Raw genomic sequence first — 72,089 nt, forward strand, 5'->3', positions numbered from 1 at the left:
ACCAAGGATGGGAAGTAATCCTAGTAAAACCAGAATGCATGACTTGTTTCTGGACGTATGAATTACGTGTCTTTATTGTCTTTGCTGAACGACTTGTGTACTAGCTAGAATTATCTTCACAACTATCTTGTATCAAAGTTATTGTGTGCTATATTTCATGCTTTATGTAAAATAAGCGGTATTGTAAGTTTGTAAAATATTGTATAAAAGTTTGAACGCGAAATATTATTATAATCAGTTTTTCATATAGAATTGTAGTAGTTGAATTGTATATTAGCTACTAAGTATGAACTTAACGGGTAGGTACTACCCGAATTTAAACTTATAAAACGCTAATATGAAGAAAAAGCTTTTATAAATGAGTTCATATTATGCTACGAAATACTATTAACTACTCTTAATATTCTGTATGATTAACTTGTTCCATTTGACTATTTTGAAGGAAATGGCACCGACTACTCGACACACCGTGAATATGAATGAAGAGGAATTCCGTACTTTTCTAGCTTCAAACATAGCCGCAGTATAGGCTGCGCTACATACCAACAATAACCTTGGATCTAGCAGTACAGGAAATCGTGTAGGATGCACCTACAAAGAATTCACTACCTGCAAACCTTTGGAATTTGATGGAACCGAAGGACCGATCGGATTGAAACGGTGGACTGAGAAGGTTGAATCGGTGTTTGCCATAAGTAAGTGTACTGAAGAGGACAAAGTAAAGTACGCTACGCATACCTTCACAGGTTCTGCGTTAACATGGTGGAATACCTATCTAGAGCAAGTGGGACAAGATGATGCGTACGCACTACCGTGGTCAGCATTCAAGCACTTGATGAATGAGAAGTACCGTCCCAGAACCGAGGTCAATAAGCTCAAGACAGAACTTAGAGGGTTACGAACCCAAGGATTTGATATTACCACGTACGAAAGACGATTCACAGAATTGTGCCTATTGTGTCCGGGAGCATTCGAAGATGAGGAAGAGAAGATCGACGCGTTTGTGAAAGGATTACCGGAAAGAATCCAAGAAGATATAAGTTCACACGAGCCCGCCTTCATACAACAGGCATGTAGAATGGCTCACAAACTAGTGAACCAGATTGAAGAAAGAATTAAAGAACAGACTGCTGAAGAGACCAATGTGAAGCAAGTCAAAAGAAAGTGGGAGGAAAACGGTGATAAAAATCACCAATACAACAACAACATCAATTACAACAATAATCGCAACAATTATCCCAGCAATCGCAACATCAATCGCAACTACAACAAACGGCCCAACAACAACAACAACAACAACAACAGCAACTACAACAATCATCCCAACAACAATAATAACCGTAACAACAACAACAATCAGAAGCAGCTATGCCAAAGGTGTGAAAAGTATCACTCGGGGTTCTGCACCAAATTTTGCAACAAGTGTAAAAGAAATGGTCATAGCGCGGCGAAGTGTGAGGTCTACGGACCAGGGGTTAATAGAACAAAAGGAACAAATGGTGTCAGAACGAGTAATGGCGGAGCAAGTAGTGTCGGAGCAAGTTATGCCAATGTAGTTTGTTATAAATGTGGAAAACCGGGTCACATCATTAGAAATTGCCCGAACCAGGAGAACACGAATGGACAAGGCCGCGGAAGAGTTTTCAATATTAATGCGGCAGAGGCACAAGAAGACCCGGAGCTTGTTACGGGTACGTTTCTTATTGACAATAAATCTGCTTACGTTTTATTTGATTCGGGTGCGGATAGAAGCTATATGAGTAGAGATTTTTGTGCTAAATTAAGTTGTCCATTGACGCCTTTGGATAGTAAATTTTTACTCGAATTAGCAAATGGTAAATTAATTTCAGCAGATAATATATGTCGGAATCGAGAAATTAAACTGGTTAGCGAAACATTTAAGATTGATTTGATACCAGTAGAGTTAGGGAGTTTTGATGTGATAATCGGTATGGACTGGTTGAAAGAAGTGAAAGCAGAGATCGTTTGTTACAAAAATGCAATTCGCATTATACGAGAAAAAGGAAAACCCTTAATGGTGTACGGAGAAAAGGGCAACACGAAGCTACATCTTATTAGTAATTTGAAGGCACAAAAACTAATAAGAAAAGGTTGCTATGCTGTTCTAGCACACGTCGAGAAAGTACAAACTGAAGAATAGAGCATCAATGATGTTCCCATTGCAAAAGAATTTCCCGATGTATTTTCGAAAGAATTACCGGGATTACCCCCACATCGATCCGTTGAATTTCAAATAGATCTTGTACCAGGAGCTGCACCAATAGCTCGTGCTCCTTACAGACTCGCACCCAGCGAGATGAAAGAACTGCAAAGCCAATTACAAGAACTTTTAGAGCGTGGTTTCATTCGACCAAGCACATCATCGTGGAGAGCTCCTGTTTTGTTTGTCAAGAAGAAAGATGGTACATTCAGGTTGTGTATCGACTACCGAGAGTTGAACAAACTTACCATCAAGAACCGCTACCCACTACCGAGAATCGACGACTTATTTGATCAACTACAAGGCTCGTCTGTTTATTCAAAGATTGACTTACGTTCTGGGTATCATCAAATGCGGGTGAAAAAAGATGATATTCCAAAGACTGCTTTCAGAACACATTACGGTCATTACGAGTTTATGGTCATGCCATTTGGTTTAACTAATGCACCAGCTGTGTTCATGGACCTTATGAACCGAGTGTGTGGACCATACCTTGACAAGTTTGTCATTGTTTTCATTGATGACATACTTATTTACTCAAAGAATGACCAAGAACACGGTGAACATTTGAGAAAGGTGTTAGAAGTATTGAGGAAGGAAGAATTGTACGCTAAGTTTTCAAAGTGTGCATTTTGGTTGGAAGAAGTTCAATTCCTCGGTCACATAGTGAACAAAGAAGGTATTAAGGTGGATCCGGCAAAGATAGAAACTGTTGAAAAGTGGGAAACCCCGAAAACTCTGAAACACATACGCCAGTTTTTAGGACTAGCTGTTTACTACAGAAGGTTCACCCAAGACTTTTCCAGAATAGCAAAACCCTTGACTGCATTAACGCATAAAGGGAAGAAATTTGAATGGAATGATGAACAAGAGAAAGCGTTTCAGTTATTGAAGAAAAAGCTAACTACGGCACCTATATTGTCATTGCCTGAAGGGAATGATGATTTTGTGATTTATTGTGACGCATCAAAGCAAGGTCTCGGTTGTGTATTAATGCAACGAACGAAGGTGATTGCTTATGCGTCTAGACAATTGAAGATTCACGAGCAAAATTATACGACGCATGATTTGGAATTAGGCGCGGTTGTTTTTGCATTAAAGACTTGGAGGCATTACTTATATGGGGTCAAAAGTATTATATATACCGACCACAAAAGTCTTCAACACATATTTAATCAGAAACAACTGAATATGAGGCAGCGTAGGTGGATTGAATTATTGAATGATTATGACTTTGAGATTCGTTACCACCCGGGGAAGGCAAATGTGGTAGCCGATGCCTTGAGCAGGAAGGACAGAGAACCCATTCGAGTAAAATCTATGAATATAATGATTCATAATAACCTTACTACTCAAATAAAGGAGGCGCAACAAGGAGTTTTAAAAAAGGAAAATTTAAAGGATGAAATACCCAAAGGATCGGAGAAGCATCTTAATATTTGGGAAGACGGAACCCGGTATAGGGCTGAAAGGATTTGGGTACCAAAATTTGGAGATATGAGAGAAATGGTACTTAGAGAAGCTCATAAAACCAGATACTCAATACATCCTGGAACGGGGAAGATGTACAAGGATCTCAAGAAACATTTTTGGTGGCCGGGTATGAAAGCCGATATTGCTAAATACGTAGGAGAATGTTTGACGTGTTCTAAGGTCAAAGCTGAGCATCAGAAACCATCAGGTCTACTTCAACAACCCGAAATCCTGGAATGGAAATGGGAAAAAATTACCATGGATTTCATCACTAAATTGCCAAGGACTGCAAGTGGTTTTGATACTATTTGGGTAATAGTTGATCGTCTCACCAAATCAGCACACTTCCTACCAATAAGAGAAGATGACAAGATGGAGAAGTTAGCACGACTGTATTTGAAGGAAGTCATCTCCAGACATGGAATACCAATCTCTATTATCTCTGATAGGGATGGCAGATTTATTTCAAGATTCTGGCAGACATTACAGCAAGCATTAGGAACTCGTCTAGACATGAGTACTGCCTATCATCCACAAACTGATGGGCAGAGTGAAAGGACAATACAAACGCTTGAAGACATGCTACGAGCATGTGTTATTGATTTCGGAAACAGTTGGGATCGACATCTACCGTTAGCAGAATTTTCCTACAACAACAGCTACCATTCAAGCATTGAGATGGCGCCGTTTGAAGCACTTTATGGTAGAAAGTGCAGGTCTTCGATTTGTTGGAGTGAAGTGGGGGATAGACAGATTACGGGTCCGGAGATTATACAAGAAACTACCGAGAAGATCATCCAAATTCAACAACGGTTGAAAACCGCCCAAAGTCGACAAAAGAGCTATGCTGACATTAAAAGAAAAGATATAGAATTAGAAATTGGAGAGATGGTCATGCTTAAAGTTGCACCTTGGAAAGGCGTTGTTCGATTTGGTAAACGAGGGAAATTAAATCCAAGGTATATTGGACCGTTCAAGATTATTGATCGTGTCGAACCAGTAGCTTACCGACTTGAGTTACCTCAACAACTCGCGGCTATACATAACACTTTCCACATCTCGAATTTGAAGAAATGTTTTGCTAAAGAAGATCTCACTATTCCGTTAGATGAAATCCAAATCAACGAAAAACTTCAATTCATCGAAGAACCCGTCGAAATAATGGATCGTGAGGTTAAAAGACTTAAGCAAAACAAGATACCAATTGTTAAGGTTCGATGGAATGCTCGTAGAGGACCCGAGTTCACCTGGGAGCGTGAAGATCAGATGAAGAAGAAATACCCGCATCTATTTCCAGAAGATTCGTCAACACCTTCAACAGCTTAAAATTTCGGGACAAAATTTATTTAACGGGTAGGTACTGTAGTGACCCAAACTTTTCCATGTTTATATATATTAATTGAGATTGATATTTACATGATTAAATGTTTCTAACCCAATGTTTCTAATTGAAATATGTTTCATATAGACAATTGACCACCCAAGTTGACCGGTGATTCACGAACGTTAAAACTTGTAAAAACTATATGATGACATATATATGGATATATATAGTTAACATGATACTATGATAAGTAAACATATCATTAAGTATATTAACAATGAACTACATATGTAAAAACAAGACTACTAACTTAATGATTTTTAAACGAGACATATATGTAACGATTATCGTTGTAAAGACATTTAATGTATATATATCATATTCAGAGATATTCATACATGATAATATCATGATAATATAATAATTTAAAATCTCATTTGATATTATAAACATTGGGTTAACAACATTTAACAAGATCGTTAACCTAAAGGTTTCAAAACAACACTTACATGTAACGACTAACGATGACTTAACGACTCAGTTAAAATGTATATACATGTAGTGTTTTAATATGTATTTATACACTTTTGAAAGACTTCAATACACTTATCAAAATACTTCTACTTAACAAAAATGCTTACAATTACATCCTCGTTCGGTTTCATCAACAATTCTACTCGTATGCACCCGTATTCGTACTCGTACAATACACAGCTTTTAGATGTATGTACTATTGGTATATACACTCCAATGATCAGATTTTAGCAGCCCATGTGAGTCACCTAACACATGTGGGAACCATCATTTGGCAACTAGAATGAAATATCTCATAAAATTACAAAAATATGAGTAATCATTCATGACTTATTTACATAAAAACAAAATTACATATCCTTTATATCTAATCCATACACCAACGACCAAAAACACCTACAAACACTTTCATTCTTCAATTTTCTTCATCTAATTGATCTCTCTCAAGTTCTATCTTCAAGTTCTAAGTGTTCTTCATATATTCTACAAGTTCTAGTTACATAAAATCAAGAATACTTTCAAGTTTGCTAGCTCACTTCCAATCTTGTAAGGTGATCATCCAACCTCAAGAAATCTTTGTTTCTTACAGTAGGTTATCATTATAATACAAGGTAATAATCATATTCAAACTTTGGTTCAATTTCTATAACTATAACAATCTTATTTCAAGTGATGATCTTACTTGAACTTGTTTTCGTGTCATGATTCTGCTTCAAGAACTTCGAGCCATCCAAGGATCCGTTGAAGCTAGATCCATTTTTTTCTCTTTTCCAGTAGGTTTATCTAAGGAACTTAAGGTAGTAATGATGTTCATAACATCATTCGATTCATACATATAAAGCTATCTTATTCGAAGGTTTAAACTTGTAATCACTAGAACATAGTTTAGTTAATTCTAAACTTGTTCGCAAACAAAAGTAAATCCTTCTAACTTGACTTTTAAAATTAACTAAACACATGTTCTATATCTATATGATATTCTAACTTAATGATTTAAAACCTGAAAACACGAAAAACACCGTAAAACCGGATTTACGCCGTCGTAGTAACACCGCGGGCTGTTTTGGGTTAGTTAATTAAAAACTATGATAAACTTTGATTTAAAAGTTGTTATTCTGAGAAAATGATTTTTATTATGAACATGAAACTATATCCAAAAATTATGGTTAAACTCAAAGTGGAAGTATGTTTTCTAAAATGGTCATCTAGACGTCGTTCTTTCGACTGAAATGACTACCTTTACAAAAACGACTTGTAACTTATTCTTCCGACTATAAACCTATACTTTTTCTGTTTAGATTCATAAAATAGAGTTCAATATGAAACCATAGCAATTTGATTCACTCAAAACGGATTTAAAATGAAGAAGTTATGGGTAAAACAAGATTGGATAATTTTTCTCATTTTAGCTACGTGAAAATTGGTAACAAATCTATTCCAACCATAACTTAATCAACTTGTATTGTATATTATGTAATCTTGAGATACCATAGACACGTATACAATGTTTCAACCTATCATGTCGACACATCTATATATATTTCGGAACAACCATAGACACTCTATATGTGAATGTTGGAGTTAGCTATACAGGGTTGAGGTTGATTCCAAAATATATATAGTTTGAGTTGTAATCAATACTGAGATACGTATACACTGGGTCGTGGATTGATTCAAGATAATATTTATTGATTTATTTCCGTACATCTAACTGTGGACAACTAGTTGTAGGTTACTAACGAGGACAGCTGACTTAATAAACTTAAAACATCAAAATATATTAAAAGTGTTGTAAATATATTTTGAACATACTTTAATATATATGTATATATTGTTATAGGTTCGTGAATCAACAGTGGCCAAGTCTTACTTCTCGACGAAGTAAAAATATGTGAAAGTGAGTTATAGTCCCACTTTTAAAATCTAATATTTTTGGGATGAGAATACATGCAGGTTTTATAAATGATTTACAAAATAGACACAAGTACGTGAAACTACATTCTATGGTTGAATTATCGAAATCGAATATACCCCTTTTTATTAAGTCTGGTAATCTAAGAATTAGGGAACAGACACCCTAATTGACGAGAATCCTAAAGATAGATCTATTGGGCCTAACAAACCCCATCCAAAGTACCGGATGCTTTAGTACTTCGAAATTTATATCATATCCGAAGGGTGTCCCGGAATGATGGGGATATTCTTATATATGCATCTTGTTAATGTCGGTTACCAGGTGTTCACCATATGAATGATTTTTATCTCTATGTATGGGATGTGTATTGAAATATGAAATCTTGTGGTCTATTGTTACGATTTGATATATATGGGTTAAACCTATAACTCACCAACATTTTTTGTTGACGTTTAAAGCATGTTTATTCTCAGGTGAATATTAAGAGCTTCCGCTGTTGCATACTAAAATAAGGACAAGATTTGTAGTCCATGTTTGTATGATATTGTGTAAAAACTGCATTCAAAAAACTGATTTCGATGTAACATATTTGTATTGTAAACCATTATGTAATGGTCGTGTGTAAACAGGATATTTTAGATTATCATTATTTGATAATCTACGTAAAGCTTTTTAAACCTTTATTTATGAAATAAAGGTTATGGTTTGTTTTAAAAATGAATGCAGTCTTTGAAAAACGTCTCATATAGAGGTCAAAACCTCGCAACGAAATCAATTAATATGGAACGTTTTTAATCAATAAGAACGGGACATTTCAGATAGCTCGGCGAAGCGTTGGTTATAGGCCTCGAGATTGTTTCCGACCGCCTTCAAAGTTCTTAGCTCTTGTTCAAGCTTTCGGGTTTCTTCGCGAGGGAAGTATTCAACAATCATCTTCTCCCTTAAATCGGCCCAAGAGAGGGCATGAGCTTCATCGGTACCCACCGATTGAACATAGGTGTTCCACCACGTGAGGGCGACACCGGCGAAAGTGTGAGTGGAGTATTTGACCTTGTCTTGGTCCCGCCAACCGCTTATGCTAAAGACAGCCTCCGTTTTTTCGAACCATCGAGTGAGTGTAACCGGTCCCCCGGTTCCATCATAAGTGTGAGGTTTGCACCCCATAAAAGCCTTGTAGGAGCACCCTTCGCTAGAGTTACCGGCTCCTTGGTTGTTGTTGTTGTTATTGTTATTGTTGTTGTTGGAGGAGTGACCGGCCATGGCCGCCTCTACGGCGGTGGCCACCATTCGTTGTAGTGCTTGTTCGGGAGTTTCACGGCGTGGCACGCGACGAGGAGGCATTGTTCCTTCAAAACACAAGAATACCGTTGATTAGTATTTTCAATAATACTAATCATGATATGGAATAAGGATAGATAGAAAAATTTTCCTTGACTCGCCTTAAATTCTTTATGCCACAATGTCGGAACGTTCATATGAGTCACCGTAATATAATCCCGGAAATTATATTACCCTAATTCATATGTGCATTCGACATTATTTCACTAAGTCAAGGTGGCGTGTCAATTAAATTAAATAACGTGAGATTTAGATTGAATAAGAATTAGATATGATAGAAGAGTTCGAGTATAATGCACAAGTAGTCAAGTAATTCCTACGTTAAGTCTATATGCCGGTTGTAGTCTAGACTCACCAATGTACCCTATGACTCGGGGTCGCCACCAATGAACTCTAAATCCCTACAACCAAGGCTCTGATACCATCTGTAGCGACCCGACCAAATCAGGTTTGACGGCGCCGACTACTTAGGTCTCGTTGCATGGTCATAAGTTTTTAACAGGACGTTTGACCAAAGTATGTCGCATTCATTTCATAAGTAAAAGGATGTTTCAAGTTTACAAATGTAGTTCAAAAGACTAGATACATTACAATGTTTAACGTACAAATGAAACCTATGCGACACAATTTAAAGTAGTCAAAAGACGCTCCAACTATGTATGTATACTCAACATCCAAGCAAGTATCAAAAAGAGTGCGGAAGCATGTATCATTAAGCATTCAAGGACCTGAGAAAACATAAAAGAATTTGTCAACGAAAACGTTGGTGAAATCATAGTTGTATGCATAAAGTATATTTGTATCACAAGATTTAGTATAAATCGTTTATCAAGCGTATACATCTCAAAGATGTGTTTGTATCACGAGCACCCAATTATCAAGCTTAACTGAATCTTACCTCTGCATAATAGTGTTAGAACCTACACTATACATCGAAAGTACGTTTCATTCATCTGAATGAGGGTTCGTCAAACCCGCATGGCCACACAACATAATTTCTCGCTTACACCCTACAAGTGTAACTAATGATAATTGGACTTGAGGATTTTCGTTCTAACTCGTATGTATCTTTGCTTTCGTATAGTATTCAAAGTATCAAAGTATGAAAAGTATATATATACATGTGAAAAGTATATATAAGTATGTAATGTATATGTTTTCTCATCCCACGATTTTAAAAGTATAAAAGTATTTGAAAAGTGGGGCTATGATCTCACCTTGAGTGTATGAATGTAAATTTACTCCAACAAGTAACGTGTGCTAGAACAATGCTAGTCTCGACCTAAATAAATAGGTTGTATCAATAACGATAGTCACGATTGGTCAAAGATGTTCAATTAGTCCTATGGCTCAATACGACTCGATTATGTAGCATGTGAATCAAATTGTCAAGTTTCATGCAAGATACAAGTATAGAATCATGTTAGAAAAATTGCATAATCATTTGGTTAAGTTTGACAAAAAGTAAAACTTTGGTCGGTCAAAGTCAACGAAAAAGTCAACGCGTTCGGGTCGGGTCCCGAACTATTTTTCTGTGCTAATTATTCATATATAAGTATGTTAGAACAAGTCTCATGTGAATCGGAGGTCCATAGCGTGCCAAACATTTTCCGTATAATTGACAAGTAGGTCAGAAGCTGGACATGGCTTAGGCCGCGCCGCGACCCAGGATTGCCGCGCCGCAGCATTGGTCGTGTGCTGGTACCTGGTCAGTCTGAATTGTTCAAGTCCAAAATCAAAACTCTTTCAAGCATAAATTACAAACCGCTAACACTTAGAACTCGCACCTTATATCATTAGAAAGCTAATTTGACAAGGAACCCAACTAAACACATTTCACCAACCGAAAACATTATTTGAAATAATCGACTTTTCAAATCAAATGATCAATCAATGCACACATTTAATACTTCAAATTTTACAAGTGCACATTTATGATTCAGGCATTTAATGCATACATAAAACACGCCGTTTTGTAGATAATCAAGCATGCAATACAACTAACTACTTACTAACAATAATTCATGGCTTTCAATGCATTAAATGTTCACGTTCAATTCTATCAAACCCTAACCAACAACCTCAAAATCACTAATCATGTTTATGAAGTTTTCTAAAACAACCTACACATCAAATTGAAGCTAGTGATGTTAGGAACACATTTAATACATGCATATATAACATTTAACATCATTCAAACAACCAAATCACCAAATCAAACACACCAAAGTTTATGTTCATGCTAGTTACTTCAAATAATAAAATCGAACATATAAATCATATATTCATGTTAGACTTGAGCCATAGACACTAATTAACAACTTTATAAGTTAAAAACATCAAGAACACAAAATCTAGTGATTTTAGAAAGTTGCCCAAATGAGATGCAATCGGTATGGAATCGAAGAGGAAGTTGCAAGGAGTTCAAATATGTAATTTGTTTTGATTGAAGCTTTCTTGAACGAATTTAGATGATGATTCCTTTGTTTGGAGAATTGAAAGAAAAATGGAAAGTATGAAGAGAAAAGGAAAAATGAAAATGAAAAAGATGAATGGATGGGAGTGGATTGACCACTTTGACATAGTCAAAAGTTTGGTCACATGGCAAGATTGGTCCCTCAAGTTTAAATCGGGTGCGTGAATTACCTAAACGAGATAATTTAAAACGCGTATTAACGGGAGGTGTTATAAACATATAACGGACTTTAAATAATTAAACGGAAAAGTAAACGGAAAAAGGCGGGATGTTACATTACCTACTCCTTAAAAGAAATTTCGTCCCGAAATTTAAGTAGGCGTAGTAGTCGTTGTTTCTTCCTCGGAATCTTGCGTTTCCGTAACCGGGAATAGATGAGGGCATTTCCTTTGCATTTGATCTTGCCTTTCCCAAGTAAACTCGGGTCCTCTTTTGGCGTTCCAACGGACTTTAACAATCGGAATTCGGCTTTGTTTCAATGTCTTGACGGAGGTGTCCACAATTTCAACCGGTTCCTCCACAAAATGAAGTTTGTCATCAATAGTAAGTTCCTCGAGAGGGATGATGATATCAGGTTCGGCAAGACACTTTTTCAAGTTAGATACATGGAAGGTAGGATGAACGGAGCTCAATTGAGGTAGAAGATCTAAACGATAAGCAACGGTCCCAATACGCTCCAAGATTTCGAAAGGACCAATATACCTTGGATTTAGCTTCTCGCGTTTCCCAAAACGGATTACACCTTTCCAAGGCGCGACTTTTAACATTACTCGATCACCGACTTGAAATTCAAGGTCGTTGCGTCGTTTGTCGGTATAGCTCTTTTGACGACTTCGGGCCATCCTAAGCCTATCTCGGATTTGAACGATTTTCTCGGTGGTTTCGTGAATGAGTTCGGGTCCAGTGATTTGCACGTCGCCTACCTCGGCCCAACAAAGAGGAGAGCGATACTTTCGGCCATATAACGCTTCAAAAGGTGTGGCTTTTATACTTGCGTGATAACTATTGTTGTAGGAGAATTCGGCGAGAGGTAAGTGCTTGTCCCAAGCTTTTCCAAAATCAACAACACAAGCCCGTAACATGTCCTCTAAGGTTTGAATTGTACGTTCGCTTTACCCATCGGTTTGAGGATGATATGCGGTGCTCATGTCTAAACGCGTTCCCAACGCTTCTTGCAAGGTACGCCAAAATCTAGAAACAAAACGGCCATCTCGGTCGGAGATAATCGATAAAGGTACACCGTGTTGGGCTACGATCTCCTTAATGTAAAGTTGTGCAAGTTTCTCCATTTTGTCCGTTTCTTTCATGGCAAGGAAGTGTGCAGATTTGGTGAGACGGCCAACAATAACCCAAATAGTATCATAACCGCCCATCGTTTTTGGTAGTTTGGTGATAAAATCCATCGTTATCCTTTCCCACTTCCATTGCGGGATCTCGGGTTGTTGAAGTAGTCCGGAAGGTCTTTGGTGTTCGGCTTTGACTTTGGAACATGTCAAACACTTGGAAACATAAGTAGCTACGTCCCTTTTGATGTTCGGCCACCAATATTGTTGTTTAAGGTCGTGGTACATCTTATTGGCACCGGGGTGAATCGAGTATCGTGACTTATGGGCTTCATCTAAAATAAGACTTCGTAGGTCCCCATATCTAGGCACCCAAATCCTTCTGGTGAAATATCGAAGTCCGGTCTCCCTAACTTCGAATCGAGAGACGAGAATATTCAAGAGCTCGTGTGAAACGTTTTCATCCTTGAGAGCCTCATCTTGGGCTACCCGAATTTGGCTATTAAGGTTGGTGTGGATGGTGATGTTTAAAGCTCGGACACGAAGAGGCACCGCTCTTTCTTTTCGACTTAAGGCATCGGCTACTACGTTTGCCTTCCCGGGATGGTAACGAAGCTCGCAATCGTAATCGTTTAAGGTTTCAATCCACCTTCGTTGTCTCATGTTTAGTTGCTTTTGATCAAAGATGTGTTGGAGGCTTTTGTGATCGGTGAAGATAGTACTCTTGGTTCCATAAAGATAGTGTCTCCACATTTTAAGTGCGAAGACAACGGCTCCGAGTTCGAGATCATGTGTCGTGTAGTTTCGTTCATGAATTTTGAGTTGTCGAGAAGCATAAGAAATGACTTTCGTTCGTTGCATCAACACACACCCAAAACCATGTTTCGAGGCGTCGCAATACACAACAAAATCATCGTTGCCTTCGAGAAGTGACAAGATAGGAGCGGTGGTTAGCTTTGTTTTCAAGATTTGAAATGCGGACTTTTGTTCGGTCTCCCAAACGAATTTCTTTCCCTTGTGAGTTAACGCGGTTAGAGGACGAGCAACCAAAGAAAAATCCTTGATGAATCTACGATAGTATCCGGTGAGACCCAAGAATTGACGTATGTGAGTAGGAGTAGTAGGAGTCTCCCATTTACTAATGGCTTCGATTTTTGATGGATCGACTTTAATACCTTGATCACTTATAACATGACCAAGAAATTGAACTTCCTTCAACCAAAATTCACACTTGGAGAATTTGGCATAGAGTCGTTCTTGTCTTAAAAGTTCAAGCACAAGTCGAAGGTGTTCCTCGTGTTCTCCTTCGCTTTTAGAATAAACGAAAATATCATCGATGAACACGATAACGAATTTGTCAAGATACGGTTTGCACACGCGGTTCATAAGATCCATGAACACCGCCGGTGCGTTAGTGAGACCAAATGGCATGACAAGGAATTCATAACTATCATAACGAGTTCGGAAAGCGGTTTTGGAGCATCTTCCCCCTTAACCCTTAATTGATGATAACCCGAGAGGAGATCGATTTTCGAATATACACAAGACCCTTGTAGTTGATCAAAGAGGTCATCGATGCGAGGAAGAGGATATCGGTTCTTAACTGTCAATTTGTTTAGTTCACGATAATCAATGCACATTCGTAGGGATCCGTCTTTCTTTTTAACAAACAAAATCGGAGCGCCCCAAGGTGAATGGCTAGGTTGGATAAAACCACGATCAAGTAGTTCTTGGATTTGACTTTGCAATTCTTGCATTTCGGATGGAGCGAGTCTATATGGTGCACGTGCTACGGTTGCAGCTCCCGGAATAAGATCGATTTGGAATTCAACCGGTCGATGAGGTGGAAGACCCGGCAATTCGTCGAGAAATACATCGGAAAAGTCACTAACAATTGGCACATCATCGATATGCTTCTCATCGGACTCGACTTTCTTAACGTGAGCAAGGATCGCAAAACAACCCTTACGGAGTAGTTTTCTAACTTTAATGCATGAAACGAGGTTGAGTCCGGTGCAACTCTTATCGCCATAAACAATCAAGGTTCACTATTCTCGATAGGAATTCGGATTGCGTTAAGATCACAAAGAATGTGAGATTTCGTTTTGGCTAGCCAATTCATACCGATTATTACATCGAAGCTTCCTAGTTCCATGGGTATCAAGTCAATTTCAAACTCATTACCCAAAATGTTTAACGTACACCCCCGGTAATACGTGTCGGCACTCAATAGTTTCCCGTTGGCCACTTCAATGGTATAAGTGGTATCTAGTGGAAGTGGTGGAGTGCTAAAAGAATGAGTCAAAGTCTTGGATACAAAGCATTTATCGGCACCTGAATCGAATAAACAAGTAACATAAGTGTTGTTGAGAAGAAACGTACCCGTGACTAATTCATTGTCATCTCGGGCTTCCTCGGTGTTGATGTTGAAAGCTAGGACGCGTGTGTTGGGGTTGGCTTTCTTCTTTGGGCATGCATCTCTATAGTGACCCGGTTGGCTACATTTATAACAAACACCCGATCTTGGTGCATTGGGCCCCTTTTGAGCAACGGGAGCGGTGTTTCTACATTTGTGGGCCAAATGGCCACTCTTTTGACACTTGATGCAATACGGCCTTCCACATTCACCCAAATGATGTTTGTGGCACTTGTTGCAAAGCGGTAAAGTTCCGGCATAACCTTTCTTACCGTCGAGAGTGAAAGGCTTCTTGGCGGGGTTGTTGTTGTAATTGCTTGATTGAGAGGGTTCCCACTTTCTTTTGTTGCCGCCCGTTTTATCCTCGGCCTTAGGAGCCGGCACTACTACTTCATCCACCGTTTCTATTAATTGGCGGGCCATGTTCAAAGCGGCTTGGTGATTAGCGGGTTTGGAGGACATCACACCTTGTTTGATGCTCTTTGGAAGACCATCCATATAGAGTTCAACCCTTTGAGATTCGGGGTTCACGAGATTAGGACACATCAAGGATAGCTCGGCGAAGCGTTGGTTATAGGCCTAGAGATTGTTTCCGACCGCCTTCAAAGTTCTTAGCTCTTGTTCAAGCTTTCGGGTTTCTTCGCGAGGGAAGTATTCAACAATCATCTTCTCCCTTAAATCGGCCCAAGAGAGGGCATGAGCTTCATCGGTACCCACCGATTGAACATAGGTGTTCCACCACGCGAGGGCGACACCGGCGAAAGTGTGAGTGGAGTATTTGACCTTGTCTTGGTCCCGCCAACCGCTTATGCTAAAGACAGCCTCCATTTGTTCGAACCATCGAGTGAGTGTAACCGGTCCCCCGGTTCCATCATAAGTGTGAGGTTTGCACCCCATAAAAGCCTTGTAGGAGCACCATTCGCTAGAGTTACCGGCTCCTTGGTTGTTGTTGTTGTTATTGTTATTGTTGTTGTTGGAGGAGTGACCGGCCATGGCCGCCTCTACGGCGGTGGCCACCATTCGTTGTAGTGCTTGTTCGGGAGTTTCACGGCGTGGCACGCGACGAGGAGGCATTGTTCCTTCAAAACACAAGAATACCGTTGATTAGTATTTTCAATAATATTAATCATGATATGGAATAAGGATAGATAGAAAAATTTTCCTTGACTCGCCTTAAATTCTTTATGCCACAATGTCGGAACGTTCATATGAGTCACCGTAATATAATCCCGGAAATTATATTACCCTAATTCATATGTGCATTCGACATTATTTCACTAAGTCAAGGTGGCATGTCAATTAAATTAAATAACGTGAGATTTAGATTGAATAAGAATTAGATATGATAGAAGAGTTCGAGTATAATGCACAAGTAGTCAAGTAATTCCTACGTCAAGTCTATATGCCGGTTGTAGTCTAGACTCACCAATGTACCCTATGACTCGGGGTCAACACCAATGAACTCTAAATCCCTACAACCAAGGCTCTGATACCATCTGTAGCGACCCGACCAAATCAGGTTTGACGGCGCCGACTACTTAGGTCCCGTTGCATGGTCATAAGTTTTTAACAGGACGTTTGACCAAAGTATGTCGCATTCATTTCATAAGTAAAAGGATGTTTCAAGTTTACAAATGTAGTTCAAAAGACTAGATACATTACAATGTTTAACGTACAAATGAAACCTATGCGACACAATTTAAAGTAGTCAAAAGACGCTCCAACTATGCATGTATACTCAACATCCAAGCAAGTATCAAAAAGAGTGCGGAAGCATGTATCATTAAGCATTCAAGGACCTGAGAAAACATAAAAGAATTTGTCAACGAAAACGTTGGTGAAATCATAGTTGTATGCATAAAGTATATTTGTATCACAAGGTTTAGTATAAATCGTTTATCAAGCGTATACATCTCAAAGATGTGTTTGTATCACGAGCACCCAATTATCAAGCTTAACTGAATCTTACCTCTGCATAATAGTGTTAGAACCTACACTATACATCGAAAGTACGTTTCATTCATCTGAATGAGGGTTCATCAAACCCGCATGGCCACACAACATAATTTCTCGCTTACACCCTACAAGTGTAACTAATGATAATTGGACTTGAGGATTTTCGTTCTAACTCGTATGTATCTTTGCTTTCGTATAGTATTCAAAGTATCAAAGTATGAAAAGTATATATATACATGTGAAAAGTATATATAAGTATGTAATGTATATGTTTTCTCATCCCACGATTTTAAAAGTATAAAAGTATTTGAAAAGTGGGGCTATGATCTCACCTTGAGTGTATGAATGTAAATTTACTCCAACAAGTAACGTGTGCAAGAACAATGCTAGTCTCGACCTAAACAAATAGGTTGTATCAATAACGATAGTCACGATTGGTCAAAGATGTTCAATTAGTCCTATGGCTCAATACGACTCGATTATGTAGCATGTGAATCAAATTGTCAAGTTTCATGCAAGATACAAGTATAGAATCATGTTAGAAAGATTGCATAATCATTTGGTTAAGTTTGACAAAAAGTAAAACTTTGGTCGGTCAAAGTCAACGAAAAAGTCAACGCGTTCGGGTCGGGTCCCGAACTATTTTTCTGTGCTAATTATTCATATATAAGTATGTTAGAACAAGTCTCATGTGAATCGGAGGTCCATAGCGTGCCAAACATTTTCCGTATAATTGACAAGTAGGTCAGAAGCTGGACACGGCTTAGGCCGCGCCGCGACCCAGGATTGCCGCACCGCGGCATTGGTCGTGTGCTGGTACCTGGTCAGTCTGAATTGTTCAAGTCCAAAATCAAAACTCTTTCAAGCATAAATTACAAACCGCTAACACTTAGAACTCGCACCTTATATCGTTAGAAAGCTAATTTGACAAGGAACCCAACTAAACACATTTCACCAACCGAAAACATTATTTGCAATAATCGAATTTTCAAATCAAATGATCAATCAATGCACACATTTAATGCTTCAAATTTTACAAGTGCACATTTATGATTCAGGCATTTAATGCATACATAAAACACGCCGTTTTGTAGATAATCAAGCATACAATACAACTAACTACTTACTAACAATAATTCATGGCTTTCAATGCATTAAATGTTCACATTCAATTCTATCAAACCCTAACCAACAACCTCAAAATCACTAATCATGTTTATGAAGTTTTCTAAAACAACCTACACATCAAATTGAAGCTGGTGATGTTAGGAACACATTTAATACATGCATATATAACATTTAACATCATTCAAACAACCAAATCACCAAATCAAACACACCAAAGTTTATGTTCATGCTAGTTACTTCAAATAACAAAATCGAACATATAAATCATATATTCATGTTAGACTTGAGCCATAGACACTAATTAACAACTTTATAAGTTAAAAACATCAAGAACACAAAATCTAGTGATTTTAGAAAGTTACCCAAATGAGATGTACTCGGTATGGAATCGAAGAGGAAGTTGCAAGGAGTTCAAATATGTAATTTGTTTTGATTGAAGCTTTCTTGAACGAATTTAGATGATGATTTCTTTGTTTGGAGAATTGAAAGAAAAATGGAAAGTATGAAGAGAAAAGGAAAAATGAAAATGAAAAAGATGAATGGATGGGAGTGGTTTGACCACTTTGACCTAGTCAAAAGTTTGGTCACATGTCAAGATTGGTCCCTCAAGTTTAAATCGGGTGCGTGAATTACCTAAACGAGATAATTTAAAACGCGTATTAACGGGAGGTGTTATAAACATATAACGGACTTTAAATAATTAAACGGAAAAGTAAACGGAAAAAGGCGGGATGTTACATTCTAAACCCTAATATCTAAACCCTATAAACCCTAATATCTAAACCCTAATAGCTAAAACCTCAACATACGCTCGAAAAACACGATAATTGTTATACACTTCTTCGTGCGTTTTCCCGCCAAAATAAAAACATTTATCACAAAGTGTCTTTATTAAATGTTCATATTTTCATCCCATCTATAATGTTCGTGAACAAAGTTTTTTCAAAAAACGAATTTTTTTTTTTGCTTCCCCCGCTTAATATATATATATATATATATATATATATATATATATATATATATATATATATATATATATATATATATATATATATATATGTATGTATAATATGTATAATAATAATAATAATAATAATAATAATAATAATAATAACAACAACAAATTAACTTATAATAATAAAAAATAATAACAATAATAATAAAAAATAAAATAATAATAATAATAATAATAATAATAATAATAATAATAATAATAATAATAATAATAATAATAATAATAATAATAACCACCCGTTTGATAAGCAGCTGTACTTATATGATAAGCTACTGTCCTTATCTTTTGCATATATCATCTCGTAGTACTCGTATCTCACTTGCTATTTATATCTCGCGTGTCTTTATTCTTCGATTCACATCTCTTCTCCTCTGTGCTTTCAATTTCTTTCTCTCAAAATCCCCAACAAAAGAGGTACATATATATCTATATCTATAGATATATCTATATCTATGTACAAACCTTCAGATCCGTCTCTGTAATCTTTCATCATCTTCTTTAAAGGTACGAAACATCAAATTTTGTTTATATCTCTCGTTAACCTAATGATTATTATCTCTGTATGCGCAATTATACGTGTAGACGATTCTGTATGTATATATATAGTATGTGTGTATGTATATGTTTACGGAAATTGCTAATTATTTGCTGAATTAATAATTGTAACTATTCGTTAGGGTTTTGCTTGTTGAGTTATTCGTTCAATTTTACCTAATTAGAGGTTAAAAGTATTTTATTTTTGGATCCACGTGGAAAATAATTTAATTTTTAATTTTTTTTGCAGTTTTTGGGAAGAAAGGAAAGCTATGTCTTCCCTTAGTAGAGAACTTGTGTTTTTAATACTTCAGTTTTTAGATGAAGAGAAGTTTAAGGAGACTGTTCACAGGTAGGGTTTATTAAGTTTTTTTTTTTTTTTTTATAGAGTTTTAATGTTGAATTTGTTATTATGTAAACAGATTGATGAAAATGTGTAATTGTACTGTTATGAAATTTGGTTGTGGTTTTGTGTTGATGTGTGATTGAAAGTTTGTTGTATTGTTAAGGTTGGAGCAGGAGTCAGGGTTTTTCTTTAACATTCGTCACTTTGAGGAAATGGTGACGAATGGCGAGTGGGACGAGGTTGAAAAATATCTTTCCGGATTCACGAAAGTGGATGATAACAGATATTCAATGAAGATCTTCTTTGAGATTCGAAAGCAGAAGTACCTAGAAGCTTTAGATAAGTATGTATTTTTTGTGTATTTTGTTATTTTATTCAGCCTGTTCATACGCGATCCCTTTGATTTTTGCATTAGTTACAAACGTGCTTAGGTTGTGTTATACAAACTTGGAAGGAAATTAGTGATGGATACATGAGTCCGCTTTTGTCGTTTAGGGATATCTTAGTAAAATCTTTAAGTTGGGATATAATTGGTTTCGGTTAGAAATTTATAACGAGGTCATCATTTGTAAAGATATGCAGATTCTTATTATATATTCAAAATGTAGGAAGGATCGTGCTAAAGCTGTTGAAATTCTAGTGAAGGACTTAAAGGTTTTCTCAGCTTTTAATGAAGATCTTTTTAAGGAAATAACGCAGCTTTTGACGCTTGAGAATTTCAGGTTTGGATGTGTATTTCATAAATTGTATAGTGCGCACACTTTTATTTTGTTTCTTTTTGTTATTGTTGTACAACTTTGGTTATTTATGAGCCGGGCATTTCTCATACAGAGACAACGAGCAATTATCAAAGTATGGTGACACCAAGTCTGCCAGGGGTATAATGTTGGGTGAGCTTAAAAAGCTGATTGAAGCGAATCCTTTGTTTCGTGATAAGCTAAACTTCCCAACTTTGAAAAATTCACGATTGCGGACACTCATCAATCAAAGGTTCATATCTTTTTTGCTAATTGGGGTTGATTTTTCTTTCTTAATTTCATGACTCTGTTTTGAATTTCCTTTTATATTTATATATGTAGTTTAAATTGGCAACATCAGCTGTGTAAAAACCCGAAACCGAATCCAGACATAAAGACTTTGTTTGTTGACCATTCTTGTGGACAGTCACAACCGAATGGTGCAAGGGCTCCATCCCCTGTTAATAACCCATTAATGGGTGCTGTACCAAAGCCCGCAGGCTTTCTACCTTTAGGCGCACACGGGGTAAGTGTAAATAAGTTCTCAATCTTCTTTATTTCTTATACAAATCTAAATTTTCAATTTTTCTTAATTATTTTCATTTTTGCTACTATTTTCCTTTGGGTATAAAGCCTTTTCAGCCTGCACAAGCAGCTTTACCAACATCTCTTGCTGGTTGGATGGGAAGCCCATCCGCAGTGCCTCATCCATCGGGTTCTGCCGTTCCTCTTGGTTTCAATCCACAAAATAACTCTGGTACATAGTTTATTTTAATTGTATCGATCCGTGTTGTGTGTGTGTGTGTGTGTATATATATATATATATATATATATATATATATATATATATATATATATATATATTGTTGCATGTGTTATTGATAGTTAATGTTTTTTGCATGATAGCTATAATAAAGCGTCCGAGGACTCCCCCAACCAACAATCCTGCTGTTGACTATCAAACAGCTGACTCTGACCATGTATTGAAGAGAACAAGAGCATTTGGTATTTCTGAGGAGGTATGCGTTTTCTCTATTACCTTCAACATAATGATGTGAAGCTTTTTTCCACTTACAAGAATAATTTGTTTATAACTTTATTCTTATACATCTATGTGTTGTTAGCAGGTCAATCATCTACCAGTAAATATCTTACCCGTTGGTTACAGTGGTCAGAGTCATGGTCAAAGTTCATACTCATCGGATGATTTACCAAAAGCAATGGTGATGGCCCTAAATCAAGGTTCAGTTGTAAAAAGCATGGATTTTCATCCAGTACAACAAATTTTGCTTCTTGGTTAGTTCTCATTTGCTCTAAAATTGATCTTTTGACTTTCCTTAAAAACGTGTACTAATTACAATTGTTCCTGTCCCTTTTCTTTTAGTCGGAACAAGTACAGGAGATATCATGATATGGGACCTTAGTAGTAGAGAAAAGATTGCTCATAAGAATTTCAAGGTTTGGGATCTTGGTGTTTGCTCAATGACTGTGCAGGTTTGCATTTAAATCTAGTTCTAATTCTAATTCTAATCCTGATCAAGATTGATATTATGGTTACACTTTGACCGTTGACTCTTGTGCTAGGCCTCTTTGACCAATGACTATACTGCATCCATCAACCGTGTAACTTGGAGTGCTGATGGAACCCTATTTGGTATGTTGATGGTTGTTCATTTATTTCAGAAGATTCAAATTAACTATTATGAAATTAATGAAATATTTTTCAGGTGTCGCGTATTCAAAGCACATTGTGCAGATATACTCTTACCATGGTGGTGATGATCTCCGAAACCACTTGGAGGTTTTTTTTTTTTTTTCCTCTTAATTAGCTGACATTAATCCATGTTTATATATATATATATATATATATATATATATATATATATATATCTGAGACAAGCTTAATCTTCTACATGGTTCCTTTCTACAGATTGAGGCTCATGCTGGCAGTGTTAATGATATTGCCTTTTCTTACCCAAACAAACAACTTTGCATTGTGACTTGTGGAGAAGACAAATTGATAAAAGTTTGGGATGCAGTAACAGGGAATAAGCAGTATACATTTGAAGGTCATGAAGCACCTGTATATTCTGTATGTCCCCATTATAAAGAAAACATTCAGGTATAAATTATATATATCTCTAAAAATTATGTTTTTCTTCCCCAAATTCAGTTATTGTTATAATTCCTATATGTTTTTATACCAGTTTATATTCTCAACTGCAACTGATGGTAAAATAAAAGCGTGGTTGTATGACAATATGGGTTCGAGAGTTGATTATGATGCACCGGGTCATTCATCAACTACTATGGCATACAATGCCGATGGAACAAGGTTTGAAAAATCAACGACTTTGCGCTTATTATGGGATTAGTGTAAATACTTACTACTTCTGAAGCTAATTAAAACATAATAAATTCATGCATAATAGGTTATTTTCATGTGGTACAAACAAAGAAGGAGAATCCTACATTGTGGAATGGAATGAAAGTGAAGGAGCTGTGAAACGTACATATAATGGGCTTGGAAAACGATCTGTAGGAGTTGTACAGTTTGATACCACAAAAAATAGGTTTCTTGCTGCTGGTGATGAGGGTTTGGTTAAATTTTGGGACATGGATAATGTTAACTTGTTGACGACCATTGATGCTGAGGGTGGTCTACCGGTACATTTTCATACGAATACTTAAATATTATTTATTTATATCTATATGATTATACATTTGTCACTTTTGGTTCATTAAATGTTTTAATATCTGCAGGCTGCACCTTGCATAAGATTTAACAAGGAAGGGATTCTAATGGCTGTGTCAACAAATGATAATGGTATCAAAGTTTTAGCAAATCCAGATGGGCTTAGGCTACTAAGAACCATGGAGAATCGTTCTTTTGACCCCTCTAGAGTTGCATCCTCATCTGTAGTAAAGGTAAATGTTAGATTTTGCAGGTTTAATCTATATAATTGTATTGGATTATGATTATTCCCAACAGATAAATACATCTAGCTAAAAATCTTCTAAATTTATTTACATACTATTAATTAATAAGTATTTACTATCTATTTGGATAAAATGTCTTTTGGGTCGCCCAAAGCAAACCCTACCCATTTTGTCTTACTAAATGCTCTGCCATGTGTACAGAGCTCTGCAATGACTACATTTGGTGCTGCAAATGCTTCTGCTGGACCAAATGTTATGGATAGACCTACACCTATCCCCTCGATGGTCCCAATGGTTAGTTATTTCTATATTTGGGAACCACAATACTAATATTCCTTTCCTTATCTGTTGTCCATGTTATCACGATGCTAACATTTTTGCTCGGTTGTCCTTATAGAATGGTGACAATCGAAGTTTGGTTGATGTTAAGCCAAGAATCGGAGATGAATCAATGGACAAATCAAGAATATGGAAACTGACTGACATCACAGAACCGTCACAGTGCCGCTCCTTGAGGCTTCCGGATGCTACATCTTCCACAATGCTGGTATATATATATATATATATATATATATATATATATATATATATATATATATATAGTGAAATGATCCCTAGAGAACTAGAGTATGTAGAGAACCCATAGAACTCATAGATTGAACTTCAATCTATGTGGAGACTGAGCTTCAATCTATGGAAAAAAATTAGAATCTGCAAAAAAAAAAAATCTGCAAAAAAAAAAAAAATCTGCAAAAAAAAAAAAAACAGTAAATCTGCACAGAAAAAAAAAAGTGAATCTGCAAAAAAAAAAAAAAACTGCGAAAAAACGCCAATCTGCACGCAGATTGACTCAATCTGCACACAAAAAAAGTCAATCTGCACAGAAAAAAGTCGATCTGCAAAAAAAAAAAAAACTGCAAAAAAAAACGCAGATTGACTCAATCTGCACGCAGATTGACTCAATCTGCACGCAGATTGACTCAATCTGCATAAAAAAACAGGAAAAAGTCGATCTGTAAAAAAAAAAAAAAAAAAAAAACTGGAAAAAATCGTCAATCTGCACGCAGATTGACTCAATCTGCAAAAAAAAAGAAAAAAAATGTGAATCTGCAGCAGATTTACTGAATCTGCACGAGTTCCATGGGTTCTCTACTACCTTTGGTTCTCCATGGATCCTCACCCTATATATATATATATATAGGGGCAGGATCAATGGGAAGTAACCAATCGGGGGAAGCAAATTTTATTTTTTTTTTGGAATTTTTTTTTCCGGCATCAAGATCACACGAAAATATGAACATTGAAATATGAACATTTAGAAGAGACACTTCGTAATGAATGTTATTATTTAGGCGGGAAAACGATCGACAAAAATAACATTCAAGATAATATTGTTCGTGAAGAATATGAACGTTTTTTTTCCATGTTTTGTGAAGTAAAATTTAGCCCGATTTAGAGTTTAGGGTTTAGGGTTTGGTGTTTTGGGTTTATGGAGAATCAATGGGGAAGTAACCAATCGGGGGGAAGCAAATTTTATTTTTTTTTTGTTTTTTTTTTGGAATTTTTTTTTCCGGCATCAAGATCACACGAAAATATGAACATTTAGAAGAGACACTTCGTAATGAATGTTATTATTTAGGCGGGAAAACGATCGACAAAAATAACATTCAAGATAATATTGTTCGTGAAGAATATGAACGTTTTTTTTCCATGTTTTGTGAAGTAAAATTTAGCCCGATTTAGGGTTTAGGGTTTAGGGTTTGGTGTGTTGGGTTTATTCCATAAACCCAAAGCACCAAACCCTAAACCCTAAACTCTAAACCGTTCGTATTAAGAACTCAATCTAAATCCTAAATCTAAACCCTAAATCTAAACCCTAAACCCTAAATTTCTAAACCCTAATATCTAAACCCTAATATCTAAACCCCAATAGCTAAAACCTCAACATACGCTCGAAAAACACGATAATTGTTATATATTACTTCTTCGAGCGTTTTCCCGCCAAAATAAAAACATTTATCACAAAGTGTCTACTAAATATTCATATTTTCATCCCATCTATAATGTTCGTGAACAAAGTTTTTTAAAAAAACGAAAAAAAAAAGTTTTTGCTTCCCCCCGATTGGTTACTTCCCTCTTGATCCTACCACTATATATATGTGTGTGTGTGTGTGTGTGTGTGTGTGTATATATATATATATATATATATATATATATATATATATATATATATATATATATATATATATATATATATTAAAGCATTCAACTCCTGTTTTTTGTATTTCTGCCTTGGTTTAGGTTTCTGTCAAACTCAATTGACCTTCTTCCTTCATATACTTACAGGTTACAAGGTTGATTTACACTAATACGGGACTTGGCATACTGGCTCTAGCAGCAAATGGTGTCCATAAACTATGGAAATGGATGAAAAATGACCGTTACAAAATCCCAAAGGTATCTATTAGTCTATTACCGCGTTCTTAATCCTACATTTTGTTATTGTAAACCTAATTTTACCTTTCTTTATGTCATTCAGGCTACTACTAGTGTTACCCCTACATTTTGGCAACCAACAAGCGGCATCTTGATGACTAATGTTATCAGTGATACAAACCCCGAAGAATCTGTTTCTTGTTTTGCGTTGTCAAAGAATGATTCTTATGTGATGTCAGCATCAGGAGGGAAGATCTCTTTGTTTAATATGATGACATTTAAGGTAACATATTTTTTTTTCTTTCTAAAAGTTGTACTTTACCAAGTACTGTTTATATAATTTATATATTGGTTGTGTAAAACTTAAAATATATGTTTGCAGACGATGACTACATTCATGCCACCACCACCCGCCGCAACGTTTTTGGCGTTCCATCCACAAGACAATAACATTATAGCCATAGGCATGGATGACTCATCTATCCAAATATACAATGTCCGCATCGATGAGGTTGTTACTCGATCTTTCTTATTATGAAACTTAGATATATTTAAATCTTTGAAAAACGAGGTAATATTCATTACTTTGGTGAATAGGTCAAAACTAAGCTTAAAGGCCATAGTAAGCGGATAACAGGCTTGGCCTTCTCTAATGTGCTTAATGTGCTAGTCTCTTCTGGCGCTGATTCTCAGGTGAGAAAATGGAAAATTCTCAAAAAGCATGAATCTTTTTATTTGGAGATTTGTTTTTCATAGTTATATATCAATCTTTTGGCAGTTGTGTATTTGGAGTACAGAAGGATGGGAGAAGCAAACAAATAAACAGTTGCAAATTCCACCTGGGCGTGTTGCGGCTCCCGTAGTCGATACGCGTGTACAGTTTCACAACGATCAGACACATCTGCTTGCAGTTCATGAAACTCAGATAGCAATTTATGAAGCACCTAAACTTGAATGCATTAAGCAGGTGAGTATTGTTGGTTGGTAAATTATTCATCTTGTAGGCTTATGTTCAGTTATTATTCTCGCGATTGCTAAATTTTATTATTTATTGAACAGTGGGTCCCTCCTGAAACAAGTGGTTTGATCACACATGCTACCTATTCATGCGATGGTCTATCAGTTTTCGTGAGTTTTGAGGATGGAAATGTTGGTATTCTTACTGCATCAACGCTCAGATTGCGATGCAGAATCAGTTCGACCGCATACTTGCCATCTAATCCTAAGTGAGTGTATCTTTAAGGCACTGTTGTAAAGATAGATTTTTTTTTGCCATATATCTGTTTGAAATATTTATGTTTTATGTTTGATAAATGAATTTTTTTAAACGTATCTTTAAGATTTTGGACATGCTTATGATGATAACCACCTCACTAACTTCTTATTAGCTACCCCACTAACCTTAATGTACCATTTTTTGTGCATACAGGGTTTTTTCTTACAGATAGCCTTAGGGTTATTAATTGCTGTAATCATAATTGACCCACTAGATTGTTGTGTGTTCATTGAAATGCTTTAAAGTTAGTGGACAAAATAGTCTTTCGGCTCCACTTGACCTTACATGTCTAAAACTAACCTAACTTGTTATGACCAATGTGCCTATATGCCACCTTTACTTTTTTTGTGTTTAAACATCGTTTTACAACTAACTTGTAATTTTGCAGCTCAAAGGTGTATCCAGTTGTGATTGCTGCACATCCAACACACATCAATCAATTTGCGTTAGGGCTGACTGATGGTGGAGTGGTTGTACTCGAGCCTCAAGAATCAGAAGGGAAATGGGGCACTTCACCGCCACTCGAAAACGGTGCTGGTCCGAGCAATATCACAACAGGTGCAGCCGATCAAGGGCAGAGGTAACGTCTAACCGTGGATGGAAGAGTTTAGGTACAGCAGTGAGTGTAGGCAGTGATACCTGGAATTTGTAGTGTTATTGACTGACTACCCTTTAGAATCAGGTATTATAGATGGATGGTGTAAAGCAAATCTTTTATGACAATGTTTTATTTTTTATTTTTAACAAGGTTCTGTTTAAGTTGTCGTTTTAGTTGTGAGTTTAGGAGCACCTATACAGAGGTTTTTTTATCACAGTGTGTTGATATCAACTCTTTTTAGTGATTTTAATGGATGTGATGTTAATTTATAGATGTTACTTGATGTGTTATGAAAAGTTATGTTCTCTCTGTTTATCATCTGATGATGAAGAGTAGTTCATACATCATCAGTTTTAGTCATAAACCATAATTTTTTAGTTAGTTATCTGGCTGATAAAGTCATAATCGTAAACATTTTTATCTTCTGATCAAAATTTGTTCTTCATAGAAATGAACCAACTTGAAGAAAACCTAAGGATTCTGAACCAGAATGATCATAATATAACACTCTTCTAGTCTATATCTAAGCTTGTTCGTTTATGTTATGGAACGAAGAACATTATAGTTATGCAAATCGTCGAACTAACCTCACCTAACCACAATATTCGGTTGAACAATAATGAAGCTATAATATTTTGACTCTTTACTTGCAATAATTACAACTAGAAAAACATGATCAGTTAATATATCTTTTTCCATTTCAGAGACTCAGTTTTTAGTGTTTTAAGCTATCATCGTGATAAGTTTATGATTATGATTTGTATATGATTATATGATATGATTAATAATGATCAAAAGTGGGTACAAATAAACAAGTTGGAACTGTTTTTCTGAGTTTAATGTATGTACTGAACATATGTTCAAGTAGAAGAGAATTATGAAGAGAAAAATTAAGGAGTGTGGAATTTGGGTTTGTCCCACATCGGCTAGCATAAGAAACCAAGGGGACTGAAAGTGGCTATAAAATAGCAGCGAGTTGGAACAATGAAAGGCACGCAGCCATGCAGTGTGCACAAAGCGAACTATTCTTTTGCCTTTTACTAAAGAATACCGTGTGCACGTTGCATCAAGTGGCATACGCTTATTTTTGGAGAGTCCCTTTAATTAAGGCTCCAATCAATTTTTCAGTTCAATCTTTGTGTTCCTATCGTACAGACGATGCCTTATTGTATTAATTAGCTAGCATAACCTGCCTGTTAATAAGCTTCTACTCGAGTTTCATGTTTCGTTTAGTTATAGTTTGCTGACGTATTTGTTTTTACTGAGGTTTCTGCTTGTATTCTCGTTAAAGATGTTTTTATATTCGCCTTTTTTGTTTTAATATGGTGTATTTTATTGAATTGATTTTAATCAACATTTATTTGTATTTGTGATGTATGATAATTGAATTTTACTAGAAGAACCGAAACCCTAGAACAGCTGAAGGTAATTTGTCCTCTCAGTTGTCTAAATTATTAAGGAGTACTTATTTTGCACTAACTGTGGGCACATTATATATACATCAAAATGTTACACATAATTAATTTTAATTATATAGTTCATAATGTATACATTAATGTCTTAGTTGTCTGTACATGATCTATAAACCACTTTTCAGCAAGGATTAACACAATATAATACACAGGTAGACTTAAGTAGTCCGACGTTGCGACTTTACACCATCCATGGTCTAATATTGATGGCGAAGTTGTATTCTTCCTGGCATTACTGTAGTCTGTTAGTTACTATTTGAAATAGTTCGGATTTTGTCACAATGAATGGTGTATAATGTGTAACATTGCTGCTAATTGATTGATTTTTACATATGTGTGTGCAGTATATCTTGTTGAAATTTATGTAATTCTCTCATTATTAGATGTTTTTCTGGATTTTTTACTGATCAGTTTGATCTTTTTGTTTGAATTGCAGCCAAATTTGGCTCTCTTTCTGGCAAACTTAATAAGTTCAGTGCCATACTACTGTATCAACGTAATGTGTATAATGATGCTCTTTTATTGTTTGTTTGTCAACTGTTTTCTTCATTTCTGTATCTGCATTTTTCACAGGTGATTTTGGTAATGAAAATGTTGAGCTGGTTAAAAGTATTAGTATTGCTGCATTCAAAATGACTAAAACAGCTATTTTGAAGAACCATTTGTTAGAAGTATTGCAAGTTGTTTTATCAATTGGCCTTTTGGAGAAATTCAGGGAAATCATGTTTTTGATGCTTGTGATCAGAAGTTATGTTGATACTCCGTAGTATATTAATCTCAATATTGCCCCTTTTTCCCCGAGTCGATTATTATGAAATCTCCGTATTACTTATATTCTGTTTTCCATTGTCGATTTATATTGACTACCTCATCAAAAAAAATGGTGTGAACGTTTTTATTTAGGCTTTTGGATTAAGATTTCATTCTGGTTTGAACATTTTACCTCCTCCATACCCTGTCAAAGGTTATACACAATGCGATTTTCATCTGATAGTCGGTTGTGCAATAGATTTCTTTTCAGTTAATACTATTTTTGCAACTTGCTTTTCATATAAGATTATATCCAGATGGATTGCTAAGAATTGATTTGACTTGCAAGCGATGGCATCTCTTAAAATCAGTTACAATTTACAAAGTTGCCATCCTTTACAGTATGCATTCCAACCGGTTGTCAAACTATATCAGGTAGTCTAATACAGATCTCTCTTTACGTATAACTACAATGTTCATATAAAGAATTAAAAGACGTACACCGACAATTCTTCATCAGCGCTGCACTAATCACAACTCCAGCTGGAAAGGTTAGCTTGTTATGTCGAATTACTCGCATTTTAGTCTATTTAGCATTCATATTCATATTTATACGTTAATTGGATATAAAAGAACACATGAGTATATCTTCGTTAACATAATTCAGGTTGTCATAGACCAAAAGTAAATGGTAGTATATAGTTATAAGTACCACAAAAGGGATTCCTAGTGTTTTTGAGTAGATCCAATATTTTAGTTAACCACTTGGACAGTGTTCAAGTGGCCCTAGTGAAGCTGTAGGTCTCGGGTTCAATTCTTGGCAATGTTCTTTTGAGTCTAATGGAGGATTTACAGTGGAAGGTGCTTTACATTGGGTGACCTCTGGTTTCCTAATGTCCGAGGTTTACCTGCTATGAAGGAGCTAATGTGCTCATTGGCTTGTGACCCAAAAGAAAAAAAAAAAAAAAATTCATATGTATTACTCCACTACTTATCTGATACGAACAAGAAAATGTCATAATGGTTTTACGGTTATTACTCAAGTATTTAAGGCCATATAACCAAACACTGTGGTTCACTTCTAATTCAAGAAAAATTAGAATCCACACAAATTTTAGTAACAAAAAGCAACGGTTTCAGTTGAAAAAGTCAAACACTTTAAGAAACTTAACAATAGTTTAGGGACCAAGTTTATAAAGTTAAAGATGTTTAAAATTAGAAACTACACTTGTCATACACCACTCAATCATTAATCAATACACGTAATAAAGTTGACATACATACGTTCACCATCTTTTGTGTTTTGTAAAGCATTCACTTTTCTTTTGTAGATCGGTACTTATTCTTCTTTCTTTTAATCAATCATCATCAAAATCAAATCAAATTCTCTTACAATTTCTGGTAAGTGTATAATGTATCTATGTGTGTTTTTATGTTACATGTTGAGTGTTTCAATCGTTTTTATATCGTGAATATATATGTGAATCCATTATGTAAGTGATCAATAATCATTACATGCAGCTAGCTTGAATCAAATTGTATGAATTTAAATTTGAGTTTTTATTTTGATTTTGTGATGAAAAACATGCAATCAATGTATTGTTTGTGTTAATATATATAGTACGAGTAATATATAATATATATACGCGGGTTCTTATAAATCGATTATGTATCTATAATCCATATGTTTTAGCTTTCTTGATCCATAAAAAGAAAGATACCAATATGAACTTTGTGATATATTTTGTTTCAGAGATCTTAAGACCTTCATGAGAATAATAATGACTATATGTAATATTCAATGATCATTAATTTGCAAATCATTATGCAAAAGTGATCAACTGAATAGTTTAATTTTAAGACTTGTAATAATAAACAAGAAATCAGTATGATTGCTAATGTGTGAGTGCTTATGATTTTGTAGCTTATATTCAAGAATAGATAGTAATCTAATGATACATTATTTTGCAGATTTTGCTTTTGTGGCTAGAAGAACAAGTGCTGATTAACAGCTGATCTGTATCGATGTCTTCGAGCACTATCAGAAAGGCGATTGGGGTGGTTAAAGACCAAACCAGTATAAGCATTGCGAAAGTTGCCGGAAACGTAGCCCCTGATCTTGAGGTGCTCATCGTAAAGGCAACGAACCATGACCACGAACCAGCCGAAGAGAAGTACATAAGAGAGATACTTCATCTTATATCGCAATCAAGATGTTATGTAGGTGCGTGCGTTTACAACATTTCAAAGCGGTTGAGTAAAACGCACGACTGGGTTGTTGCATTGAAAGCGCTAATGCTTGTACACCGTTTGTTAGTTGATGGTGATCCGGTTTTCGGTCAAGAGATAATGTACGCGAGTCGAAAAGGTGCTAGGGTTTTGAATATGACGGATTTTCGTGTTGAGGCTCTTTCGAATTACTGGGATCATTCAGGGTTTGTGAAGAGTTATGGGATGTATCTTGATCAGAAGGTTGAATTCATCGCATTTGAACGTAAAATAAGTCACAAGTCAAAATCTTATGGTGATTTATATGAATCGGTAACGAAAGTTGCAATGACGCCCGTTAGGGAAATGAAGCCCGATCGGGTATTGGAGAGGTTGAATAAACTGGTTCGGCTTATGGATCGTGTGTTATCGTGTAGGCCAGCTGGCAGTGCGAAAAGTAGTAAAATGGTGCTGGTTGCGTTGTACCTCGTTTTAAAGGAAAGTTTTCGGATTTATGCTGACATATGCGAGGCGTTGGGAGTTTTGTTTGATAGGTTTACAACAATGGAGTATGGTAATTGTGTTAAAACCTTTGACCAGTATGTTAATGCAGCTAAAACGATCGACGAGCTTGTTGACTTTTATAGCTGGTCAAAGCAGTTGGGAGTCGCTCGAGCTGCTGAGTTCCCGGATGTGCAAAAGGTGACCGACAAGGTTTTGGGAACGCTCGAACAGTTATTGAGGGAAAAAAAGATTCAGATCAAGAAAAATATCGAAGAAGGTGATAAAGAAAACGGGCCATTGCCGCTAGTTGGGCTGACCCAACCAAGTAACAACCTGTTGGACCTGGAAGACGAAACAGCGCCACCTGTCACCAATGGGAACACGTTGGCACTTGCGTTGTTGTCTGGACCGAAAACGGTGTCGGAAAGTGGAAAATCCGATTGGGAGCTGGCATTGGTTGAATCGACTAGTAATGTAACTAAACCGATGGCTGCAAACACGATAAGCACTGGTCTTGATCCTTTAATGCTGAATGGGATATATGATCAAGGAGCGGTGACATCATCACACACGAGCTACAATCAGGTAAGTGCAGGACCAGTGTTAGCACTGCCTGCACCTCATAAGAACGTGGTGGACCCACAAGACCCGTTTGCAGCGTCACTCATGGTCCCACCTCCACCGTATGTACAGCTTGCTGACCTGGAAAAGAAACAGAAATTTGCAGTGCAGGGACACCAGGTTTGGCAAACGTATGCGATGCAAGGACAAGGGCCGCCTGGAAAAATTAATGCAGGTATTGCAGCTACTTATAATGGCATGGGACAACAAGCAGGCTACAACTATGCGCATTATTGACTATCAGTATTCACCATAGCGTCGATGTTTTTGAATGCTCAATGCTACTAAGATAATTTTTGACTTATTGTAAAATGATATTTTGATTCAATGAATAAAATCAACGTCGCTATCGAATAAAAACATAACTTAAAGGATAAAAATTCAAGATGCTGTTTTAGTCATTATTATGTTAACATCAAACATTGGTGTTTAGGACACTTAAGTACTGTGATTGTGTTAAATATGAATAAAGATGATAACTTTATACCCAAGATTTAAAAGAAGGAAAAAAAAATCTACTTAGATTAATCAATAATGGTACATTAAGTTATCACCAAAATAATGTAGGTTTGTTCCCCCGAAAGATAACGGAATTTAGTATCTAAGTTTGACCTGTAAACACTGAAGCGGCAACGCTCTTAATCGATTCACAAGCTTTATGCATATCAGATTATGTGTGCGCAGCCGAAACAAACAATCGGATGCCCACGGGCAGCTTGCATTTATCAAGTGTTGACCTTCTAGAAGGTACCACAAAAACGGAGTGTTGTTTCAGTACCTGCAATTCCATCAGCTTCTAAATAACTAAACCTCATCTTATATCATACATTCATACGTGTTGAACTGAATAACTCATCTGCAATCGATTTAAACTTACACGGTCAGCAATATTTTCAAGCAACCGAATATTGGTTCTTAAGGACCCCCTGGATTTCTTTAGAACGAGGAACACCAAAGGTGATAGTACGTCACTAGTAATTTCAAGTCCCTATATTCCCGATAATCCTACATATATGTTGTACAAAGTTATTATACTGATATACAATGATTTTATATGTATAAGCAAATAAGGCTCGACTGCTTGAGGACACACTTGTAGAAGACAGCCGAGTCAGCCGATGCATCAGTTTGGGTACTAGCCCGCCCCAGTCGCCATAAACGACATAAAAGTCGGTCAACGCTAAAAATTCTGGTCAAAGTCGGGCTGAGTCGGTCACAGTCGGTCAAAGTTAGGCCAAAATTTTTATATTTTTAAGATTTAGTTTTTGTCCTTTTCCATATTGCATATCTATCATGGTATATTAATAATGAAGTTTGTTAAGATGTTTTAAGATTCGAAACTGTACCTCCAATGGGTACTCCAAAAACAACAGCTCGAGCAAAAGGGGGTATCGTACGCAAACGTCTTCCAATCAGATGCATTTTTCACATAATTCATGATGGCTGCAACGATGTTGTTTAACAACTCCATTTCTTACGTGCTATCATCCCAGGGCAACTATCACCAATAGGTAACAACTATATACAAGCTTGAAAACCAGAAGCAAGAAATGAGTATTAGTATGTAAAGATAACAACTTGACAACTTAATGTGAATTGGATCGTTAACAGCTGAATAATCAAGATAAGTGATCCACCTCCTCAACATTCATAGCTTGGTAGTTTACAGCAATTAATAATAGAATAGAATCTAATAATAAAAAGCTACTATTGGTGATTCAATAAACCACCACAAGGATGTTTATAGCAATAAGTACTAGGAAATATGTTCATTTGTTAAATAATGAATACGGCACAATAATAATACTGTAAATAGATAAACAGTCATAAAGCATACGTTTATGAACTCACAACAAACAACGGAATATCAAAGTAAAATGAGCATAATATGCAGTAATATTCCATACTAACAGAGATAATGAGTATTTGTAATAGTTGAATGGCGGTAAAAGATTGTGAAATAACCTGATCTGATTAACAAAGAGTGTGTGGAATGGATTTAATCATGCATATCTAAAGCGTAGTGATGGTTTCTGATGCTGAATTGAAAAGAGTAAACTGTAAATAGTGATTCACCTAATTAGCAAACGCAAACTGCAAACGGTAGAGGATGTGATAATTGAAAGCTACCCCTATTACAAATAGATATGGATATCTATTAACAGAGTCAGAGACATAGAGGAAGGGTGCTCTAGATTGTTGTATCATTGCAAATTGCAATAGAATGAGTCAATGGGGAAGGGAACAAAGAATTAAAAAAAACAAAAGGAAAGAAAATTTAAAATAAAATAATTTAAGTGTACGAAAGTCTCGATACGTCCCAAAATAATTGTTTACCTTATTATTTTTGTTTGTCACAAAAAAATTCTCCCAAAATACTGTACTCCGTAAAGCTTACTTTACCCGACGTTCGAGGCCGAAGCCAATGATACTAACACTTCTTAAGTAATAGTGTAATACCGAGGATTTTTTTGAGTTCACGTAGAATTTCAATGCTCTCAAGTTAAAGGCAAGCAAATTGGCGCCAAAACAATTTCGAGACCAAAGAAAGAAAAGAACATGATAATCCATGGGGAAGAGCTTCGCAAATTTAAGTGGAGGGGATTTGATAGCTCGATTAGTTCTTTTTGTATCAGTGTGGATCTCATTATCTCTTGATAGTTGTTAGTTTGCTAGTTGCCATTTAGTTGATTTTGTTGTGATTATAATGTTTTAGTTACTTTAGGTAGTTTGTTAGTTTGCTTGTGTTGCGATGAGTCCGGTGGCGTGTTATGTTGCCTTCATTTCGATTGTAATTCTTTTTTTATATAGTTTTTGTTTTTTCTCTAAAGAAAAAAAAAATTGTAGTGCGTTACATTTTTTTTTAGCAACGTGATTAATTGAATTTAATTGAAAATATAACTTTTATAATTTGACTGTCGTTAAGGTTAAGGTGTATAAAATATGTATTTTGTAAATAGCAATTACTTTTCACTTTGACATTATCAAATTTTATAAGCTTTAAACTTCTTAATTTAATCGAGTTAAGTTTTAAAAAATTCAACTTATATTAACAAATGTATATGTAAATTCTAGTTTTACCTTTGTAAAACTTCTATTATTATCAAAACCATTTCTCAAGTAAAAATACAGTCTCACACTCTCACTCCCATTTCCACGTGTGAAACACGTGCACTAAGCTCACACTCATTCTCCCAATCTTCACACACCATCGCTGTTTTTCCACCACAAATGTCATCCAACACCGTCGTAGTTCTCGACAACGGCGGCGGTTTAATCAAAGCCGGTATCGGCGGCGAACGTGATCCAACCACCGTCGTCCCAAACTGCACCGCCCGTCCACTCTCTTCTAAAAAACATCTTCTCGCCGACCAACTATTATCACCAACAGAAGACCTAACCTCCGCCGTAATCCGCCGTCCGTACGACCGTGGTTACTTAATCAACCATGATCTCCAATCCACAATCTGGTCCCACATATTCACTAACTTACTCCACATCACACCTTCACAATCGTCACTCTTACTAACCGAACCCTTATTTAACCTCGCGTCGATCTCACGCGCGACTGACGAAATCGTATTCGAAGAGTTTAATTTCAAATCATTATTCGTTTCTGATTCTCCGTCGCTAGTTCATTTGTATGAAGCTAGTAGACGGCCGTACGACGTCGTTTCGAAAACGCAGTGTAGTTTAGTTGTTGACCTAGGGTTTAGTTTTAGCCACGTGGCACCTGTGTTTCAGAATTTCACGGTGAATTATGGCGTCAAAAGAATGGATTTGGGCGGGAAAGCGTTGACGAATTATTTGAAGGAGTTAGTTAGTTATAGATCTGTTAATGTGATGGATGAAACTTTTTTAATGGATGATGTTAAGGAGAAATTGTGTTTTGTATCTACTGATGTTGCAAGAGATTTGCAGATTGCTAGGTATTAATTTTGACTTTTTTAGTCAAATTGATTAACTTTGATGTAAATTTATATGTTTTTCTCTTAGTATTTGTGATAAATTGCTCTTATGATTTGGAATATTTTTACAATTTGAGAAAAGTTGGTGAATTTCTGAATTTAAATGCTGTATGTTTGACTTTGAAAAGTCAAAATGTTAATTTGTTGATTTTGTTAGGGTTTATGAACTAAGTAATGATACATTCTGCTATTGGTAATATACAGGAGGCGGGGAAACGACAATTATTTCAGGTGTACGTATGTGCTTCCTGACGGTATTACGCATACGAAGGGGTTTGTAAAAGACCCTGTTGAAGCACAAAGATATCAAAATTTATCTGAGGATGGTGAACTTTTGGGCTCTGAAGAGACGGATGAAGCTGATCAAACGGAAACTCGAAGCAAACCGTCGGAAAGGAATAGAATTGATCTCACCAAAAATGTAGTACTATTTTCATTTCTTACGTTTCGTCTAAAGTTTAGATTTTTAATTAAGTTAATCAATTGCAATTTGCTTACTGAATAACAGGAGTTCAGCTTGAGTAATGAGCGGTTTCTTGTCCCTGAGATGATCTTTCGGCCAGCTGATTTGGGTGCGTGTCAATCTGATGTGTTTGATTGGAAAATGAGATTAAATAGTTTACTTGGTGATTTTTTTTTTATATAAAATTGTGAAATTTTTGTAGGAATGAACCAGGCTGGATTGGCAGAGTGTATTGTTCGAGCTGTCAATTCTTGCCATCCATATCTTCATCCTGTGTTGTATGAAAGGTATTGATCAAAAAAGAAAGTAGTGTCCTTTAGTGTCGTAATTGCCATATCATAGGCTACTTAATTTGTTAATTTCATTGGTCCTACTTACATGTGCTAGGATAACCAAAAATGTGATGTGTCTCCCCCAGATGTCGCATTGTTCACTTCATAATCTAAATTATCTGTCTGACGTCTAAGTCCAACTTGTTTGCAGTATCATATTGACCGGCGGAAGCACCTTATTTCACGGTTTTGCGAAAAGACTGTAAGTTTCACTCGTGTGTTTTATTCTATTCCTAAACTTCATTTGGCAGTAATAGATTTGGTTCGGTTTATTTGATTACAGAGAAAGTGAGCTGCGTCCTCTTGTTCCAGATGTGTACCAAGTGAAGATAACAACTCAAGAAGAGTAATATAATACCATCTTTTTACAATATTTGGTTGTTTTTGTTTTATGATTTTCCCCCCCACTAAGGTAACTTATTGTAAATTGTTGTTTTTGTACTTGCAGTCCCATATTGGGTGTCTGGCGAGGGGGATCACTATTGGCATCTAGCCCTGATTTTGATGCAATGTGCGTCACCAAAGCCGAGTACGAAGAGCTTGGTTCTTATCGTTGTCGTAGGCGATTCTTTCATTAGTTCACATCCAAAATGTATTTTTTTTTTTTTATTATATGGATCTCATTTGTATGGTACCAGAGGAAAGGAAGATGTGACAGTGAATGAAAGATTAGGTTGGTATTTGAATTTTGAGCCCTATTTAGATTTGGATTTAGATTTTAGATTGAAAATCATCTACCTTTGTTGACGTATGTATACAAGTACAACAACACTTATATCACCTAATCCCCTAAATGATATAATAAGTTGTTTTGGGCTTTTATGTTTAATGGCTTTAGTAATGATGATTAAGGCACCTTGTTAGGTAGTTTTTCAGGAGTTCTATTTATTTATTATTTGACATAACGACTTGTTATTGAGAAGTAGTATAATTTTCTAAAGTATAAAACCAAGAAAAATATTCCATAAATATCTTAGACAAGTATCTGTAACCTTAAAACACCTAAAATTATAATACCAGCATTGTGTAGGACCTATGCTTGTACCATAATCAACTGAAGAACCACTTTCAATTGTTTTAGCTCTTGAAAATAATTGAAGAAACATCACTATCTGATTAAAACACATTGAATAAATTTTAGATAGTACTTATAATTATAATAATATAAATATAAATATAAATATAAAAATAAAAATAAATATAAATAAATAAATAAATACTACTGTAGTACAATAAAAAAAGCCTTAAAAAAAGATTCCGTCTGCCATGATGCATATGGTAGAATTGACAAACCATATGAAACGTTTTGATCTTAACCCACCTTCCCCTTCATTTAAAATCTTTGTCCCCCACCCTTTATAGCTTTCTATGTGTTTTGTGAGGGTGGGGTTTTATCCAATTCCAATTTATTTAATAATAACACTAAATTAATAATAACTTATTAAAAAAAAAAAATAAAAAAAAATAACTTATTTCAATTTTCACTTCAATTATTGAGCACCCCATTAAATTGCTCTAAAGGAGAAGCATCTTTTCCTCTCTTCGCTGTCTAGTCTCTATCTTTAGGTTTTAAGATAGCAATGAATGGCCTTTTTATTTTATTTTTTGTTTTGTTTTCTATTTAGTCAATTTTGGGTGATACCTAATTCAATTCCAGTATCCATGTAGTTTTGATTTTCTTCATCTTTCACTTCAAAATTCTTAATTTCCCAAAAAAGTTTTGTTTTTTGTTTTTTTGGTTGTTAATTAAAGATGCCAAGGCCTGGACCCAGACCGTTTGAGTGTGTAAGAAGATCTTGGCACAGTGATAGACATCAGCCCGTTAGAGGTTCTATCATTCAACAGATTTTTAAGTAAGTTTAATCAGCTAAATCTAAAAAAGTTTTGATTTTTATTGCTTTTTATTTATTGGGTTTTTGAAATATTGCATATAATATAATATCATATGTTTGTTTAATTAGACTTGTACATGAAAACCATAGTCCTGGTACTAAGAAGAACAGAGAATGGCAAGAAAAGCTGCCTGTTGTTGTGTTGAAATCTGAAGAAATCATGTACTCCAAAGCTAATTCCGAGGTACCCATTTTCAGTTTTTTGTTGTTGTAATATGAACTGCAATCACATCTTTAAAAGCTCTAAAAACTTTTGTTTTCCATTTAAAATATCTTAGTGATAGTTATGTTATTGTTACATTACAATTAGGCAGAATACGTAGACCCTGAAACGTTGTGGGATCGTATGAATGATGCCATTGACACCATAATCAGGAAAGATGAGGCCAATGAAACTGGTGAATTCTTGCCCCCTTGTGTTGAAGGTACACCTTTTTTGCATTTCTTAAAAAAATTTTAGATAAAAATCATAACTTGATGATGTTGTATTGCTATGGTGTTCAGCTGCCCTTAATTTAGGATGTGTTCCTGTTAAATCATCAAGAAGTCAAAGAAATACCAACACCAGAAACTACTTAAGCCCAAGAAACCAAGATTCTAGTCCAAATGTTCAAAGGCCGAATGTTGTGGATCGAACAAGTACAATTTCAGAAGCTGATAAGAATGTCAGGCCGAATTTAACAGTTAACCCTCCCGGTTCCTCGTTTCGTCCTCCCTCATTTGAAAATTCGCCTGTACAAATGATGTCCTTTGAGAATAGACCTTCTTCGGTTTACCCATTATACCAAGGTTTCCATTTTCAACCTCAAAATCACCAAAATTCAAACAAAATAATTGTTGGCACGCCAGTTTTTCAGGCAGCCCGTGAGCCTTTGCCATCTTCTTCTCAAACGGGTTGTCCTGAAAGATTATTTTTATTTGATAAAGAATACAAAGGTTCAAAGAACGAATCTCAACCCAAATTGGTGGAATGTGATTTGTCTCTAAGGTTAGGTCTTGTTTCGAGTGATCGAAAAGAGGTTACTCATGTTGATCATGTTGACTTGTATCGAAAAAGTTCCGAATCTAGTCTTAGAAACAAGGAATTTTCTTTCTTTCCTATGAATTCAGAGGCTGTAGAAGGTGACAAAACGGTCAAAGATGTTAGGAAACGAAAAACAGTAGGAGAGTTGCAGCATTTTTCGAGTTTGGATCCAGATTTTGAGCGAATGAAAAGAAGAGGTTTGTAGATACTAAATTTTATTCTGTTTTCTTATGCTATTCTTTGAGATGAAATGAGAAAGAAGTCTTTGTAAGTTTCAAGATTCAAACTTTATATTAATCTTGGATGCCCGGATAGGCTGTGTATATCTGAGTAAAAAATAATACTCCCTTCATAATACTCCCTTTCACCGGGTAGCCTGAATCAAAACCATTGGTAGAAAGCAATTCCAAACACGCTCTTAGCCACCCCCTTGGGTGTTAAGAACGGTTGGATGTTACTTGAATATGATTATGCTACTTTATTCGAGCGCCCGAGGTATGCTATGCATCCAGGAGGGCCACTTATATCCTTAATGAGTAAGCGCGTCGGAAGTCGAGCATAGTCGATTCAATCAGACTCAAAATAACCTAGTTCCTCGTGACATGCTAATTGAGAAATCAATTAGTAGGGAAGTAACCTTCTACATTTACCCGTTTACCCTTTTTCATTATTTTGGACTTGATTTGTATTAGATTTGCAGATTCATAGGCAAATGGTCAAACCCGAATTATATACAGTTGTCTGAACCTTGCGTCATATCCTTTTGGTATGTATATGAGCAGGTGGTGTTGATGGTTTGGGTGGTGAGGGTTGTCATTCATTTCATGATGTGGATCTGTTAAGCACGTCTCGCTTTCGGGTCCACCCATCGGGTTGTCATATTATCCTTATACATTCACAACCAGACCCATTGAATTAGCCATGACAAATGTACCAGGCTGGAAAAGGACCTAGGTTCTTGGCATTAAACGATGAATTGTATCGTTAATTCCAATCTGCTTTTAATATCACATTAGGTGTGTCATATTTTTACATCTTAGGGGGGAAATCAATATTTTTAAAGTAAAGGTGAAGGTAAAAGGTTTTATTTCTTTTCGGGTTACCTAAAAGGTGAATAATCCGACCTCATAGTATGCAGCCAGCAAGATTATTCTTTGACTATTTCCAACTCAACCCTAGACACTACAAAATATTAGTCCTAGCCATGATTCAAATAAATTATAAATTATTTTAAGGAAAAACTAATTTCTTTGTAATCATATTTTTCAAGTAGTTAAAGCACATCATTAAAAACTCTATTTTTATGCTGATTGCTTAAGTGAACTTGGCCTTCAAATTCGAAACCTCTAATTGCGACCATAAATTGGATACGTTTAATTGGAATTTCAAAGGTGAATTAGGTATATGGATTAACTATTTAACTATATTTCTTTTACTCATGTACTCCATATATTCAGGTATCTTGTGACCCGATATTTGAACCCCCTCTATCGTACGATAATAGCAACTTTTTCTACTTTACCCATGCCATTTTGTAAGACCTACTCGACCCGCCCCGCCCCAAAACAAATTACGTCTCAATCTCCCAAGGGTTTTTATCACACACGATGGAGCACGATAGAGTGAAAAGTAATACAAAGACAAGCTATTGAGTACCGACTTCACCAAGGTTAACCTTCCACCGAAAGACAACTTCTGTGCTCTTCAATCCGGCAGCCTTTTTTAAATTTTTATGTAACCTGGTTCCAATCAGCGAGTTTATTCATTTTAGAACCGATAGGCAAACCTAGATAAGTAAAAAAGGCATCTCACCCACTTTGCAACCAATGTTATGCGCCATACAATCGACCCATTCTTTTCCTACCCCAATACCGAATAGATTGCTCTTATGGTAGTTGACTTTGTGTTCGGACGCCAATTCAAAAACATTTAAGGATGTTAATGAGATTCACCGCGTTTCTCCTACTACACTTCCCGAAAAACATAATTGTCATCCGCGTATTATAGATGAGATACCATGATTTTATCCACTCCAACTTTAATTCCTTTATAAAGATGTATTTCAATTGCAGATTTCATAAGGAAATTTAATCCTCCGTTGCAATTATGAAAAGAAAATGTGAGAGTGGGTTACCCTGGCGAACTCCTTTTTTAAAAGAGAATTCATTGGTGGGTGAACCATTAAAAGACAGGGACCTGACCAGCCACGATAATTCAACATATATTATATAATTGCAAAACATATTATTTATCAGATAAGAAATGACTGTACCAAATAAAATAAAATGACGAAAATTTGCAAGCTCTTTAGACCACTCCCTACAGCTAGTTATCCGTTAGTTACCCGCTCATTACCCGTCATCACCCGTAACTAACCATAGGCACGAGCTAGTTATCCGCTTTATTTATCCGCTTTCACCATGAATTTAATGGAAGTATGAGGTTTAATTATAGATTTGTGGGTCCCAATAGCTTTTTATTGTTTGGACTTAATGCTTTATTGCTTGTACGTTGTATATTAAGAGGATTATTGTTTTAGCCATGATAGAGAGTGTTTAGTTATGAGTTAGTTATAGAATATTGTTGTTGATGTGGCGATGATGTGGAAGGTTAAGAGGATGAATAGTTTAGTTACGATAGGGAGTGACGGTAATTTAAGACAATATTGTTGAATTTTAACAGAATAATAAATGAAGAGATAAGTGTGTAGAAAAATACCCGACAGATGTTTTTATCTTTTATTATAGATGTTTTTATCTTACTTGAGAGTTTTCTATATCTAAATTAAAGTTTATTATTATAGATTTTCTCAAAAACGAAAGAAAGGAAAAACACAATTTAGTTCAACGAAATCCAATATCTTATCCTTTTTCTAATTCTATGGCTCTGTCAACCCCACCTCAAAACACCAACAAAAACATCAAAATAAGTTAAATTTAAACTCATAAACAAAAAAGAGAGTGAAAATGGCTGCTAGTTTTCTTTTCAATCCAACCACATTCCTTCAATCATCATCATCATCATCTTCTTTAACATCTCAGAAACACACAGTCAAGAGAACCAGTGTGTGTAAACCATTGTGTATATTACCAAATTACCCTCCAAATATCTCCAAGAGAAGCTTATCCATAAGCCTCACTTCCCTTTTTATCTTATCCTTAACTGGAAATACCACTAATGCAAATGCAGCCATTTTAGAAGCTGATGATGATTTGGAACTCTTGGAGAAAGTGAAACAAGATAGAAAAAAGAGGATTGAGAAGCAAACTGTTCTTAACTCATCTAACAAAGACAAGGGTTAGTTTCGTCATTTATCATTAATATTTTACTAATCAATTAATAATGCACATTTTATTATTATGCACCATGTAATCAAGTCATTTTGATGATGAGGTAATTATGTTCTAGTAAGCCATGTTGTTTTTGTATCTCTATTATTTTTACCATAAGTCTAGAAGTACAATTGTAATTGCATATATCTCATAACAAATAATACTATAATTTTTGTAAGGTGTGAATGTGGTATGTTTATGTGAAATATAAAATAATTTATTATGTAAAGGAAATTACATGTTGAGGTTATTTTATAATTTACAGAATATCTACAAGATGTTATTTACAAGCTTAGCAAAGTAGGGCAAGCCATAGAAAACAATGATCTGACTTCAGCTGGTTCAGTCCTTGGTCAAACCACTGATGCTGACTGGCTCAAGAAAGCCAATGCAGCCCTCTCACAGGTTCAATGCTTTGTGTTTTTCACTTTTTGTTATCGTAAACTGATCAAACGAATATTCACACTTATGCAAATATTCGGTTGAGTTCCATAACTATTGGGAGTTTATGGACAATACTATTCAAGTCTCCTGTCCGATTACCGTAAGTAACCCTTGTCGAGATTGGGTTGTTCAATGTAGGCCCATCGTCGAATGTCCATGATGATTCCACAGCCCAAAGACATGTGTTGGTATAAGAACCCTTACCCGAAATCGCAGTGAGCGAGCCGTATAAAGCGCGTCTCCTCCCCCTTCCGCCGAAGGTCTCCCGCTCCATAGATATAGAGAGGGGATTAGAGTTTTGGGATACTTATAGGCCGCTCATGGGCCAAGTAAAAAATACAAGTGCGATAAGCTATGCGTATCAACATAAACAGGAGAGATTTTCCTAGTTCAGGTTACTCAGGAGAGTGGTCTAACCAGGTTATCTCGCGATCATTTCCAACTTTTTCTCTGGCCTAAGATGTGTTTCTAGTGAGATTTTTAACCCCGAGACCTCTCATAATGATATCAGATACCCTACCACTAGGCTATCTTGTGGTGGTTATTTTGTGTTATCGTATTTGACAACTGGTTATTCTACAGTTAAGTTCCAGTCCAGAGGAAAAGTCTCAAGTCGATACGTTCAACTTATCATTGACTTTTTTGTACACGTCAGGTACAATCGAGTCTTTATATCTATTATTCAACTTTAGACACATAAATCTTAACATTGTTTAAATTTTATTTTGATGCAGTAACAAAGAATGACATAGAAGCTTCAAAATCAGCATTTGTGGACTCTGCCACTGCATTTGAGAAGTGGACTACATTAACTGGTTTAGTTGGACAACTTAAAGGTCTTTGAGTAACTCCTATATTTTAATATTTCTTCCAATTTTTTCAAATCCTCATTACATTTACTCCAAATTTCATATTGCAATTACAAATAACTTGCTTACATTTGGTTTGTAACACTGTAAGCATATACTCATTTTGTGCACCTTTTTTCAGTTTACATTTGCTTACATGGGGTATGTTTTTTGGTTTCTCATCAATGTTCTTTACCTTTTCGGCATATTGAATTTCGACATCTTTTTCTTCATCTTCTTTCTCTTTCGTTAAAGACCATGACTTACTGGACCGTTTGTTGGGGTTGACTTAATTTTCTAACTGATTCTTGTTGACCTTCGTTGTGGTGTCTCGCCGCTTGTCCAATCAAACTCTGAGATCTTGGGCCCACCAGGGTGTGAATTTTAGGTACCGTTCAGCTGCACGAAAAAGGATAATTTAGGTATTTTACAAAATGATCAAACCCAAATAACGTGATCAAAATACCCGAATTGCATTTTTTTTTCAGAAAATTAACAAGCATACATAACTATTCTTTTTCCATGGAGAATCAAAATTCAAAATGGGGATAATAACTAATAAGAGACACTTAATAGATTATAATGACTCACTGTTTAAACTATATTTCACCAAATCTAATACCTTCAATTTCATATTTGAACCTACACAATGTGTGCCTATATAGTTAAAGATTAACAAAATGAACCATATTTAAAACTCGATTCATTCCAAACCTAAATTTCACCAACCTCAACTCTAAGGCTGTATTCTCGAGTTTATTTTTCAGCGGAAATGAGTGGAAAAGAAAGGGGATGAGAGTGTTTTACTATCCTCTCTAATCCGTCCAAATATGGGCGGAGAGTGTTGTTAATAAAATATAACTGTACTATCCTTTCTAATCCTCTACTCTCTTTTCCTTTCCACTTAAAATAAAAACTCGAGAATCACTGTTATTTTTTAATCTGTCGGTTTCCTTTCCTTTCTGTTATAAAAAAAAACTCGAGAATGCAGCGTAACTATGCTCAAACAACCATTATTTCACTTAGCAACGTCAGGTATTAACAAATTTTAATAAAAACCCAATTCACAAAATTTACGTACTTAATATGAAAAACAACTAAATTTTAAGTAAGCCAGAACAGCAAAAACTATCACCAATCAGATCAAAATTTAAACAACTTAAACAACAATGCAAGATAAAAACCTCGGAATTCAATTTTAATAATTCAATAAACCAAACCAAAAAATAAAATAAAAAACTTAAATTGCAAAAACCACCCTAATTTTAAAAAATATATATACAAAAAGAATAGACAGAACATAAAAAATAAACCCTAAAACCCCACTTTTAAAATTGAAATGTAAAAAAAAAAAAAAAAAAAAAAAAAAAAAAAATTTTTTCCTTCCAGCCTGAAGGTGCAAGTAGTTCCAAGAAAACAATTTCATCGTTCGAATGTAAAATCTCCATTCTCTAGAACAACAAATCCTAAAATTTTACAAAGAAATAGTATAACATATAACAGTTCATATATACGTGTAACATTGTCTACCTACTGATAGTAATAACTAGAAAAGTAGCCCGCGCGATGCCGCGGTGCCTTTCGGATTACATAATTATAGTTAACGTAGCGTTATGCATTTACAAAAATAAAAACGCTTTGGTACGGGTGTTTTTGTATATACGTCGTTAGTACTTAGTATTAGGGGTGTTCAAAACCGGATATCCGAAATTTCGGATACCCGAAAATCGGATATCCGAAATTTCGGATAGTAGATTTGGCCATCCGAAATCCGGATTCGGATACGGATATTATGAACACCCCTACCTAGTATACCTAATGGCATATGCATTTTTAACGTCAGGAAGATTGTGTAAAAAATGGAAACATCACCATCGATATGATGTAGGTAGTTTGGGTTGTTTATATAAGTGTATGTATATGTGTTGAAGATAGCCCGAGGTGTTTAGCATTTTTTTAGAAGTGTCCGTTTCGCGTATAGTTACTCCCGTTGGGTTCGTTAGATTTTTTCGAGTTGAAGGGTAGTCTCGAAAAAATTTAATCCACACCGAGCGAGAAGATAGGACCCGTTATAAATTCGGGCGGAATTAGTTTCATTTATTTTAATAAAATTATATATTTATACTTTCTATCCCTGGAAAAGTGTAAACTTGAGGGACCGTTGTGTAAATTGAGCTGAAGTTGAGGGACCGATTGCAGCGTGAACGCAAACTCAGAACGACAATCCAAAACAACTGAAACGACAATAATCCGGGTGTGTTTCAGTATAAAGGTATAATATAATATAATATAATATAATATAATATAATATAAAATAAAATAATAATATAAAATAATAAAATAATAATAATAATAATAAAAACTCTAATATAAAATATAAATGAAATCTACCTTGATGTTAGACTGTTAGTCTCTCTCTTTCTTCAACTGGATTGTTACACGGAATTTTGGATCTGTTTTTGTTTTGGGCTAACGGTAGTGGGCCTGAAACAATACAATAGGTTAAGTGGGCTTTCAATACGTCTAAAAATTATAGATGAAAAACAACTAACAAACAAATGAAACCCAGTGCATAGAAAAACCTTCAATTTCCATTTTTAGCAAGGATGTCTATTTTAAAAACATCCACGATTATACCTGAGAAACGGGTCGAGATAGGTCGAATTAAGTCAAACATCAAATGGGTTCGGGTCAAAAAGGGTCATGGGTCGAAATGGGTTAGAACTAAAATGTGGCGAACGGTTTGGGTCGAGACCCAGGTCGGGTTGGATCAAGACCCGGGCCGGGCTAATAATATTGTTCTTGTTTGTATTTTTTGATGTATCTCTTCCGAACATGTGCTTCGAAAACGTGCGTCGAAAACACGCCTAAAAAAATGCGCCTCAATAGACGCGCGACAAAAATCACTCGAAAATACTGGTCGAAAACGCGTGTAAAAAATTATGGTATAAAACGCGCGTCGAAAACGCGCATAAAAAATGAGTGTCAAAAAAAGCGGGTCAAAAACATGCCTCGAAAAAGGTGCAATGAAACGCTGCTCGAAAACGTGTGTCGTAAACAGGCGTCGAAAATAAGCGTCGAAAACGCGCCTTAAAAAACGCGCATCAAAATCGCATGTCGAAATTGAATCTATTGAAGTAAACCCATTTGGACCAATTTGAGTCTTCAAGTAAATTTTCTATAATGTGATTGGACCTATTGGGTCTTCAAGTAATCTTTTATATTATGTGTTTGGACCCATTTGAGTCTTCAAAGAAACTCAATATAGACCCATTTTTGAAATTCTGGGTCTTGTTTGTTTGCCATCCACTACATGATTGAATTATTTATATAAGTTAATTTATAACTTTTTTGTTGAACAAAATTACACTTTTTTTTATGGAATGGAATGCATATGTATATTATCTCATAAAATAATAAAGGGGAAACAAAACAAGCATATTAATCTAAAATGCAGTCACATTAATAGAAAGATAATAAGAGTTGTATATACGGAGTAATGTCTAAGATATATGCCACTGAATTGGACATGGCACCTAACATGTGAGTGTGTCTCTTTTGGTCTTGGGTCTTGACTCTTGACTGCCTTGCACTAGGGTTGTGCATAGTCCATACCCGGATCGGACCGAATCGAAACCCAATATTTTCATGAAAATTGGAACCGAGGACCTGACCATTTACTTATAGTTTGGTTCGGTCTGGTTTCAGTTTCGGTTCAATCGGTTCGGGTAAAATCCTGACCCATATATTTTGGTTATATATTATATATTATAAGAATAATAAGGGGAATGGAAATAATGATATATTTTTAAAAGGTTAAAATGTTAAAAATACGTATAAATTTTACTCAACATTATATAATTTCATTTGTTGTAGTTATATATATTCATCTTTGATAGTAACTTTAACTTGTGATTTATTTGAACGTTTATATATAATAATATAACACAAGTATCCTTGTTCAGTGGAATTTGTTTTTTACATCAAAATTTTTATGAATATAATTTTTTGGCATCTCTTGCTGTTCAATATGTATAAATTTCATTCTCACAAACGCAATTCTTACGGGGAAGATGAATAAGGAAATCATAGTTTACAAGGAAGATGCATCGTACAAAAGTTCGGTTCAGTTCAAAATATTAGCTTTTCGGGTTCGGCTCTGACCGGACCGAAATTCAAAATAATGAAAATATATGAACCAAGGACCGGACCAAATATTCTCGAGTATCTCAATTTCGGTTCAGTTACACCTCGGTCCTCGATTTTTTTTCAGATTTACCCGAGTCATGCACACCCCTACCTAAGATCTTTTAAGGTCAGATGAAGTCATGCATATATATTGACAACTCCGGCAGATGACTGGAAAACTATAAAGATCGGTTAATATCTCAGCATCACATTAATATTTCTATATAAATATTATACTCGTATAAAGTTTGAAATTATGACATAATTGTAAAATTCAAAAATATATTTTAGTGTCAATATCCAATTGACTTATTGTTTTCATTTTTCTTTCTTTTTATCTCTTCTTTCTATTTGTACCACATTAATTTGTATAAAACTTTTTATTCAAGTTTTGTAAGCCTATCATTTATCAGAATTTTAGATACAGATGGTGATATTTCTACCGTCAAATTTGATAAACTATCACAAGTGTGCATATTGTACTAGTACAATAGTAGATAATGCAAACTCATAATGAGTTTATCAAATTTGATTTAAAAAATATCAATTCACGAAATACATTAATTAATTTATTTGTTTATGTACATAGTATATAGAAAAAGTGTTTACGCCATCCACTTTAATGAAACGTCATTCTCAATTACTTTTTTCTTTTTTCAATTACTAAGGTGCATAACGTTTTCATGTCCATTTTTCAGTGTGTATTTCGGCTTCCATTTTGGGCAATGAAATTGACTAACAGTGTGTAAGGTGAAGGTGTTCACAGTATCCATTTCAGTGTCAATTTCAGTGTCTATTTTTTATTTTTTATTTTTTTAATTGAATTTTAATATCTTATTTAGTTATTCAAAAAATATTTAAATAATAATAAATATAAAACAAACATATTTCATTAATTAAAAAAAGTACATTCCTAAAAAAAGATTAAAAAACAATACGATTACGTTTATTTAAACAAACACACATACGATTAACTGAATTAATACAAACGAACAAACTACTCCTCGTCCGTGTCCGTAGACAACTCTTGGACCTCCTCAAACCTCTTCAACACATTGCGTCTGATCAACGCCTTCTACATCTCGATGACCTTCTTGTCATCGTCAGTCATATCAATCACTAATGCCACTTCAACTTGCTTTGATTCATAATACATTCTTTTCCGTTCGGCTACCGAATCATGATTTTCCTTGATGAACAAATGCAACGACTCACAAGATGATCCCGATGGTGTGGAATCACTCGATTTTTTCCTTGACTTCCTTGGCTTACACGGTGGACGGGCTACCATACATTTCTTGGTTTGGGGGTGCCTCCTCATCTTGATTCAAGTCAACCGAATTATTTCCAACCACTTCTTCAATAATCGGTTCACGTCTCTTATTTCGCGTACCAATTACAACTGGATCCGGACGTAGCCACTTTGACTTGTTTTTCTGAAAGTTCCACGCCTGATGACTCGTAAACTTTTTGTGTTCCTCAAGCTTATATATGTATAAATAATAAATATAAATGTATAAATAATGTATATACAAACGCGTAAATAATAAATAATATATACCCATCCTCGCGTTCCCGTCAAACGAATCTTCGGAAACCATAATTCAACTTTCCGCCAAACGTAACTCGTCTCATTCTGATGTGCAAAACGTGGTATATGAATTAATGTATGAAATAATATGGAAAAATACCAATTAAAGATTGTTACACACTAACGGGCAGTGTACCCAATCGTGTAGTAGTATAAATAATGGTTTAGTTCCGTGTATCGTTCCAAGGACAGTTGGATTAGTCAAACTTAGAATTAGGAACTATATTATGATTAACTAAGTAAATGAAACTTAACGGTACGAGATATTATGTTTTTGTGGCTATTTAACGATTTAGCCAAATCAGAGAAGATTAAAAGTAAAAACAATATTTTTAGTCTTTTAAGTTTATATAATGAAAACAAATGCAACGAAAGCAAATAAGATAGTTTGATTAGGATCAAAGATACGAAATGTTTATCTAGATATTTTACCCTCGGTATTGGATGTAGTTATATTGTTGAGACCCGATTGAATGACTATGTGTGTGAGTTACCTAATAGATTTACCAAGAGTTCTCTTTAGTAAACACGCAAACTCGATTACAAGATCAAGGGTTCCCTTTTCTCTATAGTTCTCGTGTTTGTAACCAAATAACTATGATATATATGCTAATCACCCAAATTGACTTGTCAAGAGTTCTCTTTAGCAAGTACTCAAACTAGAATTACTAAGTGGAGGGTTCCCTATCACCTAGACCTTTTCGTTTGTGACTAGTTGATTAGCTAGATCAAAGACTTGAATAACAATTGTCTTTTGCGTTCGCTCTACACAATTCATTCCTATATCGTCTAATCATTTTGATCTAATTTACCCCCTTGGTCCGGTTTAGTAAACAATCAATCTAAGACAAGTTGATTGTAAATCAATATGATACATCAACAAGAGTTCTCTTTATCAACAACATATCAATTAACTAGATACAAATCATTTGACATCAATAAGCATGGTTCTTTGATTCAAGCTCTAATCTAATCACACATAATACATTCAATCCATAAGATTATATCCAATACCTCAGTTATTAATCTAGACAAACATTATAGAGTTTAGCCAAAAATCATATTAACCAACAAAATAACAATCAATTGATAAGTAGAATTCATGGTGAATAACAAGAAATCAACCTAATAGAGAATGAATCTTGAATGGAGAAGGTGTTGAATCTTGATTCTTGGATGTTTAAGCCTCTTCCAAGAGCTTGAAATTCTCCAATTTTGCTCCTAAAATCGTCTTGAAACTGCTCTGTTTCGTAACTGTTCGTATCTCTCTCAATAATACACTTTTAAAGTGGTGAAAGTTGGTCAAAAGCAAAAAGTAGCTGAAACCTACTTCTGGACGGCGTCCAGATTTTTGGATGGCGTCCAGTTATGAAGGGCTGGACGGCATCCAGTTGTGCTGAATTGTTCTGTAACGTTTTTTCCAAATCTCCCTTCATTTGGACGGCGTCCCAATCATTTTGGACGGCGTCCAACATACCTGAAGCCTTGTTTTATCGTTTTAGAGCGCTAATTTGACCATAACTTGTATCGGGATCAACTATGATGAAATCACAACTTATAGAATGGTCATAATTCACCAAAACTCTTTATAAACCACTTTCCGATACACTTTTCATACCTTTATGTATTACTTGTAGAAACCGCCTTAACTATCCTTGATTCGAGAGTATTTTACACGATATTTCGAGATATATATGATGTAATTGAGCAATATCAAAACACCCCACACTTAAACCTTGCTTGTCCTCAAGCAATTCATTCTTACAAAGTAGAAAACTATCAAACACACTTATACAATATAGAGTACACACATCACACCAGTAACGCAAAACACATGAAATACACACGTTTATTTGAAACACAAACTTATGCTATATGAAACACACGCTTTAAGTATAACACACACATTTATTGTAATCACACTCATGCTATATACACAATGAGAACACACGCACATATTTTTGGGAGTTTTAGAGCCATGTATCCGAAAAAATTTGATCCTACGGAAATCAGGACCTTATGAAAAACGTTTTATGTTTTTGAAAATATAATGCTAGTTTTTACACTAGGCACGTTTTCCGATTTTTTTGTCGGATTTTCTGAATTTTTGGAAAATGAGTGCGGGTTTCCCGCTATTGGTCAAGCCAATCCCTCTCACAGTACCTAACATCGTTAGATGTTGGTAAGAAAATAATGCACTTAGGAGGATACACATTACTTCCAGATATCATTGATAATCATGAGGTAATCATCTAATCCGTTAAGTCAACCATAAAGATTGAGGTTCATCAGGCTTAAAAGCTGATATCTTACCTTTCCGGAGGTTATCCACTGGGAATCTGATCAATTCACTGATGAAATGTCCCGTTCTTATTGATTAAAAACGTTCCATATTAATTAATTTCGTTGCGAGGTTTTGACCTCTATATGAGACTTTTTTTTTTCAAAGACTGCATTCATTTTTAAAACAAACCATAACCTTTATTTCATAAATAAAGGTTTAAAAATCTTTACGTAGATTATCAAATAATGATAATCTAAAATATCTTGTTTACACACGACCATTACATAATGGTTTACAATACAAATATGTTACATCGAAATTAGTTTCTTGAATGCAGTTTTTACACAATATCATACAAACATGGACTCCAAATCTTGTCCTTATTTTAGTATGCAACAGCGGAAGCTCTTAGTATTCACCTGAGAATAAACATGCTTTAAACGTCAACAAAAATGTTAGTGAGTTATAGGTTTAACCTATATATATCAAATCGTAACAATAGACCATAAGATTTCATATTTCAATACACATCCCATACATAGAGATAAAAATCATTCATATGGTGAACACCTGGTAACCGACATTAACAAGATGCATATTTAAGAATATCCCCATCATTCCGGGACACCCTTCGGATATGATATAAATTTCGAAGTACTAAAGCATCCGGTACTTTGGATGGGGTTTGTTAGGCCCAATAGATCTATCTTTAGGATTCGCGTCAATTAGGGTGTCTGTTCCCTAATTCTTAGATTACTAGACTTAATAAAAAGGGGCATATTCGATTTCGATAATTCAACCATAGAATGTAGTTTCACGTACTTGTGTCTATTTTGTAAATCATTTATAAAACCTGCATGTATTCTCATCCCAAAAATATTAGATTTTAAAAGTGAGACTATAACTCACTTTCACAGATTTTTTACTTTGTCGGGAAGTAAGACTTGCCCACTGGTCAATTCACGAACCTATAACAAATATGTACATATATATCAAAGTATGTTCAAAATATATTTACAACACTTTTAATACATTTTGATGTTTTAAGTTTATTAAGTCAGCTGTCCTCGTTAGTAACCTACAACTAGTTGTCCACAGTTAGATGTACAGAAATAAATCGATAAATATTATCTTGAATCAATCCACGACCCAGTGTATACGTATCTCAGTATTGATCACAACTCAAACTATATATATTTTGGAATCAACCTCAACCCTGTATAGCTAACTCCAATATTCACATATAGAGTGTCTATGGTTGTTCCGAAATATATATAGATGTGTCGACATGATAGGTCGAAACATTGTATACGTGTCTATGGTATCTCAAGATTACATAATATACAATACAAGTTGATTAAGTTATGGCTGGAATAGATTTGTTACCAATTTTCACGTAGCTAAAATGAGTAGTTTTTACCAAATTTGTTTTGCTCGCCATTTCTTCGTTTCTAATCCGTTTTGAGTGATTTAAGCGGCCACGGTTTCGTATTAAACTTAAATTTATGAATCTAAATATAAAAAGTATAAGTTTATAGTCATAAATACAAGTTACAAGTCGTTTTTGAAAGAGGTAGTCATTTCCGTCGAAAGAACGACATCTTGATGACCATTTTGAAAAACATACTTTCACTTTGAGTTTAACCATGATTTTTGGATATAGTTTCATGTTCATAAGAAAAATCATTTTTCCAGAAGTATAGATTTTAAATCAAAGTTCTTCTTAGCTTTTAATTATCCCAACCAAAACAGCCCCCGGTTTTACTACGACGGCGTATATCCAGTTTTATGGTGTTTATCGTGTTTCCGGGTTTTAAATCATTAAGTTAGCATATCATATAGATATATATCATGTGTATAGTTGATTTTAAAAGTGTAGTTAGAAGGATTAACTTTATTTGCGAACAAGTTTAGAATTAACTAAACTATGTTCTAGTGATTACAAGTTTATAACGTTGAATAAGACAACTTTTTATGTATGAATCGAATGATGTTATGAACATAATTACTACCTCAAGTTCCTTGGATAAACCTACTGGAAATGAGAAAAATGGATATAGCTTCAAAGGATCCTTGGATGGCTTGAAAGTTCTTGAAGCAGAATCATGACACGAAAACAATTTCAAGTAAGATTTCCACTCGAAATAAGATTGTTATAGTTATAGAAATTGAACCAAAGTTTGAATATGAATATTACCTTGTATTAGAATGATAACCTACTGTAAGAAACAAAGATTTCTTGAGGTTGGATGATCACCTTACAAGATTGGAAGTGAGCTAGCAAACTTGAAAGTATTCTTGATTTTATGTAACTAGAACTTGTAGAATTTATGAAGAACACTTAGAACTTGAAGATATAACTTGAGAGAGATCAATTAGATGAAGAAAATTGAAGAATGAAAGTGTTTGTAGGTGTTTTTGGTCGTTGGTGTATGGATTAGATATAAAGGATATGTAATTTTGTTTTCATGTAAATAAGTCATGAATGATTACTCATATTTTTGTAATTTTATGAGATATTTCATGCTAGTTGCCAAATGATGGTTCCCACATGTGTTAGGTGACTCACATGGGCTGCTAAGAGCTGATCATTAGAGTGTATATACCAATAGTACATACATCTAAAAGCTGTGTATTGTACGAGTACGAATACAGGTGCATACGAGTAGAATTGTTGATGAAACTGAACGAGGATGTAATTGTAAGCATTTTTGTTAAGTAGAAGTATTTTGATAAGTGTCTTGAAGTCTTTCAAAAGTGTATGAATACATATTAAAACACTACATGTATATACATTTTAACTGAGTCGTTAAGTCATCGTTAGTCGTTACATGTAAGTGTTGTTTTGAGACCTTTAGGTTAACGATCTTGTTAAATGTTGTTAACCCAAAGTTTATAATATCAAATGAGATTTTAAATTATTATATTATCATGATATTATGATATATTAATATATCTTAATATGATATATACATTTAAATGTCGTTACAACGATAATCGTTACATATATGTCTCGTTTCGAAATCCTTAAGTTAGTAGTCTTGTTTTTACTTATGTAGTTCATTGTTAATACACTTAATGATATATTTAATTATCATATTATCATGTTATATATAATATATCAATGTATTAGTATGCTTCATATATATTTAGTAAGACGTGGTTATAACGATAATCGTTATATGTATCGTTTCGAGTTTCTTAATTTAATAGTCTCATTTTTATGTATATAACTCATTGTTAAAATACCTAATGAGATACATATTTATAATAAAATCATGTTAACTATATATATAACCATATATATGTCATCGTATAGTTTTTACAAGTTTTAACGTTCGTGAATCACCGGTCAACTTGGGTGGTCATTTGTCTATATGAAACCTATTCCAATTAATCAAGTCTTAATAAGTTTGATTGCTTAACATGTTAGAAATACTTAATCATGTAAATATCAATTTCATTTAATATATATAAACATGGAAAAGTTCGGGTCACTACAGTACCTACCCGTTAAATAAATTCCGTCCCGAAATTTTAAGCGATTGGAGGTGTTGGCTCATCTTCTGGAAATAAGTGCGGGTACTTCTTCTTCATCTGATCTTCTCATTCCCAGGTGAACTCGGATCCTCTACGAGCATTCCATTGAACCTTAACAATCGGTATCTTGTTTTGTTTAAGTCTCTTAACCTCACGATCCATTATTTCGATGGGTTCTTCAATGAATTGAAGTTTTTCATTGATTTGGATTTCGTCCAACGGAATAGTGAGATCTTCTTTAGCAAAACATTTCTTCAAATTTGAGACATGGAAAATGTTATGTACAGCTGCGAGTTGTTGAGGTAGCTCCAGTTGGTAAGCTACTGGTCCGACACGATCTATAATCTTGAATGGTCCAATGTACCTTGGATTTAGTTTCCCCCGTTTACCAAATCGAACAACGTCTTTCCAAGGTGAAACCTTAAGCATGACCATTTCTCCAATTTCAAACTCTATATCTTTTCTTTTACTGTCCGCGTAGCTCTTTTGTCGACTCTGGGCGGTTTTCAATCTTTGTTGAAGTTGGATGATTTTCTAGGTAGTTTCTTGTATTATCTCCGGACCCGTAATCTGTCTATCCCCCAATTCACTCCAACAAATCGGAGACCTGCACTTTCTACCATAAAGTGTTTCAAACGGAGCCATCTCAATGCTGGAATGGTAGCTATTGTTGTAGGAAAATTCTGCTAACGGTAGATGTCGATCCCAACTGTTTTCGAAATCAATAACACATGCTCGTAGCATGTCTTCAAGCGTTTGTATCGTCCTTTCGCTCTGCCCATCAGTTTGTGGATGATAGGTAGTGCTCATGTCTAGACGAGTTCCTAATGCTTGCTGTAATGTCTGCCAGAATCTTGAAATAAATCTACCATCCCTATCAGAGATAATAGAGATTGGTATTCCATGTCTGGAGATGACTTCCTTCAAATACAGTCGTGCTAACTTCTCCATCTTGTCATCTTCTCTTATTGGCAGGAAGTGTGCTGATTTGGTGAGACGATCAACTATTACCCAAATAGTATCAAAACCACTTGCAGTCCTTGGCAATTTAGTGATGAAATCCATGGTAATGTTTTCCCATTTCCATTCCGGGATTTCAGGTTGTTGTAGTAGACCTGATGGTTTCTGATGTTCAGCTTTGACCTTAGAACACGTCAAACATTCTCCGACATATTTAGCAATATCGGCTTTCATACCTGGCCACCAAAAATATTTCTTAAGATCCTTGTACATCTTCCCCGTTCCAGGATGTATTGAGTATCTGGTTTTATGAGCTTCTCTAAGTACCATTTCTCTCATATCTCCAAATTTTAGTACCCAAATTCTTTCAGCCCTATACCGGGTTTCGTCTTCCCGAATATTAAGATGCTTCTCCGATCCTTTGGGTATTTCATCCTTTAAATTTCCCTCTTTTAAAATTCCTTGTTGCGCCTCCTTTATTTGAGTAGTAAGGTTAGTGTGAATCATTATATTCATAGATTTTACTCGAATGGGTTCTCTGTCCTTCCTGCTCAAGGCATCGGCTACCACATTTGCCTTCCCCGGGTGGTAATGAATCTCAAAGTCGTAATCATTCAACAATTCAATCCACCTAAGCTGCCTCATATTCAGTTGTTTCTGATTAAATATGTGTTGAAGACTTTTGTGGTCGGTATATATAATACTTTTGACCCCATATAAGTAGTGCCTCCAAGTCTTTAATGCAAAAACAACCGCGCCTAATTCCAAATCATGCGTCGTATAATTTTGCTCGTGAATCTTCAATTGTCTAGACGTATAAGCAATTACCTTCGTTCGTTGCATTAATACACAACCGATACCTTGCTTTGAGGCGTCACAATATATCACAAAATGATCATTCCCTTCAGACAATGACAATATAGGTGCCGTAGTTAGCTTTTTCTTCAATAACTGAAACGCCTTCTCTTGTTCATCCTTCCATTCAAATTTCTTCCCTTTATGCGTTAATGCAGTCAAGGGTTTTGCTATTTTGGAGAAATCTTGGATGAATCTTCTGTAGTAACCAGCCAATCCTAAAAATTGACGTATATGCTTCGGAGTTTTTAGGGTTTCCCACTTTTCAACGATTTCGATCTTTGCCGGGTCCACCTGGATACCTTCTTTGTTCACTATGTGACCGAGGAATTGAACTTCTTCCAACCAAAATGCACACTTTGAAAACTTAGCGTACAATTCTTCCTTCCTCAATACTTCTAACACCTTTCTCAAATGTTCACCGTGTTCTTGGTCATTCTTTGAGTAAATAAGTATGTCATCAATGAAAACAATGACAAACTTGTCAAGGTATGGTCCACACACTCGGTTCATAAGGTCCATGAACACAGCTGGTGCATTAGTTAAACCAAATGGTATGACCATAAATTCGTAATGACCGTAACGTGTTCTGAAAGCAGTCTTTGGAATATCATCTTCTTTCACCCGCATTTGATGATACCCGGAACGTAAGTCAATCTTTGAATAAACAGACGAGCCTTGTAGTTGATCAAATAAGTCGTCGATTCTCGGTAGTGGGTAGCGGTTCTTGATGGTAAGTTTGTTCAACTCTCTGTAGTCAATACACAACCTAAACGTACCATCTTTCTTCTTGACAAACAAAACAGGAGCTCCCCATGGTGATGTGCTTGGTCGAATGAAACCACGTTCTAATAGTTCTTGCAGTTAGCTTTGCAGTTCTTTCATCTCTCTGGGTGCGAGTCTGTAAGGAGTACGAGCTATTGGTGCAGCTCCTGGTACAAGATCTATTTGAAATTCAACAGATCGATGTGGAGGTAGTCCCGGTAATTCTTTCAAAAATACATCGGGAAATTCTTTTGCGACAAAAACATCATTGATGCTCTTTTCTTCAGTTTGTACTTTCTCGACATGTGCTAGAACAACATAGCAACCTTTTCTTATTAGTTTTTGTGCCTTTAAATTACTAATAAGATGTAGCTTCGTGTTGCCCTTTTCTCCGTACACCATTAAGGGTTCTCCTTCTTCTCGTACAATGCGAATTGCATTTTTATAACATACGATCTCTGCTTTCACTTTCTTCAGCCAGTCCATGCCAACTATTACATCAAAATTCCCTAACTCTACTGGAATCAAATCAATCTTAAATATTTCGCTACCCAGTTTAATTTCTTGATTCCGGCATATATAATCTGCTGAAATTAATTTACCGTTTGCTAATTCGAGTAAAAATTTACTATCCAACGGCGTCAATGGACAATTTAATTTAGCACAAAAATCTCTACTCATATAGCTTCTATCCGCACCAGAATCAAATAAAACGTAAGCAAATTTATTGTCAATAAGAAACGTACCCGTAACAAGCTCCGGGTCTTCCTGTGCCTCTGCCGCATTAATATTGAAAACTCTTCCGCGGCCTTGTCCATTCGTGTTCTCCTGTTTCGGGCAATTTCTAATAATGTGGCCCAGTTTTCCACATTTATAACAAACTACATTGGCATAACTTGCTCCGACACTACTTGCTCCGCCATTACTCGTTCCGACACCATTTGTTCCTTTCGTTCTGTTAACCCCTGGTCCGTAGACCTCACACTTCACCGCGCTATGACCATTTCTTTTACACTTGTTGCAAAATTTAGTGCAGAACCCCGAGTGATACTTTTCACACCTTTGGCATAGCTGTTTCTGATTGTTGTTGTTGTTGCGGTTGTTATTCTTGTTGGGATAATTGTTGTAGTTGTTGTTGTTGTTGTTGGGCCGTTTGTTGTAGTTGCGATTGATGTTGCGATTGTTGGGATAGTTGTTGCGATTATTGTTGTAATTACTGTTGTTGTTGTATTGGTGATTCTTATCACCGTTTTCCTCCCACTTTCTTTTGACTTGCTTCACATTGGCCTCTTTAGCAGTCTGTTCTTTAATTCTTTCTTCAATCTGGTTCACTAGTTTGTGAGCCATTCTACATGCCTGTTGTATGGAGGCGGGCTCGTGTGAACTTATATCTTCTTGGATTCTTTCCGGTAATCCTTTCATAAACGCGTCGATCTTCTCTTCCTCATCTTCGAACGCTCCCGGACACAATAGACACAATTCTGTGAATCGTCTTTCGTACGTGGTAATATCAAATCCTTGGGTTCGTAACCCTCTAAGTTCTGTCTTGAGCTTATTGACCTCGGTTCTGGGACGGTACTTCTCATTCATCAAGTGCTTGAATGCTGACCACGGTAGTGCGTAAGCATCATCTTATCCCACTTGCTCTAGATAGGTATTCCATCATGTTAATGCAGAACCTGTGAAGGTATGCGTAGCGTACTTCACTTTGTCCTCTTCAGTACACTTACTTATGGCAAACACCGATTCGACCTTCTCGGTCCACCGTTTCAATTCGATCGGTCCTTCGGTTCCATCAAATTCCAAAGGTTTGCAGGTAGTGAATTCTTTGTAGGTGCATCCTACACGATTTCCTGTACTGCTAGATCCGAGATTATTGTTGGTATGTAGCGCAGCCTGTACTGCGGCTATGTTTGAAGCAAGAAAGGCACGAAATTCCTCTTCGTTCATATTCAAGGTGTGTCGAGTAGTTGGTGCCATTTCCTTCAAAATAGTCAAATGAAACAAGTTAATCATATAGAATATTAAGAGTAGTCAATAGTATCTCGTAGCATAATATGAACTCATTTATAAAAGCTTTTTCTTCATATTAGCATTTTATAAGTTTAAATTCGGGTAGTACCTACCCGTTAAGTTCATACTTAGTAGCTAATATACAATTTAACTACTACAATTCTATATGAAAAACTGATTATAATAATATTTCGCGTTCAAACTTTTACACAATATTTTACAAACTTACAATACCGCTTATATTACATATAGCATAAAATATAGCACACAATAAATTTGATACAAAAGTGTTGTGAAGATAATTCTAGCTAGTACACAAGTCGTTCAGCAAAGGCAATAAAGACACGTAATTCATACGTCCAGAAACAAGTCATGCATTCTGGTTTTACTAGGACTACTTCCCATCCTTGGTCTTGTGGAACATAACCGTTATGGCCGTTGATAAGACAGCGTGTTGTAACGTTGTCAAAGGGACGAGGGTTACGTAATGTCCAACAGTCCTGTAACAATCTAAAAACCTCATTTCTTACCCCAATTACCGACTCCGTCACTTGTGGGAATGTTTTGTTTAATAGTTGTAGCCCGATGTTCTTGTTCTCACTTTGGTGAGAAGCGAACATTACTAACCCGTAAGCATAACATGCTTCTTTATGTTGCATGTTAGCCGCTTTTTATAAATCACGAAGTCCTATATTCGGATATATTGAGTCAAAATAATTTCTTAACCCGTTGCGTAAAATAGCATTTGGGTTCTTCGCAATATATGCGTCAAAGTAAACAATCGTAACTTATGGATTTCCCAATGTGATATCCCCCATCTTTCGAACGAAAGCCTTTTAAGACGAAGGCATTCTTGGAACGTTCTTCGAATGTCTTACAAACTGATCTCGCCTTAAATAGTTGTGCCGAGGAATTCTGACCGACTCTAGACAAGATTTCATCAATCATGTCTCCGGGTAGGTCTCTTAAAATATTGGGTTGTCTATCCATTTTGTGTTTTTATACTGTAAAATAAACAAGAGTTAGATTCATAAAAAAAAATACTTATTAATACAATCAATTTTTACATATATCATAAAGCATAAGCACACTATATTACATATATTACACCACACGAATACAACTATCTTATTCCGACTCACTCGTTTCTTCTTCTTCGGTTTTGGTTCGTTTTGCCAAGTTTCTAGGGATATATGATGTTCCCCTAATACGAGCCGTCATTTTCCACATTGGTTTGGAAAAACCTGGTGGTTTAGAGGTTCCCGGGTTATTGTCACAACTTAAGAAATATGGGTGTTGACGATACATATAAAGTTCATCGTGTTTGGAATCAAATTTCTCTATTTTTATGCCCTTTCCCTTATTGTTCTCTTTTTCCTTATTAAATTGTGTTGGGGTAATTTCTATAACATCATCGGAATCCTTGTCGGGATCCAATTCATCGGAGAATTGGTAATCCTCCCAATACTTTGCTTCCTTGGTGGAAACACCATTGACCATAATTAACTTTGGTCGGTTGGTTGAGAATTTTCTTCTACTTAACCGTTTTATTATTTCCCCCACTGGTTCTATTTCTTCTTCCGGTTCCGATTCTTCTTCCGGTTCCGATTCTTCTTCCGGTTCCGACTCTTCTTCCGGTTCCTCTTCGGGAACTTGTGAATCAGTCCACGAATCATTCCAATTTATATTTGACTCTTCATTATTATTAGGTGAGTCAATGAGACTTGTTCTAGAGGTAGACATCTATAACATAATATCAAACACGTTAAGAGATTAATATATCACATAATATTCACATGTTAAAAATATATAGTTTCCAACAAAAATGTTAAGCAATCATTTTTAAAGAAAACACGGTCGAAGTCCAGACTCACTAATGCATCCTAACAAACTCGATAAGACACACTAATGCAAATTTTCTGGTTCTCTAAGACCAACGCTCGGATACCAACTGAAATGTCCCGTTCTTATTGATTAAAAATGTTCCATATTAATTGATTTCGTTGCGAGGTTTTGACCTCTATGTGAGACGTTTTTTTTTAAAGACTGCATTCATTTTTAAAACAAACCATAACCTTTATTTCATAAATAAAGGTTTAAAAAGCTTTACGTAGATTATCAAATAATGATAATCTAAAATATCCTGTTTACACACGACCATTACATAATGGTTTACAATACAAATATGTTACATCGAAATCAGTTTCTTGAATACAGTTTTTACACAATATCATACAAACATGGACTCCAAATCTTGTTCTTATTTTAGTATGAAACAACGGAAGCTCTTAGTATTCACCTGAGAATAAACATGCTTTAAACGTCAACAAAAATGTTGGTGAGTTATAGGTTTAACCTATATATATCAAATCGTAATAATAGACCACAAGATTTCATATTTCAATACACATCCCATACATAGAGATAAAAATCATTCATATGGTGAACACCTGGTAACCGACATTAACAAGATGCATATTTAAGAATATCCCCATCATTCCGGGACACCCTTCGGATATGATATAAATTTCGAAGTACTAAAGCATCCGGTACTTTGGATGGGGTTTGTTAAGCCCAATAGATCTATCTTTAGAATTCGCGTCAATTAGGGTGTCTGTTCCCTAATTCTTAGATTACCAGACTTAATAAAAAGGGGCATATTCGATTTCGATAATTCAACCATAGAATGTAGTTTCACGTACTTGTGTCTATTTTGTAAATCATTTATAAAACCTGCATGCATTCTCATCCCAAAAATATTAGATTTTAAAAGTGGGACTATAACTCACTTTCACAGATTTTTTACTTCTTCGGGAAATAAGACTTGGCCACTGGTCGATTCACGAACCTATAACAAATATGTACATATATATCAAAGTATGTTCAAAATATATTTACAACACTTTTAATACATTTTGATGTTTTAAGTTTATTAAGTCAGCTGTCCTCGTTAGTAACCTACAACTAGTTGTCCACAGTTAGATGTATAGAAATAAATCGATAAATATTATCTTGAATCAATCCACGACACAGTGTATACGTATCTCAGTATTGATCACAACTCAAACTATATATATTTTGGAATCAACCTCAACCCTGTATAGCTAACTCCAACATTCACATATAGAGTATCTATGGTTGTTCCGAAATATATATAGATGTGTCGACATGATAGGTCGAAACATTGTATACGTGTCTATGGTATCTCAAGATTACATAATATACAATACAAGTTGATTAAGTTATGGTTGGAATAGATTTGTTACCAATTTTCACGTAACTAAAATGAGTAGTTTTTACCAAATTTTGTTTTGCTCGCCATTTCTTCATTTCTAATCCGTTTTGAGTGATTTAAGCGGCCACGGTTTCGTATTAAACTTAACTTTATGAAAATGAGTAGTTTTTACCAAATTTTGTTTTGCTCGCCATTTCTTCGTTTCTAATCCGTTTTGAGTGATTTAAGCGACCACGGTTTCGTATTAAACTTAAATTTATGAATCTAAATAGAAAAAGTATAAGTTTATAGTCATAAATACAAGTTACAAGTCGTTTTTGAAAGAGGTAGTCATTTCCGTCGAAAGAACGACATCTTGATGACCATTTTGAAAAACATACTTTCACTTTGAGTTTAACCATGATTTTTGGATATAGTTTCATGTTCATAAGAAAAATCATTTTTCCAGAAGTATAGCTTTTAAATCAAAGTTCTTCTTAGCTTTTAATTATCCCAACCAAAACAGCCCCCGGTTTTACTACGACGGCGTATATCCAGTTTTATGGTGTTTATCGTGTTTCCGGGTTTTAAATCATTAAGTTAGCATATCATATAGATATAGATCATGTGTATAGTTGATTTTAAAAGTGTAGTTAGAAGGATTAACTTTATTTGCGAACAAGTTTAGAATTAACTAAACTATGTTCTAGTGATTACAAGTTTATAACGTTGAATAAGACAGCTTTTTATGTATGAATCGAATGATGTTATGAACATCATTACTACCTCAAGTTCCTTGGATAAACCTACTGGAAATGAGAAAAATGGATATAGCTTCAAAGGATCCTTGGATGGCTTGAAAGTTCTTGAAGCAGAATCATGACACGAAAACAATTTCAAGTAAGATTTTCACTCGAAATAAGATTGTTATAGTTATAGAAATTGAACCAAATTTGAATATGAATATTACCTTGTATTAGAATGATAACCTACTGTAAGAAACAAAGATTTCTTAAGGTTGGATGATCACCTTACAAGATTGGAAGTGAGCTAGCAAACTTGAAAGTATTCTTGATTTTATGTAACTAGAACTTGTAGAATTTATGAAGAACACTTAGAACTTGAAGATAGAACTTGAGAGAGATCAATTAGATGAAGAAAATTGAAGAATGAAAGTGTTTGTAGGTGTTTTTGGTCATTGGTGTATGGATTAGATATAAAGGATATGTAATTTTGTTTTCATGTAAATAAGTCATGAATGATTACTCATATTTTTGTAATTTTATGAGATATTTCATGCTAGTTGCCAAATGATGGTTCTCACATGTGTTAGGTGACTCACATGGGCTGCTAAGATCTGATCATTGGAGTTCATATACCAATAGTACATACATCTAAAAGCTGTGTATTGTACGAGTACGAATACAGGTGCATACGAGTAGAATTGTTGATGAAACTGAACGAGGATGTAATTGTAAGCATTTTTGTTAAGTAGAAGTATTTTGATAAGTGTCTTGAAGTCTTTCAAAAGTGTATGAATACATATTAAAACACTACATGTATATACATTTTAACTGAGTCGTTAAGTTATCGTTAGTCGTTACATGTAAGTTTTGTTTTGAGACCTTTAGGTTAACGATCTTGTTAAATGTTGTTAACCCAAAGTTTATAATATCAAATGAGATTTTAAATTATTATATTATCATGATATTATGATATATTAATATATCTTAATATGATATATACATTTAAATGTCGTTACAACGATAATCGTTACATATATGTCTCGTTTCGAAATCCTTAAGTTAGTAGTCTTGTTTTTACTTATGTAGTTCATTGTTAATACACTTAATGATATATGTAATTATCATATTATCATGTTATATATAATATAACAATGTATTAATATGCTTCATATATATTTAGTAAGACGTGGTTATAACGATAATCGTTATATGTATCGTTTCGAGTTTCTTAATTTAATAGTCTCATTTTTATGTATATAACTCATTGTTAAAATACCTAATGAGATACATATTTATAATAAAATCATGTTAACTATATATATAACCATATATATGTCATCGTATAGTTTTTACAAGTTTTAACGTTCGTGAATCACCGGTCAACTTGGGTGGTCATTTGTCTATATGAAACCTATTCTAATTAATCAAGTCTTAATAAGTTTGATTGCTTAACATGTTGGAAACACTTAATCATGTAAATATCAATTTCATTTATTATATATATAAACATGGAAAAGTTCGGGTCACTACAACTGACATTTCGTGTATCATGGTGCGCTTCCCATTTGGCTAGCAAATCTCCCTCATTGAGATAAGCTTTAACTACCAGTTTCCCTGTTTGATGTTGAGGCCTGGTAGATTTCCAGTCGATTTTAGCAATGACTTTTCAAGATGTTTCGTCACCCTACAACTGGTCTGTACTACAACTTCTGAAACAAATCAGCAAGTGTGTCGTTCGGAAGACTTTACTTCCTTGAGGATGGAATGGATACATCCTATGGGTAATAATAAAGTGGTCAGATGCAACATTGTCCTTGTTAGGAGAAACAATGAGGATCGTCCAGTTTTAGTTTTTGATCTGGCGCGAGGTCCGATTTCCGACCACGCTATGTAATCACCGCTCTCTCACGGTTTACACTCGTTTTGGTACAAGTGACCTACGAGTTAGCTTTACTAAACTAGTAGGATTTTTATTCAAATAATTGAATGATAGTACAATTCAAAGACTATTAATAATTTAAAACATAACTCAACATTTCTTTTCTAGTTTTAGAACACAATGTATGTAAAATGGTTTTGGACAATTTTCGTTTCTAAGGCTACTTGAAAATTTTAAAATTTTGATCATAAACGCCTTAATTTTTGTAAAACGAATTCCCTATAATTTTCTATCTCCCACCCCACACTTAAGATCATGCAAGGCCCTCATTGCATGAAATCAGAAAAATGATTAAATTTAGAGGGCAAAGTGATAGGGTGATTGTAGAAATTTTCAAATTTTTAACCTGTAAATCGTGGAACATGTAGACGAATGCCGCTGAACTTACTGCCAGCATAAGAGCATCGTCCATTCCTCGATTATCAACATACATACATCATAATATCAAATATTGCTTAACTTAATGCCAGTCTTTGAAGTTCAACACGCTGCACAAATTAACAAACTACACAAATAATAATAAAAATAACGGTGTTTTTACAATCACATCCATTATCAAACCTCACAATTAGTTTAAAAATGCAAACCAATATTGTTTTAATACACACCATAACAAATAAATAGATTGTTTGAAAATGTAACAAGATGATCATTGGCTCGCATGCCTTCAGTTATCGTAAGGCCAAAAGTAGTTTTCTGAGCCATCTCTGCTTCGGCGTCCTCGCGGGTATTCCTGCTCAAATCGGTTCCTGGCATCCTGCATCGCAACGTTAGTATTATAAATTGGGTAAGGCGGAGGTGGGTTTTCAGGATCAGTGTAGTATTGGGGTGTCAGACGTGTTGTTCCACAGTACTGATCGGGGTTGGAATAATATAACTCGGTGTTATGGTTATTCCAATCAATACCATAACTGTTCCATCCCTGGTTATGTACTTGAGCAATCTGGCGTTGCTCCATTCCTTGCTGACTCACCCTCATGTTGTTCATATTATTGACCAAATCATCCCAACCAGATTGAGACGGATACCAAGGACCTTGACCTTGAACATTTGTCTGGGCTTCCATTTCTGCTTCCTCTTCCTCTTGTTCTTCCTGTTGTACATTCGCGCCACCTGCCACAAAAGGTACCAAAAGCCTATTTCCATCGTACATCAAAATCTCGGCGTTAACATAAGAAACCTTTTTCAGGGGTTTCATTGCATGGTCACATTCTATGAGACGATTAAGATCAATATTAAAGTGACTGGCAATCCGCGTAATGTAGTGGCCCCCTAGAAGCGGTTTGTCTCTTCGCGCATCCGTAGCTATACCCAGCAAATAGTTCCCAATTAACCCCGGTATATCAGTGTGACAACCCCTTTTTATTTGATCCATTATCCATAGATCCAGAGATTTAACCTTTTCATGTCCTTCGACTCTCGCATTAAAGGTACATACGATAAGTCGATGGAGTAGCTTATCGTCAGGGGTTGCTATTTCAGTATACCTGTGTCTGCTTGATTTGAACGGGGTAGATGAATTTGGCCCTCTAATCCTTCTCCAAAAGGATTGTTCATTAAAACTTACTCCCCCATGATACTCTGAGCTTACCAAATATTGCCTTAATTGGGCGTCAGTAAGCTCGTGAAAAATACCCAAAACTCTGCATAACCCAAAACTACTCAAACTTCTTTCATCACCCCCTAGCCTGAATCTAAAGAAAGCTTCCGAGAGTGGATCGCGAACATTGTTGAATTAGAAAGTTGAGTAAAATTCTTTACCTAGCACGGGAAACAATTGATCGTGTAGACTGAAAATTTGTTCCCATGCGTATGTCAATCTGTTACTATATGGTATAGCTAACAAACGAGTAACATGGGCATGCATACCTGCCTCAATCAAAGGAGCCCAGTCCAAATACCATGTAGCATTAATTGGTCGACGGGTAATTCGAGCAAAAGTTTCCCCGTAATCATCATTGTCCCGAAGATGTTCTAACCAAACTATTGGATTATTTTGAGCGTCTTCTTCTTCGCCGGATGATGATGATGAATGTTGTTGAACCGGTGGTGGTGGTGGAACGTTTCTTGATGTTCTGCCCCTTTTCGGTTGTCCACCCCTGCTAGATTGTCCCTGCAAAACATAATAACACCAAAACAAAGAACATAGAAACCGTTGTGTTAATGTTAGCTAAAAACATAACCGAGTAGCAAGGGGAATTAGTCATGCCATTCAAAGTTCATAAGCATTGTGATTCATATAAGTAAAAGCGTATGTTCAGAATAATTGATCACAGTCAACCAAAGTCAACATAAACTAGCAAATACACTCTCACAAAAATATGGTTCACAAAATTCACAATTGGGCATCAACTTAGGACTCAAGCATATTGCGTTCATAGGTCATGACATTTAAACTTGCATTCTAATGATATTCATTACAATCATAGCACTAGTTATCACAATTTAGTTCAAAATGACCATTATAACGCCACTACATCATAGCATTCCATACCATAAATCCACTTCAATAGGCTAAAACATGTGAGAAACTAGCATACATCTTTCATAAGAACATCACAATTCAAAGCATGCTAGAAATTCAATTAAATTCAATTTATGACCCGGCCAAATTAACATCTATATCATCAACAACAATTAAACACTTCACAAGCTTCATAAACATCACAAACAAACTCAATAATCTTGAATTAATTACCCTAATTTCGGATTTAATCACTACAAACCCTAGAATCATGAACATACCCATCAAACATATAATTATTGCAAAATCAAGACATAATGGGTAATTAAACAACTAAGGTATGTTAATCTAAACAAGAATCATGCAAATCAAACACCCCACACTTATCTTTCACTAAATTATGCATATAGACATACAAATCAAGTAATTGAGAAAGAAAAGTATGAAAAGAGATTAGCAATACCCTAGAAAACATGATTCAATCTTGAATTTGAAGGAAGAATGCACGAATTTGAAGTAAGAAATTAGGGTTTTTAGGTGTTGGTTCGTTTTTGGGAGAGAAAAACTGAGTTTAAAGTGTGTGTGGTTGAAAAATGGGTTGGATAACCCTTAAAACGCGTTTTTTTTCTGAGTCAGGTGTCTGGACGACGTCCAACATTCTGGACGGTGTCCAGTATTAAAGAGCTGGACGGCGTCCAGAAATCTGGACGGCGTCCAGAAAATCTGGACGGCGTCCAGTTACACTAAAACCTACTGACCTCTTTTTTCAAAAATTCTTTGAAATTGGACGGCGTCCAAGGCTATTTGGACGGCGTCCCAATGGTCTGGAGGCTCAAAATCTTCATAAAACTCATAAAAAATCCCATTTTCAACACACAAAAGCTCATATCATCATCATAGATCATTTTGTACATTAAAAACAATCAAACCAATAACAAAACACTCAATTCACACTATTTACACGCGTGAACTTTCTTTAACGAGTCGTTCACCCAACTCATCCCCATTTTGATTTAGGCTCTGTTCTCGAAGTTGAGGCTAACCTCGTCTTTGATTTCCAGGGGACCATCAACATAGTGTTTGACCCGGTGGCCATTCACTTTAAAAATGTCGCCCTTCCAGTTCACCACTTCAATTGTACCATAAGGGTACACTTTTCTAATAACAAATAGTCCTGACCATCGAGAATTAAGCTTTCCTGGTGATAACTTTAAACGAGCATTGTAAACAAGGACACGATCTCCTTCCATGAATTCTTTTGGATTTTTCAATCTCTTGTCGTGCCATTTTTTGGTCTTTTCCTTATAAATTAGAGAGTTGTCATAGGCTTCAAGCCTCAACTCATCTAATTCATTCAACTGGGTCAAACGTAACCGACCCGCCTCTTGGTAATCCAAATTACATGCCCTTAGTGCCCAATGCGCTTTGTGCTCAATCTCCAACGGGAGATGGCATGCTTTTCCGTATATTATTCGGAAAGGAGTGGTTCCAATAGGTGTTTTGTAGGCCGTGCGAAAGGCCCACAATGCATCGTTTAACTTAACTGACCACTCTTTAGGATTCGCACCAACGGTCTTTTCAAGTATGCGTTTTAACGATCGATTGGTATTCTCTACCTGCCCACTTGTTTGGGGATGATAAGATGTTGAAATTTTATGGATTACTCTATATCTTTTCAACACCTTTTCTAATTGCTTGTTGTAAAAGTGGGTACCTCGGTCACTGA

At 35.4% G+C, this 72,089-nt stretch overlaps 5 protein-coding genes, 1 long non-coding RNA gene and 1 other non-coding gene across 8 annotated transcripts; 6 read left to right on the top strand and 1 right to left on the bottom strand.

Annotated features, from left to right (window-relative positions):
* The first annotated feature begins 19,506 nt into the window (after positions 1 to 19,506).
* LOC139871739 (topless-related protein 4-like) lies at positions 19,507 to 28,211 on the top strand. Of its 2 annotated transcripts, none has more exons than XM_071859473.1 (25): positions 19,507 to 19,583; positions 19,864 to 19,965; positions 20,123 to 20,302; positions 20,568 to 20,681; positions 20,791 to 20,949; positions 21,039 to 21,222; positions 21,330 to 21,453; positions 21,603 to 21,715; positions 21,821 to 21,992; positions 22,081 to 22,190; positions 22,281 to 22,350; positions 22,424 to 22,497; positions 22,627 to 22,818; positions 22,904 to 23,031; positions 23,129 to 23,363; positions 23,460 to 23,624; positions 23,838 to 23,930; positions 24,034 to 24,183; positions 25,983 to 26,093; positions 26,176 to 26,355; positions 26,455 to 26,583; positions 26,670 to 26,765; positions 26,851 to 27,039; positions 27,132 to 27,298; positions 27,737 to 28,211. In XM_071859473.1, exons 2-25 carry the CDS (start codon positions 19,886 to 19,888, stop codon positions 27,930 to 27,932), a joined length of 3,411 nt encoding a protein of 1,136 aa, XP_071715574.1. In that variant the 5' UTR covers positions 19,507 to 19,583; positions 19,864 to 19,885; the 3' UTR covers positions 27,933 to 28,211. The 2 variants fall into 2 exon arrangements, with proteins under 2 accessions (XP_071715574.1, XP_071715575.1); XM_071859474.1 differs by having other exon boundaries at positions 21,824 to 21,992.
* Positions 28,212 to 28,943: 732 nt separating this feature from the next.
* On the top strand, positions 28,944 to 29,059 carry LOC139873818 (U5 spliceosomal RNA). The gene has a single exon (XR_011767534.1). It is a non-coding gene; the product is annotated as a U5 spliceosomal RNA (small nuclear RNA).
* A 1,408-nt stretch (positions 29,060 to 30,467) lies between these two features.
* On the top strand, positions 30,468 to 33,739 carry LOC139872581 (putative clathrin assembly protein At2g25430). Its single transcript, XM_071860488.1, has 3 exons — positions 30,468 to 30,719; positions 31,500 to 31,569; positions 32,140 to 33,739. The coding sequence occupies exon 3, from the start codon at positions 32,194 to 32,196 to the stop codon at positions 33,736 to 33,738; it is 1,545 nt and encodes a 514-aa protein (XP_071716589.1). The 5' UTR covers positions 30,468 to 30,719; positions 31,500 to 31,569; positions 32,140 to 32,193; the 3' UTR covers position 33,739.
* A 286-nt stretch (positions 33,740 to 34,025) lies between these two features.
* Positions 34,026 to 35,697, bottom strand: LOC139871740 (uncharacterized). The gene is made up of 4 exons (XR_011766746.1): positions 35,467 to 35,697; positions 34,848 to 35,030; positions 34,379 to 34,506; positions 34,026 to 34,279 (listed from the first exon to the last, which is right to left on the bottom strand). It is a non-coding gene; the product is annotated as an uncharacterized lncRNA (long non-coding RNA).
* Positions 35,698 to 36,664: 967 nt separating this feature from the next.
* LOC139872299 (actin-related protein 6) lies at positions 36,665 to 39,040 on the top strand. The gene is made up of 7 exons (XM_071860146.1): positions 36,665 to 37,430; positions 37,674 to 37,890; positions 37,978 to 38,041; positions 38,135 to 38,219; positions 38,416 to 38,466; positions 38,548 to 38,610; positions 38,713 to 39,040. Exons 1-7 carry the CDS (start codon positions 36,733 to 36,735, stop codon positions 38,840 to 38,842), a joined length of 1,308 nt encoding a protein of 435 aa, XP_071716247.1. The 5' UTR covers positions 36,665 to 36,732; the 3' UTR covers positions 38,843 to 39,040.
* A 733-nt stretch (positions 39,041 to 39,773) lies between these two features.
* LOC139873166 (uncharacterized) lies at positions 39,774 to 41,487 on the top strand. The gene is made up of 4 exons (XM_071861099.1): positions 39,774 to 40,117; positions 40,226 to 40,340; positions 40,467 to 40,581; positions 40,661 to 41,487. Exons 1-4 carry the CDS (start codon positions 40,017 to 40,019, stop codon positions 41,383 to 41,385), a joined length of 1,056 nt encoding a protein of 351 aa, XP_071717200.1. The 5' UTR covers positions 39,774 to 40,016; the 3' UTR covers positions 41,386 to 41,487.
* A 2,522-nt stretch (positions 41,488 to 44,009) lies between these two features.
* Positions 44,010 to 45,986, top strand: LOC139872297 (thylakoid lumenal 16.5 kDa protein, chloroplastic). Its single transcript, XM_071860140.1, has 4 exons — positions 44,010 to 44,477; positions 44,778 to 44,917; positions 45,539 to 45,611; positions 45,691 to 45,986. The coding sequence occupies exons 1-4, from the start codon at positions 44,147 to 44,149 to the stop codon at positions 45,798 to 45,800; spliced, it is 654 nt and encodes a 217-aa protein (XP_071716241.1). The 5' UTR covers positions 44,010 to 44,146; the 3' UTR covers positions 45,801 to 45,986.
* Positions 45,987 to 72,089: the final 26,103 nt, after the last annotated feature.

The sequence above is a fragment of the Rutidosis leptorrhynchoides genome, chromosome 10 (genome assembly GCF_046630445.1).
Source record: "Rutidosis leptorrhynchoides isolate AG116_Rl617_1_P2 chromosome 10, CSIRO_AGI_Rlap_v1, whole genome shotgun sequence".
Taxonomy (NCBI): Eukaryota; Viridiplantae; Streptophyta; class Magnoliopsida; order Asterales; family Asteraceae; genus Rutidosis; species Rutidosis leptorrhynchoides.

Bases quoted from the DNA above. Each gene is read 5' to 3' on its own strand.
- LOC139871739 (XM_071859473.1), top strand. From the start codon at position 19,886: ATGTCTTCCCTTAGTAGAGAACTTGTGTTTTTAATACTTCAGTTTTTA. The intron at 23,364-23,459 runs GTACATTTTCAT...TAATATCTGCAG, and splicing joins ATGCTGAGGGTGGTCTACCG to GCTGCACCTTGCATAAGATT. The intron at 24,184-25,982 runs GTATATATATAT...ATATACTTACAG, and splicing joins CTACATCTTCCACAATGCTG to GTTACAAGGTTGATTTACAC.
- LOC139872297 (XM_071860140.1), top strand. From the start codon at position 44,147: ATGGCTGCTAGTTTTCTTTTCAATCCAACCACATTCCTTCAATCATCA. The intron at 44,478-44,777 runs GTTAGTTTCGTC...TATAATTTACAG, and splicing joins CTCATCTAACAAAGACAAGG to AATATCTACAAGATGTTATT. The intron at 45,612-45,690 runs GTACAATCGAGT...ATTTTGATGCAG, and splicing joins GACTTTTTTGTACACGTCAG to TAACAAAGAATGACATAGAA.
- LOC139872581 (XM_071860488.1), top strand. From the start codon at position 32,194: ATGTCTTCGAGCACTATCAGAAAGGCGATTGGGGTGGTTAAAGACCAA.
- LOC139873166 (XM_071861099.1), top strand. From the start codon at position 40,017: ATGCCAAGGCCTGGACCCAGACCGTTTGAGTGTGTAAGAAGATCTTGG. The intron at 40,118-40,225 runs GTAAGTTTAATC...TTGTTTAATTAG, and splicing joins ATCATTCAACAGATTTTTAA to ACTTGTACATGAAAACCATA. The intron at 40,341-40,466 runs GTACCCATTTTC...CATTACAATTAG, and splicing joins ACTCCAAAGCTAATTCCGAG to GCAGAATACGTAGACCCTGA.
- LOC139872299 (XM_071860146.1), top strand. From the start codon at position 36,733: ATGTCATCCAACACCGTCGTAGTTCTCGACAACGGCGGCGGTTTAATC. The intron at 38,042-38,134 runs GTGCGTGTCAAT...AAATTTTTGTAG, and splicing joins CTTTCGGCCAGCTGATTTGG to GAATGAACCAGGCTGGATTG. The intron at 38,467-38,547 runs GTAAGTTTCACT...ATTTGATTACAG, and splicing joins CACGGTTTTGCGAAAAGACT to AGAAAGTGAGCTGCGTCCTC.